The 72,089-nt window shown below is 37.8% G+C and overlaps 3 protein-coding genes across 4 annotated transcripts; all 3 read left to right on the top strand.

The window, feature by feature from the left end:
- Positions 1-32,650: 32,650 nt before the first annotated feature.
- On the top strand, positions 32,651-40,366 carry LOC110894572 (adagio protein 1). Of its 2 annotated transcripts, XR_004861403.1 has the most exons (4): positions 32,651-32,760; positions 35,141-35,436; positions 37,932-39,641; positions 39,993-40,366. XR_004861403.1 is itself a non-coding variant. In XM_022141790.2 (3 exons), exons 2-3 carry the CDS (start codon positions 35,210-35,212, stop codon positions 39,541-39,543), a joined length of 1,839 nt encoding a protein of 612 aa, XP_021997482.1. In that variant the 5' UTR covers positions 32,651-32,760; positions 35,141-35,209; the 3' UTR covers positions 39,544-40,366. The 2 variants fall into 2 exon arrangements, 1 of the variants encoding a protein (XP_021997482.1); XM_022141790.2 differs by having other exon boundaries at positions 37,932-40,366.
- A 1,462-nt stretch (positions 40,367-41,828) lies between these two features.
- On the top strand, positions 41,829-43,538 carry LOC110892679 (G-type lectin S-receptor-like serine/threonine-protein kinase At1g34300). Its single transcript, XM_022139829.2, has one exon. The coding sequence runs from the start codon at positions 41,850-41,852 to the stop codon at positions 43,017-43,019; it is 1,170 nt and encodes a 389-aa protein (XP_021995521.2). The 5' UTR covers positions 41,829-41,849; the 3' UTR covers positions 43,020-43,538.
- A 3,725-nt stretch (positions 43,539-47,263) lies between these two features.
- Positions 47,264-48,742, top strand: LOC110894571 (G-type lectin S-receptor-like serine/threonine-protein kinase At1g34300). The gene is made up of 2 exons (XM_022141789.2): positions 47,264-47,350; positions 47,426-48,742. The coding sequence occupies exons 1-2, from the start codon at positions 47,299-47,301 to the stop codon at positions 48,589-48,591; spliced, it is 1,218 nt and encodes a 405-aa protein (XP_021997481.1). The 5' UTR covers positions 47,264-47,298; the 3' UTR covers positions 48,592-48,742.
- The last annotated feature ends 23,347 nt before the right edge of the window (positions 48,743-72,089 follow it).

A 72,089-nucleotide genomic window follows, 5' to 3' on the forward strand; every position in this document is an offset into this window, starting at 1 on the left:
AGATTTAAATGATCAAATAAAAAAAGCACAAGAATCAGTAATCAAGGATGATACTGAAAAATTAAAAGGAATGATTAAAGAATTAGAACAAGGTACAGATGGAATTTGGAGATTCCATGAAAAAAGAATGTGGATATCTAAATTAGGAAACTTACGTCACCGTATATTAGAAGAAGCCCATAAGTCTAAATATACAATGCATCCAGGAAGTGATAAAATGTACCAGGATTTAAGGAAAACTTTCTGATAGATAGGAATGAAAAAGGATATAGCAACCTATGTTTCTAAAAATTTAACTTGTTCACAAGTCAAAGCTGAACACTAGAAACCCTCAGGTTTGCTACAACAGTTAGAAATGCTAGTTTGGAAATGAGAATTGATAACGATGGATTTTGTTACCAAGTTACCCAAAACAAGGAAAGGTAATGATACAATCTAGGTGATTGTAGATAAGCTAACCAAGTCAGCTCATTTCTTACCAATGAAGGAAAATTTCAGTATGGAACAGTTAGCCAAATTATATGTAAATGAAACTGTTTCATTGCATGGAATACCTTATTCAATTGTTTCTGATAGGGATAGCCGTTTTACCTCTCATTTTTGGACAAGTTTCCAAAAAGCAATGGGAACCAAGTTGAATCTAAGCACAGTTTACCATCCTCAAAAAGACGGACAAAGCGAAAGAACAATTCAGACAATGGAAGACATGCTTAGAGCTTGTGTAATTGATTTCGAAGGTAATTGGGACGATCACTTACCTTTAATAGAATTTTCTTATAATAACAGTTATCACACAAGTATCAATGCTGCACCATTCGAAGCACTTTATGGACGTAAGTGCAGAAATCCAGTCTGTTGGGCAGAAATTGGGGAAAATCAACTATCTGGACCTGAGATAGTACAGGAAACAACCGATAAGATCATTCAAGTTAAAGAACGACTTAAAATAGCACGTGATCGACAGAAGAGCTACGCTGATAACAGGCGCAAACCATTAGAATTCCGGGTAGGTGACAAGGTATTGTTAAAAGTCTCTCCTTGGAAAGGAGTGGTAAGATTCATCAAACGAGGAAAGCTAACTTCTAGGTATGTTGGACCTTTTAAGATTATTAGAAGGATAGGACCTGTAGCTTATCAGCTACAACTGCCGGAGGAAATGGCAGGAATACATGATGTATTTCATGTATCTAATCTCAAGAAATGCATAGCTGATAAATCACTCGTAGTGCCTCTTAAGGATATAGAGGTAAATGAACAACTTAAGTTTGTAGAGAGGCCTCTACAGATTGAAGACAGGAAGGTTAAGAATCTCAAGCATAAGAGATTAGTTTTGGTTAAAGTAAAGTGGGACTCCAAAAGAGGACCTGAATACACATGGGAGCTTGAATCTGAAATGCAAAGGAAATATCCACATTTATTCCAGTAGATCTCGAGGACAAGCTCTAAAATAAGGTGGGGAGGATGTAACAATCCTAACTAAACCGACACCCTCGATTATTTTCCCGACACTCTAATAAATTTTAAAATATCCCAATATGTCCCAAAATATACCCGTATGTGAAAACCGAGCCCGAAATACAATGTAACATTTAAAAATAAATTAAAAACAAGAAATATTAAGTTGAGGCGGGCCGCGTAGGAACCCACCTCAACCTTACGCGGGAGGTATCAAGGTTAGAACCTGATTTTGTTGATTTTATTAAGTTCAGGCGGGCCGTGTAAGTCCCCTGATTAGTTTACGCGGGCCGCGAGAGTCACAAATGATGGCACAGCCCGGTGATGACACGTGTCATCATCGTGTCAAGTCTAGTGGGTGATCCGGACGAGCTACACATTGACTGGAGGTCAACGCGGGTCGCGTAGGCTTTGCCCATATGTTACGCGGGCCGCATGAGGATCAGATTCAGCAACTATAAATAGATGGACTCGGATCTCAGTCGAAATCATTCAGCAACTATAAATGATTGTTATTTCCACTTGATTAAACTGGGATTCACTCACCAGTATTTCCCACTGACAAAATGTTTTTAAAATGCGTTTCAGGTAACAAAATGTGAAAGCCAAATAGAAGCCAGCTGGACAGCACTGAAGGCTTGGAAAAGTGGCAATAAAGTTACCTAAAAGAAATAGATGTTTTTCTTAAATAAAATAGGGTGTATCCCTATGAAATTGTGTGGTTTGAAAACTTGGGTTTTACCATGCGTTTAATGTTATAAAATGTGGTGATTTACTCTGCTAAAATATTTCCTAACTACGGTCCTGATGAAAATTTCCGCTGCCAAATTAGACAAATAACGCGATACCACCGAAATTGGCTCGCGACCACCCATTCCCGGGGATTAAGGATCGGGGGTTGCGACAACAAGTGTCCCTAAATTGGTTTCTTTTATTATATAGTATAGATTACACGAGTTTAATATAGAAAAAAATGTAAATCATATGTTTGTTTATAATATTTATTAGTGAAATGACTTTTTATATAGATTAGTGAAATAAAAAAGAAAAGTTACATTTTTAGCTATTCAAATATAATCTTCTAAATTTTCACTTTTATTTCTTGAGTTACTATAAGTGTTTTAAGAATAAATTGTAAGTTATGAGGTTATAACAATTGAACTATAATTAAGTTAGACCAGAAGGTATGGGGCTCGTTCCCAGTCTCGTCCCCTTGCCGCCGCCCCAAAACTTCCACCCCCTTGCTCCGTCGACGCCCCAGCCTCGTCCCCATCGTCCACCCACAGCCGATCTCGCCGGGCCTCATCCCCTCACACACACCTATACATACATACATATATATATATATAAAGGGGTTCATCCCCCACCCCTTAGGTCCATCCTCTTCAAGCCACTCCTACGTGGCGGTGACGTGACAGCCCATCCCCTTGGGGATGAGACTCTCCATACCCACCAGCCTTGATGATTAGACTATCAGTGTTTTAAGAATAAATTGTAAGTTATGAGAACAACTATAATTAAGTTATGTTATGTATATTAATGATATAATAAATAATTTGATATAAATAATGGTTTAAGAAATAATGATAATGAAATGGGATACAAATATCATCCTAGTATAGAAATATTACATATTTAAAAATTATCACACTATTAAAATATGCATTCTATACAATCTTAAAGGAGAAAGTCCCACCTGTTTTCCTCCTTGCCCCCTATTCTTTTTAATATTGCATTTTAGCCCCTTCACTTTGTAAATTTTAAAGTTTCATAAAATGGCAAATTTAGTCCCTAAAACTTCTACTTTAAATTTTCAAAACCACAACCTCATCTTTCAAACTTTGCCAGCACCAACCCTTTACTTTGGTTTCCACCATCACCCCCTTAGCTCTTACATAGTTACGCACCAACCCTCTTCTTTTACATTTCCACCAACATGCCCTTATCTTTTACACATTTTCGCCACCACCCATATACTTTTACACTTTGTCTTTTTTAGAATTTGTTTTTTTACCCCATGTACTATTACTCCATTGTTACACCCGCCCAACTTTAAAAAAAATTGCAATTGTAACCCCTAGACTACAACTCCTACTTTTGCAAATGCCAATGCATTGTGTTTTACGAAAATGTCTTAGGCATTGTGGTTTATACTTTGTGTCTACCTTTGTGTTTTACACTTTTTTGTAATTCTCTTTTACGCACTGTGTTTACGAATCGAGTTTTGTCTTTCTATATGTTTCCACCCGTCAAAAGACAAAGTCGGTGGAAACCTCATCGGTTTTGCCTCCCCATCCCCCATACTTTCACGATGTTGCAATTTTAGCCCCTTGACTTTGGTACCTTCAAAGTTTCATAAAATAGCAAATTTAGTCCCTAAACTACTACTCCATTTTACAAATAGTTTGCTTTTGACACCCCAACTTTGTGGTAGTTTCTTTTTCAACTCCAACTTTGTTATAGTTTCCTTCTTACCCCAAAACTTTATCAAATTTTATCTTTACCCTTTCTTAGCCCTTAAGTTTAGGAAATACAATTTTTAACCACTTAACTTTTTATGAACTTTGTAAATGCCACTTTGACCCCTCTAGAGTTTTTGGCTTGACGATATAAATTCGAGTTAGTCGGGTCGCGTATAATACGTTATGATTGTATGATATAAATTCGATTTACGTTACGCTTTAGTCCAATCGTAATGCAACTATAAGATACATTGACTTCAATCGGATACGTCAAAACGTGCTTTTTCATATGGTTAACACATCACATAACACTTGGACTAATCCGTTCGATATTTGCGAAGTACCCGCGCAGCAACGCGCACGAGTCTTATTACTAGTTTAAAAAAAGGACTAAAATTATTAAAACTATAATTTTGAGTGTCAAGACAACCTTTTTAATATATTATTATTATAAAAGGAATTTTAATTTGGTACGACTTTTAAAAAGATGTTATAATTAACTTTTATAAATATAACTAGGTTATAACCCCGTGTAATGTATTACACGGGTTGAATAAATAAATTTTATATACTAAATAATAAAACAATATATCTTTAAAAACCTTATGTATTGCACGGGTTGAATAAATATAATTTTATATATCAAATAATAAAAAGTTATATCTATAAGAACCATATTGTACGGATTGAATAAATGTAGTTTTATATACGAAATAAAAAAGTTATATCTTTAAAACCACGTGTATTATATGGGTTGAATAAATGTAATATTGTTTACCAAATAATAAAAAAAAATACATCTTTCTAAATATGCGCATTACACGGTTTGAATAAGTGTAATTTTCTGTACTAAATAATAAAAAAATATATATCCTTAAAAAACCCCGTGTATTGTACGAATTCAATAAATCTAATTTTATATATCAAATAATAAAAAGCTATATCTTAAAAAACCTCCTATATGACGTGGGTCGAGTAAATATAATTTTGTATAGTGAAAATAAAAATATTTAATATATTAATACAAAGTTTTGTTTTCGTGATAAAAATAGATTATTCTGTTGTTGCAAAATTTATTAATGAAGTCTCAATAAATTTAACTCTTTATTTAAAACTCCGTAAATGTATAAATGATAAATAATATTAGTTATTTTTATTTTAAGTTTCGTAAAATCTATTTGATACTAAACTAAACAAAACGTTCAAATATAATTAATTCAAATAAATAATATTATAAATGAGAAGAAGATTAAACTAAGTAATAATTATCCATAAGATATTAAACTAATAATATTTAGTAGAAGGGTTATCTATAATATAAGATAATAAACTAAATAATATTAAACTAAAATAATAATTATTTATAACAGATTAAACTAAAATAATAATTATCTATAAGAGATGGTCTAATATGATGACAAGCGTCCCAAAAGTGGTTTCTTTTATTATATAGTACTAGCGGTAAGACCCGTGTGCAAACACGGGTCGTTTCTTAGAAAACCATGCATAACACATATTGACAGAACATATAGATATGTGTATAGATATTTTACCAAAACGTGTTATTTATTATAGCTAAAAGACAACTATATAAGTTAATATAAAAGATTTTTAACAAACTTAAAGTTTAGATTGTGCAAACACGAGTGGTTTCTTAGAAAATCATGCATAACAAATATAAACGATGATTATAGTTATATTTATATAGACTTATAAATAAAATAAATAAATAAATAAGTCAGTCAGTAAATACTTAAAGTTTAGAGTATAAAAACTTAAAGTTTAGATTCTGCTGAGTCTTGTTTTTCTTCTGTAAATGTCTGAAAAACCATTTTGATGATGTAATCTTCTTGGGCCTTGTCTTCTTTTGTTAATTCATCCATCTGCTTTTCTTTACTTCTTTGATAAAGGATGCTAGCATGTGGAGCAGTGGGTCTCCTGATTGGCAATTTTTGTTGTTTGACTGGAACCACTGCTTCCGGATAATCAGGCTTTTTAGGAGCAGTGGGATCTCTCTTCCTTAACTCTTCCAACTTTTTGTAGGTAGCAAACACCTTTTCTTCTCTCCACCTTGTAACCTGGTTTCTTGAGCCATAATCAGCAGTTATCAGCTCTTCTTTCATTCTTTTCAGTTTCAAAGTCCTTTCTGGTACATTTTTCTTGTAATTGGCCCAAAACGGAGGAGTTTGCTTTACGTTGTCTTGAATCATCTTTTGAATTCTGACTGTCTCCTCTTGCAGTTCACTGATGGTCCATTCTTTGTATTGATACTTTTCTGCCCTGTACTTCTTGTATGCTATTATGTATTCAAGATAGTAATTTCTCATGCTTTCATCATATTTTTCTGATAATTTCTGACAAAAGACTTTTGAGAACTGCTCTAAAGTTCTAACTTTACTGAGCAGGTATTGACAATTTCTTTGAATCTCTTTGTCAGACTTTCCCTATGCATCTCTTTTAGATATATCCTCTGCTTGTTGGGCCTTTATTTTGAGATATTCTTCTATATTTCTTGGCAAAGGATAACCTTGAACAGATGGGAGTTTCCTCTTTTCAGGATCATCTGCAGAGTAGAAGGATTTGATTTCCTCCCTGACTGCTGGAAGATCTAGAGGATATTGTACTCCTGAAGTGTCAATGGCAGTGTTTTGATTGAAAAGTTGAACTGAAGATAATGGAACAGGGTTTCGAATGGTGACAAGGGACAGTGGTTGTGTAGATGTTAGAGTTGGGGAAGTGTCATCTTCCACTACATTGTTTGTTATCTTTCTCCTTTTGTGCTTTGGAGAAGTTGGTGGTGTATTTATGGTTTTAGTGGCAGAGATTGAAATAGTTGGTATCTGATTAACACCTGTTGAAACAACTGGTTTTCCAGCCACTGTGGTCACTACAACAGTTGATGTGTCAATTGTTGTTTTCTGCTTTTTGGCAGCTGGATTTTGTGATGGTGATATTGTTTTTGGTATGACAGTGGATTGACTGTGGGTTGATGTAGTAGTGATGGCAGTTGTTGAGAACATCTGTTGAAACAACTGAAGTACCAACAACTGTTGATACAACATGAGTTTTAACATCTATTGGTTTGGAGGTTTGATGACAGGAAATTTTGCGAATTTGAGGAGTTTGTTTCGTGGTTTTGGAAGGTGTGGTTTTGCGTTGACTTACTTTTCTGGTAGGTTGTCTTCTTTTAGGTTTAGAAGTACCCTGCTCTTCTTTTTCCATCAAAACTTTCTTCTCCTCCCCAAACCTTTTAGATCCTTTCATGTTTGCCTTTAATGCAGCAAATGCATTTTGAGTCTCATCAACCTTTTTGGAACCATCTGGTCTTGGGATTTCTACCACAAGTTTGGACGTTCGATCTGCTGGCATGTATAAACCATCTTCTTTTTCCCTTCTTCCCTTTAGTTTTCTCCCACTTTTTGACATCAACAGGATTTTCAACAAAGATGATTAAAGGAGGAGCAGCCAGTAGTTTGAAGCAGATGAGCTTTAATGGCTTTGATATCTGCTTGAGTATCTTTGTACCTAGCTTCCATGACATTTCTGACCATTTGAAGTTGAACTTCATGCTGTTGATCTGCATATTGTCTTTGTTTATGAAACAGAGGTTGAAACAGATGCCATAGCTCAACAGCAGATGGATCAGATGTTGCGGATGGTGCAGCAGTGGGTGTAGCCTTTTGAGCTTGTAACAACTGTTGCAGCATAGTTTTGATTTCTCCAACAGATGTGTCAAGTTTATCAACCCTCTCCGTCAATTCTTTGTACTTTAAACCATCATCCAAGTTAATGGGATCATCTGATTTCCCACCAGTGGTGGTTGTATCAGTGGTTGGCTTAGGAAAAGTTTCCCAAAATTCATCCACTGATGCCCCTTGTTCTCGGTACTGTGGACTTCTTTCTTCAGCAGAGCTTACCATTTTAAGGTAACCAGCGTATAATGGAAACACACCATTGGACACTATGGTTCCCAAAGAAGAAATTGCCTTCAATGGAATCTCACTATGTCCAGGTGTAAACCAGTGGGTTCAACAACAGTAGTAGCTGCTCCACTTAAACTACTAACAGTAATTACTTGTAATTCCTGCAGTGTAGCTTTCTCAACTGTTGGTGGGTTAACAGAGATAGAGACACCAGACTCAGTCACTTGTTGTGGTATATTCTCATTGACAGGTGATTGAGAAGAACCGATTTTTATCTGAGCTATATCCAGTGCATCCAACAGAGGTATCATTGATTGTGGTGTCCCTGTTGAGACAACCTGATCCTTTTGAGAGGATGCAAGAGGAGTTTTAGGCTCAGGTTAAGATCTTTCTTCCATCTGCTGTGAGGAAGTAGCAGCAGTGGTTTCAGGTGACTTTTGTGTTGTCACAGGTGTTACCTCTGGAATCTCGTCTTCCAGAGTCACCTTTTTGGTGGGTTTGGAGGGCTTTTGGATAGTTTTCTTTTTGGTCTTTTTGGTGATTTTTTGTGTGGGTTTCACAGATGTGGTTGTGCTTCTGTGATCACCAGGAGCAGTGGGCTCAACAACAAGGGCCTGAGGAGCAGTTGTTACTGCTAAATTCTGTTCGGGTACCTCTGTTTGGGTTTTTAAAGGTTTTGACAGCCTTGTGAATGTTTCAGAAGTTAGACTGTTTATTTGAATAGGATTTCCTTGGATAAGCACATGTGCATTATCCTTTGAAAATTTCTTTTGAAGATAAAAACTTAAAAACCTTGGAAACAATAAAAATGATTTTTATTAACATTCTTAACCATATCATTGAAAATTTCCTGAGAGTAGTTAAAATTTTGTTCAGCCATGATAGCATAGCCCATGTATTGAATTTTCAATGGTATTTCATTAAAAGCTGTTGTTTTATTTGACACACACATCAAGAGGGTATGGAATAAAAACCTCGGAGCAGGAGGAAAACTGCCCTTTTCTAAAGTATCCTTTTTCATTTCTTCTTCATACCCTCTCTCAGAGAAATCAGTTTGGTACTCTGTTTTGGGAAAGAGCTATTACCTGTAAGATCATTGATTTCAAAAACCTCTGAAATGGTTTGAGGTGTGATGACCACTGGAATTCCCCTTATTGATGAAGTAATAGCTAAGGTCTTTTTGTCCTTAGTTTCAAGCTTTGCATTTTTCCAGAACTCTCGTTGGGTATCCACGTAGATGGTTTCATTGCAAGTCAACAAAGTTTTGTACTTTGAAGATGAAAGTGCATCAATCACGGAATGAAAACCTGTGTTTTTACTTGTTTTTGCAAGTTTACTCACGTAGTTATGACGGATTTTGAATGGCAGATCCATGATAAATCAAAGGTAGTTAAGAACGAAGGAAGAAGATGAGTGATTTCAGAGAATTTGATGAAAACTGCTTTTGAAAGGAATTTTGAATTCGACTAGACAGTAAAAACCCTGTTTGGGGTTTTGATCAGGGTTTTATAGGTGGAAAAGTGAATGCTGACGTGGCAGCGGTTACAAAAGATATGACGGCTAAGTACTGTCCACGTGAGAACCTCTGATGAATCATGGATGACAGTTGTTAGGAAACCACTGATGAATCAATATCAGTAGTTTACAGTGCTGAAAATGAAAACAGTAACTGACTATAACTATCAGTGGATAGACTATCATTGAATTAAAACACTGACCTTTAACAATAGTCATTTTATAAACAGTGGTTCAAGCATGTTCCTTCTCCCAAAAAACAATATTTTAACCCATCAGTTGTTTCAATCCCCTTCAACCTCCACAAAATACTATTTTAACCCAACACTGGTTTTAAACCACCATTTTAACCAAACAGCTGTTTCAACCACAGTTTTCTCAACAGTAGTTCCAAACATCTATTTTCATCCATCTGTTGAACAAAGTTAACAGATGTACCAACCACTGTTTTATTTTCAAACATCTGTTCCTAATAACAGAGCTTTGATCATTTAAACATACCTTTGCCAATATTACAGTGCTGAAAATGAAAACAGTAGCTAACTATAACTATCAGTGGATAGTCTATCAGTGGATTAAAACACTAAGCTTTAACTATAGTCATTATATAAACAGTAATTCAAGAATCTTCCTTCTCCAAAAAAACAATATTTTAACCCGTCAGTCATTTCAATCCACTTCAACCTCCACAAAACACTATTTTAACACAACAGTGATTTTAAACCACCATTTTAACAAAATAGCGGTTTCAACCACAGTTTTCTCAACAGTAGTTACAAACATCTGTTTTCATACATCTGTTGACTTGTCAACAGATGTATCAACCACTGTTTTATTTTCAAACATCTGTTCCCAATAACATAGATTTGATCATTTAAACATACCTTTGCCAATATTACAAGCTTTTACACTCTCAAACCTAAATATTTATTTACTTAATTTAAATAACAAACATGGTTAATAATTTTAACAGAACTAATAATATAAAAACTACAAGTGTCAAACAGCATACAAAGTTCATCCATCTGTTGACCCAAGTCAACAGATGTATTAACCACTGTTTTATTTTGAAACATCTGTTCGCAATAAAAGAGCTTTGATCATTTAAACAAACCTTTGCCAATATTAAAAGCTTTTACACTCTCAAACATCAATATTCATTCAATAAAATTTTAACGCAGCAAATAACAGAGCTTTGATTAATAATTTTAACATAACTAATTATATATAAAATACAATTGTCAAAACAGCAAATATCATTCAATTGGTGAAACAGTAGTCTCGATAAGTAAAGCTCCTTTCGGACCATTGAAGTTGTCAACATGTTGGAGGTATTTCAGAAGTTCGTTGCTGAGATCACCTTCAATCATATCCCCCAGATGCTTGTTATCAGCCATTTGTTGTCTTCAACTATATTAGTCCTTCGACGCCTATCTACATAATCAACTACACGAGGATTATTGAAAACAAACACCTTCATCCAGCCTTCTTCTTCATATCTGAGCAAATCAGCAGTTAGCTCAGCAGACTTTCCAATAACAATCATATGCAGCTTCTTTGCGATGGTCAAAAAATGTCCTTGGCAAGGATTGACTACAATACTCTCGGGAAAATGAAGCATTCTGAAAGTCTCACTTAGAACATCAAAAGCAACGATGTTCCTCTCATCTAGTGGATACCAATAATTTGAAACCATAAAATATATGGTTTTATCAGCATAAACTCCTGTAGACCATGAATAACAACTTGAACCATAATTATTTACGCTACCGAAATTTATTGTTCTCCATGACTCACGACGTCGTGAGTAAACACGAGCAGCAGTTACATTACGATAACATCTGATGTTCAGCACTTTCAGATCATTGAACTGATCAAAATAAATTCCACCAGTATCAGAGTTTCGATGATGATTGTAATTGAAGTAGTCACCACACGAAACCTTATAGCGCCTGGTAGTTGGATTCCAAAGAATCAACTGACAGCAAATCCCTTGATTGCAAACTAACAACAAACCATTAAATGACGATAGAATACGTAAGTTGCTAGGGTGGACATTGTTAGGAAAACTTAAGGTTTTGCTTCTAACAACAATCAAAGTACCAGTGTCACACCCCAATTTTCCACGTGTCACCGGTGGGCTCCGTGGGGAGTATAGTGACGTAGTTGATATCATCATAGTCAAACAACACAAATTTAAAATGCACAGCGGAAGCAAAAATATAGATTTATTTCAACCGAATAAATATTGTAATATTAAGTATCACAAAAAGTTGAAATAGATCCACATGCGGATCAAAAGAAAAAGGAAACTTGTTCAACAGATTTATTTGCATCCAAGCTTGCGAGACTCTAAACGATGCTAAGGAGAGGCCAGCCTATTACGCGTAGTACCTGCACTTAACCTTTTTGGAAAAATACGTCAGTTTACACTCGTAAATACAATTTAACTGACTCATTTTGAAAAGGTTTAAAATTGATTTGAATGCACATGGCACAAAAAGATTTTTATAACTTGGGATAATTATTTGAATATAAACTTGTAAAAGATTTACATGTTTCTTATGCGTCCAGTAGCCCGGGTCTACACCGGGGTAAAGATCAATAGACACACCACTTGATATATAATCCCGCAACGGTTTAACCCAAAACCGGTTATACCTTAATATTTATTTATGCACAACGGGTGTACGCCTACACCCGCATGCTTAGGTCGTGCCCATTTCGTAAAATGATGCCAAGGATATCCGGGACATGGTCATTAACCCCCCAAAGGCTTTAAGCAAACAAAACAATTTTTAACGGGTCATTTCAATGATTTAACCTACATTTGATTAAAGATCCAATGCCCGACCAAGCGGTATTTTATATACCGTACCCCAAGTACGTATAGGGAAAATAAGTTAAAAGTATTTACCTGAGCAAGTATAGTCACAATAAGCAAGTGCAAATAGCTTTTACTGGATCTCCTATTCTGGAATGAAGGTTTATAATAACCTATTAGAATCCTAACGGGTCTTTAATTTAGCCTAAGCTTCGACCGGTTAGTTTTTAAAGAAAGAATACGGTTCAATCGCATGGAAGGCGAAGACCGGTTTAGAATGTGGTTTTGACCCGACAAGCTTGCATGCTTGTTTAATATGGGTAACTTAAACACATTCTGGATTTTGAGACAATAATGATATGGTTTGACCTGTTTCGGCTAAAATGTGTAAACTAGTTACATAAGCCGATCCGAACGCGAAAAGTGCGTAACGAATAACCATATGAATTATATACAAGTTACCTGAGTTAATATGCACTAAATATGTTGTGACATCAGTAAGATATCTCCTATTATGCCCAAAATGATTTTAAACTCAAACTATGCCTCATAAGGGCATTTTGGTATTTTTAAAGGGTATAAAAGAGTTTAATTTGTAATATGAGTTACAGGTCTGATTTATTTAGTAAATATAATTAACTTAATAAGTTATAACAGTAAGGTATCACATATATGTGAAATTTATTAATTATAACCATATTATGCACCGAAAGGGCATTTTGGTAATTTCACATAAGCCTAAAAGGTTAAAACTGGAAATCTGAGTTTAAAACCTTTGTTTACTGTTATAATATAAAAATTTACTGAATATATCAGTAGGTATCAAACCTTATATATATAAACTAGTTTTGATACATACTTTGTAGTAAAAATGCTTAAAAAGGCGATTTGGAGCTATTTCCGGGTTTTGTATAGAAAGCTGATATTTTTAATATTCCAGAAGGCTCAAAATAATTTATTTAACATAATGAATCAGTAGAAAAAGGTTTGAGGTCAAAAGGATTTGTAAAACTCATTTTATAGCCCGAAAGGGCAAAACCGGCAATAACCGAAATAAGCTTAGAACTCTAAGTTATGCTCAGCCTAAAAATAAATAAAAATCTCCAAAAATCCTAAAATATTATTTTATATCAGGAGGTAAAAAGTTTGATATTAAAATTTGGGTTTAGATAGGATATATGCTAATTACGCCATTTAATTATTAAGAAGGCTTCTAATTACGCTAATGAGCATAACTCTAAATCTAGACCTCAAACTGATGTCAAATTTTAGGTACAAGTTTATAAATCAGTAACTAAAGTGTCTACTCTTTTATATTTTCAAAAATCATAACTTAAGGTGGAAAGGGCATAATAGTCAACATTTAGGCGATTAACGGAAACTTGCATAATAATAGGACAACTAATGAACCAAGCCGTATAATCACAGAGGGTTATACTAACATCTAACTAGGTCCAAAAGAAGCTCTAAGGAAATCCTAAACTTGGCTTAAACGGGTCAGAACTGAAAGTCAAAGCATAAGTCAAACTATGCGACTTTCGGTTCCAAACTGAGCCTAAACTGAAAATCGTCGGGGTGAACATGTTTAGACATGTTCTTACATTAATTACCAAGTTATATTAATGATAAAACAGGTTGTATGGATCCTACATTGCTAATTATGTATTTATTTGAAATAAAGCTTTTTGTTGACTTTTTGAAATTAGCTTTGACCCGACAATTGACATAGTTAGGGTGGGAATCTGAGAATACCCTTTTAAGGGTTTATTACCCACCTAATTACCTACTTATAGGTATTTTTAATTCGAGATTTGACTGGATAATTATAGCTTAATCTCGAAGTCAAACCTTAATTACGACGGTTGGACTTTTAGCTAATTAACTAAGCTAAACTGAATTATAGAGGATTAATGACACTTACAAGAGTCCTAAGTATGCTTAGGGATTCTAGGAGAAGGTGGTTGCTGTCCAGAGAGCTCCAGAGATCAAAAGAAATGAGCTTGAATGAAGTGAACAAAATGTTACAACTTCACTTCTTTATATAGTGAACAAAATGGCATAAGATCATGCCAAAGTAGTCTACTAATGTTGCAAGATCATCCCAGGTGTCCCTATGTTGCTATATACCAGTTACCAAGTCCTTGATTTCGAAAACCACCTAAATAAGGCGGTGCAACAGGCTAAACAGGCAGCTGTCCAAAACCTGTTGCCAGCGACAGTCTTACGGACCGTAAGCAAGAGGCTTTGCGGACCGTAAGCACCTCTTACGGACCATAAGCTCTTGGCCTTGCGGTCCGTAACCGACCATGGTCTGGATTGCCCAGTTGCAGGGCTTACGGACCGTAAGCCTAAGACTATACGGTCCGTATCCGACGACCAGAAGACAAAAAATTGAAATTTTATAGGCTTTGACCATGCATTCTTTACAAGTCCGAATCTTGGGTCTCTTTAATCAGTATGGGGACCATGTAGTCAGCCATTGCGTGCTTTAGGAAGATGCCATGCATTTGTGTTGGTCTTGGATTCTTTTGAAGGAACTTAAATGCATAGTTCTTTGCCGAAAACTCTCATAGGATTCTTATTCATGAGTTTTGATTTATTTTATTATGGATAACCAGATTTTTATCATGTATATTAGATGTCTATCAAACACTTTAAGGTTCGGGATTTATTAATAGGTCGCTCAGAGGTATAAATTAACATGTCGACACTTTTAAATCCTACCGTACATCTTTATCTGGATCCGGGTTTATAACACGTTTTCATTTCATGACACGTGTCTTTATTTTATTGGGCACGATTTTACGAGGTGTTACATCCTCACCCCTTTAAAAGAAATCTCGACCTCGAGATTTACCGAAACAATTGAGGGTATTTTTCTTTCATTGTGGACTCTAACTCCCACGTATATTCGGGGCCTCTGCGGGCATCCCATTTCACCTTGACAATAGGCACATGCTTCCTTCGAAGCTTCTTTACCTGTCGATCCTCAATCGACAAAGGTTTTTCCACAAATTTCAAGCTCTCATCTATGTGCACATCTGTGTGTGGTATGACTAGCGATTCATCAGTTAGACATTTCTTCAGATTGCAGACGTGGAATACATTGTGAATACCACTGAGCTCTTCAGGTAAGTTTAACTTATAAGCCACTGTTCCTATACATTCGATGATCTCGAATGGTCCTATATATCTTGGGCTTAACTTACCTTTCTTACCAAATCGCATCACCCCTTTCCAGGGTATACCTTAAGTAGGACTTTATCACCAACCTCAAACTTTAGAGGTTTTCGTCTTTTATCCGCATAGCTTTTCTGCCTATCCCTGGCAGCTTTCAGGCGGTCACGAATCTGGACAATCTTGTCCGTTGTTTAAAAGACTAGGTCACGACCTGATAATTGAGTTTCTCCTACTTCTGCCCAACAGATAGGCGTTCTGCACTTTCTACCATATAATGCTTCAAAAGGCGCAACCTGAATCTTGGTATGGTAGCTATTATTGTAGGAGAACTCGACCAATGGCAGATGCTTATCCCAACTACCACCTAAATCAATCACACATGCACGCAGCATGTCTTCCAAAGTTTGAATGGTACGCTCACTCTGCCCATCCGTCTGAGGATGGTAAGCCGCACTGAAGTTTAAGCGCGTGCCCAAAGACTGTTGGAAACTTTTCCAAAAGTGTGATGTGTATCTGGTATCTCTGTCAGATATAATAGCATTTGGTACTCCATGCAGAGATACAATCTTATCAACATACAATTGGGCTAACATGTCAGAACTGTAAGTTTCCTTAATGGGTAGGAAATGTGTTGACTTAGTCAGTCTATCTACTGTCACCCATATATTATCATTTCCTTTCCTCGTTTTTGGCAACTTGGTGATGAAATCCATGGTCACCATTTCCCATTTCCAAGTGGGAATTTCAGGTTGTTGAAGCAAACATGATGGCTTCTGATGTTCAGCTTTAACTTGAGCACATGTCAAGCATTTAGCTACATAAGCAGCTATAGACTTCTTCAAGCCTATCCACCAATAGTTTGCCTTCAAATCCTGGTACATCTTATCAGCTCCAGGATGAACGGAATATTTGGAACTGTGGGCTTCCTGAAGGATGACATCCTGAAGTCCTCCATAAACAGGAACCCATATTCTTCCATTTAATCTCAGGATTCCGTCCTTGCCATAGGATAACTGTTCTTCCGTTACTCCTAACTTTTCATCGGGATAGTTAGCTTCCAACACAGCTTCCTTCTGTGACGCTAACAACCTTTCATTCAAACTGTTCTTTATCTCAATCCTCTTGGCATTGATTCTTATAGGCTTCACTCTTTCTTTTCTACTCAAGGCATCTACGACTACATTGGCCTTGCCTGGATGGTATCTTATTTCACAGTCATAATCATTCAAATTTTCCATCCAACGTCGCTGCCTCATATTTAAATCCTTCTGATTGAACAGATGCTGAAGGCTTTTGTGATCAGAATAGATCACACACTTAGTTCCATACAGATAATGCCTCCACAGTTTTAGTGCGAATACAACGGCACCCAGCTCCAAGTCATGGGTGGTGTAGTTCTTTTCGTGCACTTTCAACTGTCGTGAAGCATAGGCAATGACCTTGCCTTTTTGCATAAGCACACATCCCATCCCGGTGTGTGATGCATCACAATACACTACAAACTCATCAATTCCTTCAGGCAATGTTAGTACTGGAGCGTTGCTCAACTTCTGCTTCAAAATGTCAAAGGATTCTTGCTGCTTAGGCCCTAGTCAAACTTGCTATTCTTACGAGTGAGAAGAGTCAGGGGTGCTGCAATTCTTGAGAAGTTTTCAATAAAGCGTCTGTAGTATCCTGCTAGTCCTAAGAAACTGCGAATCTCTGTAGGCGTCTTCGGCTCTTGCCAGTTCATAATAGCTTCAATCTTAGCGGGATCCACTTAGATACCACGCTCACTAACAACATGTCCAAGGAATTGGACTTCACGAAGCCAGAACTCATACTTTGAGAATTTGGCATAGAGCTTTTCCTGATGAAGCAGTTTCAGAATGCAACGGAGATGCTTCTCGTGGTCAGCTTGACTCTTCGAGTAGATGAGGATGTCATCGATGAAGACGATGACGAATTTATCCAGATAAGGCTTGCAGACGCGATTCATGAGATCCATGAATGCGGCAGGTGCATTAGTGAGCCCAAAAGGCATTACTAGGAACTCGTAATGACCATAACGAGTCCTAAATGCAGTCTTGTGTACATCTTCATCTTTAACCCTTAACTGATGATAGCCTGACCTCAGATCAATCTTGGAAAAGTAGCTTGCTCCTTGTAGCTGATCGAATAGATCGTCGATCCTGGGCAAAGGATACCTATTCTTGATAGTGACCTTATTAAGCTCACGGTAATCGATGCATAAATGCATCGACCCATCTTTCTTCTTGACAAACAAAGTTGGTGCTCCCCATGGAGACGAGCTTGGTCTAGTGAAGCCTTTGGCTAGCAAATCATCTAACTGCGTCCTCAATTCCTTCATCTCTGTTGGTGCCAACCTATAAGGTGCTCTTGCAATAGGCGCTGCTCCTGGAATGATGTCGATTCTGAACTCTACTTGTCTATCTGGTGGCAAACCAGGTAGTTCTTCTGGGAAGACTTCGGGGTATTCAGAAATGACTGGAATATCTTCAATCTGGGGTTTTTGCTCATCAATGGTTACTTGTGCCATATAAATGACACAACCCTTCTTTAGACATCTGGATGCCTTGAGCATAGCCACCTGCTCAGGCAGTCCATGTTGGGTATCTCCCTGAATCGTAAGTGGCTCACCAGACGGAGTCTTGATCACCACTTATTTCTTGTTGCATACAATCTGGGCTTGGTTATGCGATAACCAATCCATGCCTATCACTATATCGAAACCGGCTAGCTTAAACGGAAGTAAGGATAAAGGAAAAGAGTGGTTCCTAATGGACATGACACATCCATCTAATACAGTTGATGCGGTTTCTATGGTTTCGTCAGCTAATTCCACTTCATACTTCACACTTAAGGCTTTAACAGGCATTTTCAACAATTCACAAAACTTATTATCTACAAAGGATTTATCTGCTCCAGAATCAAACAATACTCTTGTGTAGATATCATTAATAAGAAAGGTACCTGTTATGACATTATCATTCTGGATTGCCTCTTGTGCGTTCATCTGAAAGACCCTCGCATTGGTCTTCTTCACTTCATCAGCTTTCTTAGCAGCTTTTGGGCAATTTATCTTAATATGCCCTTTTTCATTGCAACTGTAGCAAGTTTCATCCTTTAGTTTCTTGCACTCTAGGATCTTATGCTCAGAAGATTTGCAAATCCCACAAGGCCTTGGCTGAGACTGGGATTTTGAGTCATATCTGCACTTTCCAAAGTGGTGCTTCTTACAGACCTTACACTTGGGCTTATCTCCAGACTGATGCCCGTCCTTCTTGGATCCAAACCCCTTCTTGTGGTCATTGTTTCCCTTGTGCTTCTTGTCTGACCGTCGTGAATTGTCGTCATCACGCTTTCTTTTCTCTGCATCCGTGTTCCTCAGCGATCTCTGCCTGACCGCGTCCAGAGTGAGGGACAAGGATATATCAGCTACAGACCTGAATGTAGTTGGTCGAGAGGCCTTCACACTTGCCTTTATCTCTGGGGCTAAACCCCCAATGAAACGAGCTATTCTTTTGGGTTCCGGGGTCACGAGATAAGGAACCAACCTTGACATAGTATTAAAGCTCGTGAGGTAGGCTTAGCAATCCAGGTTTTTCATCACCAATGACAGAAAATCAGACTCAATCTTTTCAACCTCATGCTTAGGGCAGTAGTTCTCCTTGATCAGTGACACAAACTGTTCCCAAGACATATTGTACAATGGGATTTTCCCTGTAGCTTGGATCAAGGACCTCCACCAAGCTAATGCCTCACCTTTAAAAGACTGAGATACAAACTTCACAATATCTCTTTCAGCACACCCACTAATATCTACCACAGTGTCCATTTCATCCAACTAGGTCATGCAATCCACTGCCCCTTTCTCCCCAGTAAAATCCCGGGGTTTACAAGAAACAAAGTATTTATAGGTGCAACCTTTGGCACGTGGTGCATTCTTAAACACTATCTTCTTGGAGGGGACACTATTTTGGTTTGAGGAGTGTCGATCATCATCTTTTTTTGATTCTTCCTTCTTAGGTTTAGGTTGGATAGAGGGTGGCTTGCTGTGAGCTTCAGAATGAGTCTTAAGCTTGGAATGCGGTGTAGATAGGGTCCTACTTTGAGTCCCACTAGACTCACTATTCTGCCGATCCAAAGCCCTTGTAACAGCATTATCAACTAGTGCTTGCAGTTCTGCACCAGTCAGTTGTATCCTAGCATTCTCGCGGTTTTCCACCGGATGACTGTTTACTTCATCCGACCCAGCCATGTAGCTTAAATTGCTACATATAAGAAAATAATGGGCAAGGTTTTATTTAGAAGCTTTTCACAGTATTTATGAATTATTAACCATGGTTTTAATAGCCATTTTTGGTTAAGTTGTTAGTTATTCATGTATTCAGGACCTTTATTATAATCCTATATTTTAATTTAATAATAGCACAAAAAGGCATAGCCATAGAGACAAATTTAATTTATAAACCAGGACTTTTACAGAGTCAAGGTATTAAGGCTTTAATCAGAGTTTATTGCCTTATTCTAGACAGGGAGTTATAAGCTACTACTGTCTTTAGTCCAAAAGGACATTAGTTATAGCCCGTAGGCACTTTATCCTTAAGGGATGGTTATATAATTAAGGGAGTTTTAAATAACCCAATTAAAGGATGACCTATGTGATTTTATCGCATCACACTTTGTCATGAATATTAACATGCTTTCAGATGTTAACAAGAATTGGAATCTTTTGTGTAGGTTCTACCATCTTGGCCTATGTCTGCAACGATGTATAGACTAGGTTTTACCTTTAAGATTCTTTTAATAATTAACGCAGAACAGTCCTAAATTGAGATGTTAATATGGATCTGAATCTAGTTATGGAACTACCATCTTGGCCCTGTCTTATGATGACACATGGCTAGGTCTTGTCCTTTTTAGATTTTGCCATTTTTAATATAATGGTAGATCTTTTAATAGGAAAATTTATTTTCATTTATTTTATGCACATAATAATAACAAACAAAATGAAAATTTAAATTAAACATCTCATTAATAATTCAAACAAGTACATTTTTGCCCTAAACGGGACTTCTACAAAATAACATGCCCACGCAGGGGCGAAACAAACAACAAACCCACGCAGGGGTTAACAAAAGACATGCCCACGCAGGGGCAGAGTACAAAAAGACAAGCCCACGCAGGGGCTGAGTACAGAAACAAAAGTCCACGCACGGACTTGATTACAACTAAATAAAATAAACAAAGGTCTTTAATGACCCCTTCTTTTGGACTTCCCCTTGATCAGGTCTGATAATCCCTTGAAGAAGCCTCGAGTGTTACTGCGCTCTGTTTGAATATCCCGTTCACATTGGTCCAATCTATCAAGGACCTCTTGTTGACGTTCCGGCGGGATTAGCTGCGGTTGCGGCGGCTGGTGATGCAGTGGTTGAGGAGGTGGCGGGTGCTGGTATACATAAGGTGGGTACCCGGTAGTCCAAGGACCACCATAGGGCCCTTCAGGGTGACGAGCATTGTAGTCCCACGCCTCCTGGTACGGGTCCACATTGGCATAGTTGTAGCTGTTGTGGCCCGGTAGCTCAAACGGGTTATATGCCGCTGAACCGACATATGCAGGGATTGGGTTATCAAAACCCAATGGTGGCACCACAGGCGCAGAGTTTGCCTCCGAGACGGGGTTTGATGGTCCCCCCATCTACGGGTCTTCTTCTTGGAGTGGCGGATAGTGGCTGCCACTCGAGGGCTGGGGAGTGCTGATGCGGACTCCTCCTCGCACGGACATCCGTGCGTTTGATCTTCTCCACCTTGGTGGTTCCGGAAGCGGCTGCTCCACTGGTGGTGGTGGTGGCGGAGTGACTGCCACAAACTGGGAATCCTCGGAAGGACCTTGCTGCTGTTGCTGCTGCTACTGCTACTGGTATGGAGACGGGTGTTCAGAGGGTGTAAAATACCAGTCCCACTGGTTGAACCTCGCCTGGTAGCTATCCGGGCCGCGGTAAAGTGATCCATGAAACGAGGACCCATCCGAGATCTCGATGGGATGGTTTGGGGTCCCGGTTGCAGGCTCCACGGGATCCGTATCTTCATCTATGTCGTTGTCACCCGAAAAATGATCTTCGGGTCCTAGTGGGTTAAAACCCACGGGTTCTTGAATGTAATTAGCCGGGTTGAATCGGCTCTGAAAGGCGGGAGTGGGGTCGCCGAAAGAATGGTGCGAGTTTGATCGCTGAAGTGGTATGAAGGAAGGCGGAGGGTTGTTGGTCTCGTTTTCGGATTGCGGCCTAAAAGAATGTAGGTAGGATGGTGAGGAACTTAGGGAGACTGATCGCCTCCCGGGTTCAACGTAAACCCTCCAAGGCTCTTGAGGGCTAGTGCTCATAGTGATCGAGGGTATACGCTGGTGAGAAGGCCCGGCTTCATGGTCATGGCTAGTAAATGGAGCCTTACCTCGTCCTCGTCGTCGTCTCATACTGGGCGGCATTCTTAAACCTGTAAACATAATTAAAGATAACAACAAGAATATATAAAATAAAAGACAAAAATAAAACAAAAACAAAATTTGTCCTATGTTCTTTGTCTAGACTCGGAACTCGAGGAATGTGCAATTGTGTAACTGAGATTAAACACAAAAGGCTAGTGTTTAATTCACTCAACCTAGCTCTGATACCAACCTGTCACACCCCTATTTTCCACGTGTCACCGGTGGGCTCCGTGGGGAGTATAGTGACGTAGTTGATATCATCATAGTCAAACAACACAAATTTAAAATGCATAGCGGAAGCAAAAAAGATAGATTTATTTCAACCGAATAAATATTGTAATATTAAGTATCACAAACAGTTGAAATAGATCCACAGGTGGATCGAAAGAAAAAGGAAACTTGTTCAACAGATTTATTTGCATCCAAGCTTGCGAGACTCTAAACGATGCTAAGGAGAGGCAAGCCTATTACGCGTAGTACCTGCACTTAACCTTTTTGGGAAAATACGTCAGTTTACACTGGTAAATACAATTTAACTAACTCATTTTGAAAAGGTTTAAAATTGATTTGAATGCACATGGCACAAAAAGATTTTTATAAGTTGGGATAATTATTTGAATATAAACTTGTAAAAGATTTACATATTTCTTATGCGTCCAGTAGCCCGGGTCTACACCGGGTTAAAGATCAATAGACACACCACTTGATATATAATCCCGCAACGGTTTAACCCAAAACCGGCGGTTATACCTTAATATTTATTTATGCACAACGGGTGTACGCCTACACCCGCATGCTTAGGTCGTGGCCATTTCGTAAAATGATGCCAAGGATATCCGGGACATGGTCATTAACCCCCCAAAGGCTTTAAGCAAACAAAACAATTTTTAACAGGTCATTTCAATGATTTAACCTACATTTGATTAAAGATTCAATGCCCGACCAAGCAGTATTTTATATACCGTACCCCAAGCCCGTATAGGGAAAATAAGTTAAAAGTATTTACCTGAGCAAGTATAGTCACAATAAGCAAGTGCAAATAGCTTTTACTGGATCTCCTATTCTGGAACGAAGGTTTATAATAACCTATTAGAATCCTAACGGGTCTTTAATTTAGCCTAAGCTTAAACCGGTTAGTTTTTAAAGAAAGAATACGGTTCAATCGCATGGAAGGCGAAGACCGGTTTAGAATGTGGTTTTGACCCGACAAGCTTGCATGCTTGTTTAATATGGGTAACTTAAACACATTCTGGATTTTGAGACAATAATGATATGGTTTGACCCGTTTCGGCTAAAATGTGTAAACAACATACGCCGATCCGAACGCGGAAAGTGCGTAACGAGTAACCATATGAATTATATACAAGTTCCCTGAATTAATATGCACTAAATATATTGTGACATCAGTAAGATATCTCCTATTATGCCCAAAATGATTTTAAACTCAAACTATGCCTCATAAGGGCATTTTGGTCTTTTTAAAGGGTATAAAAGAGTTTAATTTGTAACATGAGTTACAGGTCTGATTTATTTAATAAATATACTTAATTTAATAAGTTATAACAGTAGGGTATCACATATATGTGAAATTTATTAATTATAATCATATTATGCACCGAAAGGGCATTTTGGTAATTTCACATAAGCCTAAAAGGTTAAAACTGGAAATCTGAGTTTAAAACCTTTGTTTACTGTTATAATATAAAAATTTACTGAATATATCAGTAGGTCTTAAACCTTATATATATAAACTAGTTTTGATACATACTTTATCATAAAAATGCTTAAAAAGGCGATTTGGAGCCATTTCCGGGTTTTGTATAGATGGCTGATATTTTTAATATTCCAGAAGGCTCAAAATAATTTATTTAAAATAATGAATCAGTAGAAAAAGGTTTGAGGTCAAAAGGATTTATAAAACTCATTTTATAGCCCGAAAGGGCAAAACCAGCAATAACCGAAATAAGCTTAGAACTCTAAGTTATGCTCAGCCTAAAAATAAATAAAAATCTCCAAAAATCCTAAAATATTATTTTATATCAGGAGGTAAAAAGTTTGATATTAAAATTTGGGTTTAGATAGGATATATGCTAATTACGCCATTTAATTACTTAGAAGGCTTCTAATTACGCTAATGAGCATAACTCTAAATCTAGACCTCAAACTGATGTCAAATTTTAGGTACAAGTTTATAAATAAGTAACTAAGGTGTCTACTCTTTTATATTTTCAAAAATCATAATTTAAGGTGGAAAGGGCATAATAGTCAACATTTAGGCGATTAACGGAAACTTGCATAATAATTGGACAACTAATGAACCAAGCCGTATAATCACAGAGGGTTATACTAACATCTAACTAGGTCCAAAAGAAGCTCTAAGGCAATCCTAAACTTGGCTTAAACGGGTCAGAACTGAAAGTCAAAGCATAAGTCAAACTATGCGACTTTCGGTTCCAAACCGAGCCTAAACTGAAAATTGTCGGGGTGAACATGTTTATACATGTTTTTACATTAATTACCAAGTTATATTAATGATGAAACAGGTTGTATGGATCCTACATTGCTAATTATGTATTTATTTGAAATAAAGCTTTCTGTTGACTTTTTGAAATTAGCTTTGACCTGACAATTGACATAGTTAGAGTGGGAATCTGAGAATACCCTTTTAAGGGTTTATTACCCACCTAATTACCTACTTATAGGTATTTTTAATTCGAGATTTGACTGGATAATTATAGCTTAATCTCGAAGTCAAACCTTAATTACGACGGTTTGACTTTTACCTAATTAACTAAGCTAAACTGAATTATAGAGGATTAAGGACACTTACAAGAGTCCTAAGTATGCTTAGGGATTCTAGGAGAAGGTGGTTGCAGTCCAGAGAGCTCCAGAGATCAAAAGAAATGAGCTTGAATGAAGTGAACAAAATGTTACAACTTCACTTCTTTATATAGTGAACAAAATGGCATAAGATCATGCCAAAGTAGTCTACTAATGTTGCAAGATCATCCCAGGTGTCCCTATGTTGCTATATACCAGTTACCAAGTCCCTGATTTCGAAAACCACTTAAATAAGGCGGTGCAACAGGCTGAACAGGCAGCTGTCCAAAACCTGCTGCCAGCGACAGTCTTACGGACCGTAAGCAAGAGGCTTTGTGGACCGTAAGCACCTCTTACGGACCGTAAGCTCTTGGCCTTGCGGTCCGTAACCGACCATGGTATGGATTGCCCAGTTGCAGGGCTTACGGACCGTAAGCCTAAGACTATATGGTCCGTATTCGACGACCAGAAGACAAAAATTTGAAATTTTATAGGCTTTGACCATGCATTCTTTACAAGTCCAAATCTTGGGTCTCTTTAATCAGTATGGGGACCATGTAGTCAGCCATTGCATGCTTTAGGAAGATGCCATGCATTTGTGTTGGTCTTGGATTCTTTTGAAGGAACTTAAATGCATAATTCTTTGCCGAAAACTCTCATAGGATTCTTATTCATGAGTTTTGATTGATTTTATTATGGATAACCAGATTTTTATCATGTATATTAGATGTCTATCGAACACTTTAAGGTTCAGGATTTATTAATAGGTCGCTCAGAGGTATAAATTAACATGTCGACACTTTTAAATCCTACCGTACATCTTTATCTGGATCCGGGTTTATAACACGTTTGCATTTCATGACACGTGTCTTTATTTTATTGGGCACGATTTTACGAGGTGTTACAACCAGCAACTACGTCGTCAATGACAATTGACGTGTCTTTAAAGGATAGTAGTTTCTTTTGTACTGAATCTCCTCTTCGGAGAGCATGCATCATCTGAAATGCATGACTTGACAATTCGCTATAAAAATTCTTGGAAAGACATTTGAAACGGCCAATATCTTCTGCAGAGAGCCTTGTGAAAATCTCGTCAACAATCACTTGAAACCCATTTTTTTCCATTCTGAAGAGAGCCTTGTGAAAATCTCGTCAACAAACTTTTGAAGATGATTGAGTAGATGGTTGAAAATGGTAATGATCAAAACCACTGCCCAATGTATTTTATATACCCAATGAAGGCGGTTATGACTAAAGAATATGATTCGACAGTCGTTAGGCTTTTAGTGCATCTACATGGGAAAAAATATAAAATTAAACACGTTATTATAATTAAAAATAACCTATTCATTTACCTATAAGACGCCTTTAACATAAGAAAGAAGTGATTGAGTGACGTGCATTAATTGCAAAGTACATATCCCGAGGCATTTTGAATTTGAAATTACCGGCAATTTCAAAACCACTGCTATGTTATATGTTTACCAAAGGAAATATCTGCTAAGTTATACTTTCTTAGCTATGGGCAGTAGTTTACACTCTTGAATGTGGGCCAGACCTTTGACATTTAAATATGGAGCAGTAGTTTGAAATACAAAGATATTGCGAACATCTGTTTAAGTCTCTCATGTTTCCAACAGTAGCAAGTCAATCAGATGTTCGCAACAACAGATGATAGCAATTGACAACAGTAGCAAGTCAAACAGCCGTTAGATCAGCAGATGATGATTTAGAGCAGATGTTCTCTATACACTAACAGAAATTGATACAATATCAACATAATCTAATTAAACTCAGAAACAATTTCACTTATACATCAAAAGTACCAATCTGCAATTACACGATGATAATAAAAATTAGATCATAATACTAATTCAGCTTAAAATTACAACCAAACTTTAAAATCTAACAACACCACCAAGAAATTTACGAACCTAACAGCAAAAATTTAGTGTTTTTAGCTACAAATTTAGTGCTTTTAGCTTTAAACTCCATCAATGTATATCTTCGACAATCGCCATGAACTCCACGGAAGTACTCAATGCATCAACATCAGGTTTCTAGAAACCTGATCTCTCGTGAACAGATCAAGATGCAGCAGTAGAAGATCCTTTCTTGCGTTTAGTAGGTCTTTCCTGCGGGTTCTACATCATCATCATCTGCCCAAAATCATATACATAATCATCATTTAAATGAACGTTATTAATAATTTTCTTTTGTGTTTAATTTAACTTTATGCTTCTTTTAATACAAACCTATAATAACCCGCAGCAGATTGTATGAATTTCAAACAACTGGGATTAGACTGAAATATAAACCGAGAATTAGAGTATATCACTTGAAAATTAAGAATTCAAAATTTTAAAACTGGAGTAGCAAAAAACACATACTTTACACGAAGTTGAAATAATGACACTGCAAACAACTGTAGAACAATCATCATCATCATCATCTGCAGGAAAGACCATTACTCTAGTAAGATAAAATGTTATCTTACAGCAGTAGCAGATCCTTTCTTGCATTTAGTAGGAACTACTGCGGGTTCTACATCATCATCATCTGCCCAAAATCATACACATAATCATCATTTAAATGAACATTATTAATAATCTTTCTTTGTGTTTAATTTAACTTTATGCTTCTTTTAATACAAACCTATAATAACCCGCAGCAGATTGTATGACTTTCAAACAACTGGGATTAGACTGAAATATAAACCGAGAATTAGAGTATATCACTTCAAAATTAAGAATTCAAAATTTCAAAACTGGAGTAGCAAAAAACACATACTTTACACGATGTTGAAACAATGACACTGGAAACAACTGTAGAACAATCATCATCATCATCATCAACTGCAGCAGATCATTCACAATCATCATTCAGTCATAACTCAGATAACAAAACTTTAGTAAAAATCAAAAAGAAAAACAAACATAATCATATATATCACATTACCATGATCAAGGAAAACCACATATCCCCAAAATTTTTTCTGAAAGTGGGACAGAGAGAGCTTCAGTTTTCAGTTATCCTTTATCAACAAATGCCGAGTATTGAGAAGAAGGGGTTTGAGGGAGAGATACGTTAGAAATGTGGTTTGAAAATACAAAAGTAGAGAACACGTTTATATAAGAAGATAATTGACAGAAGTGAGTGAGTGACATGCATTAATTGAAAATTACATATCCCCATGCATTTTGAATTTCAAATTACCCGCAATTTCAAAACAGCTGCTGCTAGTTATACATTTGCCAAAGGCAGCATCTGCTACTTTCTTATAGAAGAGCAGTGGTTTGCCCTTTTGGAATGTGGGCCAGACCATTTGAATACACAAGACAGTGGTCTGAAATCAAATTAAAGTGATTTATATATTAGCCTTTATGATGTAATAATAAGATAAGAAAAACCATGTTGGACACCCTCTCCTGCTGACACATCAGCTTTTCTTATGTCACTTGGATTTCTCCTTTTATAGAAAGTATAGATAGATATTTTTTTTTAATTCTAGTAATATTAAAAAGGGAGTAAAAATATGTTCACGGACGTACCTAGGCTTTGTAGTTCAAATACTTTTTAAAAATCATGTATTTTCAATTTATGGATGTTTGTTTTACGACATAAGTAGTTAGATCAAACATTTAATTTCTCCAAAGTATACGTGTTTGGATAAATTGAAAAATTGTAATGCTATTGTGATATCTACTTAATTAAATCACTTGTAAATCATTTTTATTAGACTAAATTACTTCTTAAGTTCTTATGACTTAGTGGTTTTAACCACTTGAGTCCAAAATCAAAAAGTTTAACGATCTGAGTTCCTAACCGCTCATTTTATGATGTTTTGAACCCCTGTGTTTAGGTGGTTTAACCACTTGAGTCCAATATCAAAAGTACAAATGTTAAAATTGGACTCAAAACGTTATAAAGTGAGCGATTAGGGACTCAGGATGTTAAACATTTTCATTTTGGATTCAAGTGGTTAAAACCACTAAAATACAGGGACTCAAAAAATAATTTCCTCTCTTTATTATAATATAAAAAAATATGTTAAAGTATTAAATTAAAATTAATTAAAATAAAATATAAGTAAAAATTACGAGGTTGAAGGAGAATATGCCATGTGGCATTAATTAGAATATTTTATTATAAGTTAAATTAGATATGGTCCATCTCCTGAACATAAGGACCGATTAACCATGTTATCTAACCCAGTCTTCTATTCTAACTAGTTGGATTACCCTCGCTGTGCAGCGGGCTTTCGGTCATTATCTATTTGTTTTGATACAATGTTGGCGCTTGGAATAGCAACCGAGAAAGATACACTCAAAGAATATCAACACGTGTTTTACATCGACCCAAAACCATAAAAATGAATACTCGGTTCGGTTCGTCACGGAACCTTTACTGTACCGACAATCACTAAGTTTGTTGTACCAAAAAGAACTCCATTGCAAATACAACTCCTTTTTAAATAACTTTATGTCGCCACATCGATAGACTAAATGAATGGGATGGTTTTAGGAGTTCCAAAGATTCGTTACGAGAATAAGGTGTGCGAAGTGTGTATTGTTGGAAAACAAACGTGAAAATTGTCTTTTCAAGCATCTCGAACGCTTGAATTAGTACATGGTGATTTATGTGGACCAATATCCCCATCGACCATAAAAGGTAATCGTTATATTTTAGATTTGATTGATGATTTCTCACGATATATGTGTTCTTACTTGTTAAAGGAGAAAAGTGGAGCATCCGAAACTATCAAATGTTTTAAGGCGACGATGGAAAAAGAGACGGGTAATTTGCTCAAAACCTTGTGAACTGATAGAGGTGGTAAGTATACATCCTGGGCATTTAACTGTTATTGTGATGAAGGGGGGGGGGGTAACGAGGCATTTGACAACTCCTCACACACCATAACAAAACGGAATAGTCAAATGTCGAAACCGAACACTTATGGAGATGGTTCAGAGAATAATGAAAGCAATGATAGTTCCAAACTATTTATGGGGTGAAGTGGTCAGACATGCAACGTATTTAATCAACCGTTCTCCTACGCGTGCATTGGTAGGAGCAACTCTGCATGAAAAAATACAAAGGTAAACAACCTAATATAAAACAAGTTAAAGTTTATGGTTGTATTACTTTTGCAAAATCGAAACGGATATTCAAAAGCTCGATGATCGGTCCAATATTTTGGTGCATCTTGGAAGCGATCCCAGGTCCAAAGGGTACCGTTTATATGATCCGAGAACTCGACAAATTATGGTAAATAAACACGTGTAATTTGACAAAACAAGGAGATGGAAATCGAATAAAAGTGTTGAAAAACATATCGAAAGTGAAACAGAACCGGGTTATTTTATCGTTTACTAGGGTAGTGTGATTGATATTGGCCTTGGGTCAATAAATCTAAGCCAAATGATGTTAGAAACAACTTTGAGCAACCAAGAAACTGCCCAGAGCAGCCCAGAAACTGTAGATATTGTAATCGAAGATGAATTTCAGGTTAGGCGTTCCACTCGTCAGTATATTTTACCAGTTAAATATAATTGCTACGAATTAAATACGTGTGAATTGCTTTTAATTGATGACAAACGTGCTAATTTTGGCGAAGGAAAATTAAAGGGGGGATGGGTTAAAGTAATGCGAGAAGAAATTGATTCGATTGAATGAAACCAAACATGGAAACTTGTGGATTTACCAAAAGGCGTTAAACCAATCGGTTTAAAGTGGGTTTCAAAATAAAAAATGTGGATGGAACAATTAATAAATACAAAGCGAGACTTGTAACAAAATGGTGCGTGCAAAAACTAAGTATTTATTTTGACGAAGTTTTTGCACCAGTTACGCGAATCGAGATGATCCGGTTTCTTATTTCTCTTGCAGCCATGGAAGGTTGGGAAATACACCATTAAGATGTGAAAATTGCATTTTTAAATGGTGATTTGGAGGAAGATGTTTATGTACTTCAACCAGAAGGATTCATTAGAACGAAAGAAAGTCACAAAGTTTACAAGCTTTTCAAGGCATTGTACGGGTTAAGACAAGCACCCCGGTGTTCGAATATCAACTTAGATTCCATGTTAAAGACTTTGAAATTCGATCGGTGGTACTAAAGAACACGTCGTGTATCGAAAGATTGTGGGTAATTCTCTACTAATCTTAGTTGTGTATGTTGATGACTTATTCGTTACAGGTTCAAGTTTGTCTATTATTAATGAGTTCAGGAATGGAATGGCAAAACGGTTTGACATGTCTGATCTTGGAAAATTAACATATTATTTGGGTATCATAGTTTCACAAGGCGCGAATGGAATTAAAATCAAATAAGAAGATTATGCCTGGAAGATTATTAAAGGAGCGAGGATGCACGAGTGTAATTCGGTTCTTATTCCAATGGACCCGAATTTAAAGTTATCAAAAGCCGAAGAAGAAGACAAAGACGAAGCTGAAGTCGAAGTCGAAGCAACCAATAATAGAAAAATAGTTGGGTGTTTGCATTATTTACTTCAGACGCGTCCGTATCTCGTTTATTCAGTTGACATTATTAGTCGGTAAATACAAAATCCAAGATAGAGTCATGTAGTAGCTATTAAACAGATACTCTGATATTTGAAGAGAACCGCGAGCTATGCGACTACTTATATGAGAAAAGAAGAAAGCGTGTTATGTGGCTACAATGATAGTAGTTACAATAGTGATGCTAATGATGGTTGGAGTACAACGGGACACGTGTTTTACTATGGTTTTGCACCAACTACATGGTGTTCGTAGAAGCATAGTATAGTGGCGTTATCATCATGTGAAGCTAAATACATGGCAGCTAGTTCAGCAGCTTGTCAGGTTATTTGGTTGCGAGAATTGATAAGTGAAGTTACTGGAAGAAAAGCGTAGAAAGTGATGTTAAAAGTGGATAATACTTCAGCGATTGCCTTAGTGAAACCCGATGTTCCATAATTGAAGCAAGTATATAAAGTCTCGATTTCACTTTATTCGGGAGTGTGTTGAAAACAACGAAGTGACTGTTGAAGATGCATCTGGCAATGAACAACGAGCAAATATATTGACGAAGGCACTGCTGAAAATCAAATTCAAGGAGATGCAGGATCTACGGCGTTGAAGATCTCCTGTATACGATTCAGAAATTCAATGGATGAATGTTGGGGAATTCTAGTCGTATCACGTGGTTGCCAGACATGGGGATCGACTAAGAAGATTATCATGTTCAAGTTTAGGAGATGATAAATATTAAACAATATATTAATTAATTTGTGATTAATTATCTAAGTGATCCTAATTGAGTTACAATAGGATGCGTGTTAGATAATTAAAGTGAAATTAATTAATAGGAGTCCTAGTTATAGTCTAATTAGATAGAATAACTATAAATACCGTGTTCAATGGCTTGGGATCTGTAATCAAGTTTGAGTTATAGTTTCTTGATTAATAAACGAATTTGTGGGTGTTAGCCATAAACATGAACTACAACTGTGTTCCTGTGTTCCAATTCATACAACAATCTGGTACCAATCTTTTTAGAGACACTTAAATTCTTAATAAGGGCTCTGACAACAATACTGTCATTCATTAAAAATATTATGCTATAAAATGTGACTGCATTATAAGGCACAAAAACTTAAAACCAAAAACTGTCACTATCTCTCTATGCAAATTTAAACCCAATGACACACTAGAGACTAAGGGCATGTTTGGCTAAGCTTTTTGAAACAACTTATTGAGTTATTAGCTTTTTGGAAAAGTCAGTATGGAGTGACTTATTGACTTATTGGCTTTTTCCCCTCACATACACACTTGTTGCCAAACATCATTTTGAAGCTTATGACTTTTCAAAAAGCCAATAAGTCGGTAAGTTACTTCAAAAAGCTTAGCCAAACATGCCCTAAGGATGTCCAAATGACTCGCCGCTCATACTTAATACTCTGAAAATACTCGTTTGTTTTTTTGACTCGGTTGTAAACAATCCATTTAATTTATAAACGAGCCAAACACGAAGGAGATATTTGGATACACTGTCACCACCTCTCGTGACTCTGTCATCGACTGACTCATACCTACTCTCTCATCTGTCTGTTAATGTTAGGAGGTTATTTCGAGAGAACCACTCTCCAAAAGACAAAAGTAAAACACAAGGACTGGAACAATTTTCTTCTTAATTTCTCGAATGAAAAACGATTACAATTTATAATGAAAAATGCTAAACATGGTATCCTAAAATTATGCATGGAAAATGTAAAGATGCAGAATGTGGTACCACCACTATCAAGCTACGTGCATGCAAACGTGGGAAAAGAAACACTAAATTTGAATGGGTCCTACTATGCTCCACTACTCAACTACTTGGCTGAAAATTAGGAAACAAACTTCACTTCACCATTCTTGACCGGTTCGGCAGTTGATGGGTCGGGTCCGGAGCTCTTGACTGGGCCGTGGGTTCGTGTTGTAACCTCCTGGATCGTATCAATACCCGCCCCATGAGAAAAGACCTTGTCCTCAAGGTCCGTAATCGTAGCGGTGGCTAACTTGGAGGAAGATGCAGTTGAACCTTTCAAGGTGATTGTGTTGTTGCCTTGTTGAAAAGTCAGAGATGGGACCGAGAAGTCAGCGGTAACAGTGCCTAAAGAACGCAACCAATCGAACCCGAGGATAATATCAAAACCTTTGAATGGCAAAACAAACAATTTAACCTTAAAGGAAGCCATGTGGAGTGTAAGGGGAACGTCCGGGCAATAACCGGTGCATTGTAGTGGTTCCCCATTTCCGATAAGCACCGGAAAGGGCGGCGCTGGCTCCATGAGAAGGTGCAAATCAGTAGCCATGCCAGGCCGAATCAGGTTATGAGTGCTGCCAGAATCAACGAGAATCTGAATCGGTTTGCCGTTGACATAGCCTGTGAGACGTAGGGCGGTAGCTGGTGCGATGCCATAAAACGTTGCTGGGGATAGCGCCAGAAAGTGTGGTAGGTTTGGTGCCTCCTCAAGAATATGAACATGAGGTGGTGTAGGAGGGTTGGGAGCTTGCAAGTCATTGTCGGCTATGAGTAAGAATTGGGGTGGATCACACTTGTGGCCGGGATGGTACTTGGCGGGGCAACGAAAACAAAGACCTGCGGCGCGACGCTGTTGGAGTTGGTCAGGCGATAATCTGGCGGTAGGTAAAGTGGTGGGGGATATGACGGAAGCTGGTGATAACGATAAGTTGGGTGGTGATGTTTGGTTGGAGGTGGCGATCAATGGGTTTGTAGCAGATTGGGGTGTGGAATTGGGTGAAGAGAACTGTGAATAACCAAGTTTATCTTCAACTCGTTTAGACAAACCGTATGCTTGGTGCAAGGAGGTAGGGCGTAACACTGCTAACTCGGCTTGAATTTCCGGCCGAAGACCAGAAAGATAGCAATTAAGGAGGGCCTCATTAGAAAGGCCGACTACCTGGTTGCATAGTTTCTCGAAGGCAGCTTGATAGGCAGTCACGGTGGTGAGTTGCTTGAGCTTGAAGAGGGTAGCTTGGTGGTTTTCATAATCGGAAGGTCCGAATCGGAGTTCGAGAGCCCGGGAAAATTCTGGCCACGTTCCTAGAAGCCGATTGTTGGAAAGGTATTTATACCAACTCAAGGCGTCTCCGGTGAAGTAAAATTGGGCCAAAGAGAGGCGTTGGGCAGGTTGGATAGAGTAGTAATCAAAGTAGTTGGTTGCTTGAAAAAGCCAATCGAGAGGATTGGAACCATCGAAGGTCGGCAAATGGATTTTCGGGGGCCGCATGGCGGAGTTGTTCGGTGGTGGGTTGTTTGGTGGAGGGTTGTTCGGCGGCGGGTTGTTCGGTGGCGGGTTGTTCGGTGGCGGTGGATTGGAAGACATAACAAGGGAAATGGCTGTGGGAAGATTGGATATGGCTTCGGCTAGGCTTGTGAGGGCTGTGTTGAGGGTGGTGTTGAGGCCGGTAAAGTGGGTGGTCATGTGGGCGGCATTGGCATCAAGACGATCGAGAACGGTTTGCAGACCGTCATCAATGGGGGATGTAGAGGTATCTTTCTTGGGAGCCATGGGGAGTTCAAGATGAAAGCACCAAATGTTAGGAGGTTATTTCGAGAGAACCACTCTCCAAAAGACAAAAGTAAAACACAAGGACTGGAACAATTTTCTTCTTAATTTCTCGAATGAAAAACGATTACAATTTATAATGAAAAATGCTAAACATGGTATCCTAAAATTATGCATGGAAAATGTAAAGATGCAGAATGTGGTACCACCACTATCAAGCTACGTGCATGCAAACGTGGGAAAAGAAACACTAAATTTGAATGGGTCCTACTATGCTCCACTACTCAACTACTTGGCTGAAAATTAGGAAACAAACTTCACTTCACCATTCTTGACCGGTTCGGCAGTTGATGGGTCGGGTCCGGAGCTCTTGACTGGGCCGTGGGTTCGTGTTGTAACCTCCTGGATCGTATCAGTTAACCACACCAGTCATTCAATCGAACCCTAATTTGACGTGTCTCGTATGGGGTGAATCGACAGTTATTATGGAGTGGGACAGTAGCAGTTCTGATCTAAGCGGAGACGATGAAGGAGGCTTCTTATTGAACGATGGCGGACCGCTGCCGTTCCCCGTGGACGGGCTGCTGCAACCGGCGCCCTGTGGTTTCGTGGTTACGGATGCGTTGGAGCCTGATCAACCGATTATTTATGTTAATTCGGTTTTTGAGATGGTTACTGGATATCGAGCTGAAGAAGTCCTTGGTCGTAATTGGTGAGTACTTTGTTCAACCGATTGAAATATGTGATTGTGTAGTTGCTTAGGGGTAATGTGTTTTGGTGACTTTGATTGCACAAATTAGGTTATTAAACCTTCATGAATTGACATTTGAAGGATAAAGTGTTGTAAGTAACATTAGGAAGGAATACATACAACCCTAGGAAGTGCATTGCACGTAGGTTGTTTAAAGCTTTATACCTGATGAAGGAATATGCAGGAAATTTGTTATTTAATTAAACTTTCATGCTCTTTACCTTTGCCTATTAGTATAACTGTATGTAAACACTTGCTAATCTATCCCCTCACTGCTTCTGTCAAGTTTCAGTTGTTACCTTTGCTCTTTCGAGTAGCTTACATATTGTGACCGAGATTCTGTTATTGTATTCGTGTAAACAGACTCTTGTTGGTTGAACAGGCATTAAGCTAACCTTCTCTTTTCAAACCTTAGCTTCTTTTATAAAGGTCGTCACTGAACTTTGTTCAATGTTTTTGTTGACTTCCATCAATTTACCAAAACTCTGATAGGATCATAGTTGGCAATAGCGATTGCTAGAGCGCGCTACGTAGCGTATAGGTATAGTGTCGCTATTAGGGTTGTAGTGATGGATAGCGAGAATAGCGACACTTTTTTTTTTGTTTTGTAAATATAAATAGCAATTAAATATAGCTATGAAATAGCTGGATTTTAGGTTTTTGTTAAGTATACATGTAAATAGCATATATACTAGGGTATTTTGATATCATATACATATAATTTTTTTTTAAATATTTTTTCTAGTATATCGCTATTTATAAAATAGCCGCCCGCTATTTATCACAATTCGCTATGTAGCATATAGGTACCTTATCGTTATTTGTCGCTATTTGCCATTAACAACTATGGATAGGATCTTTGACTCTGAAATTTGTGTTACCGATAATGAGAGTTTGCCCCAAATGTTCATCTTTGTTTCTCGATAGAAGTTCATTTGCCACAATAGAAAATAATCCACATTTGACTTTCTAGTTTTTAGTGTCATACTTATGATTTCAGATTTCCACATTTCTGACATGCATTTTTATAGGTTCTTTGTCCACTAAATCAAAGTTTTTGTTCGACCTTTTGTAATTCATATTCTTCCCAAAGTGGGATATATTTTCATACTTTTTTTAAATCATCAAAGTGGTTGTGAAGATGCGTGTCATTATTTGCAGTGAACTGATGAAATCATAAGTCTTTGAAGTTGAGTTTGGTCTTGTAAAGTAAACTATAATCTCTTCCCAACGAATCTGGGAAAAATAACATTTTGAGCCGGCATGTGAAGTGATCTAATAGACCGAGATATATCGATTTACATGGCGTATAGATTCCTAAGTGAGGTTCGGTGTTATACACTTTATATAAAAGGTGCCTTAGGCTGGACGATATGGGGACCGTCCAGCTCCGTCGCCGTCTCGTCGCCGTCCCCCTCTCCATGCCGCCACCCCCGTCTTGATCCAGTCATCGTCCTCTCCGTCGAGTTTCAGACGTTCAGGACGATCCAAATGGTGGGCCCCTTTTTATCAAGTTGTAACAGATGTGAACAAGTCTTCATCGGGATTTCCGAACGCCGCCATGATCGGAGATCCCGGAGCCGCCGTGACGCCGCCATGATCGGAGATTTTGTTGCCTGGTTGCGATTGGAGGTCCCGGAGCCGCCGTGACGCCGCCATGATCGGAGATCTGGATCGGAGAAGGTAGATCTGGTGGAGGATTTGGGGGTTTTGAGATGTGAGGGTGAAAAATAAAAATGGAGGATTTGGGGGTTTTGAGATGGAGAAGGTAGATCTGATGGAGGATGATAGGGTATTGGGATATTCATTAATTTTTTTAAACTTTTTTTTTTTTCGTACATGCTTCTTCTTTCATTAAAAGCTGTTTGGTTTCCTTAAACAAAATGGAAGATTTAAAAAATAAAAAAAGTGGAAGATTTAAAAAAAAAACATAAAAGTGGTGGGGAGGACTATGACTAGGACCATCCTCCCATGCCCTCTAATTTTGGAGGATGGACCATCCTTGGGAGGACTATGACGTGGCGCCTACGTGGTGGATCATCCTCCAAGGATGGTCCATCACCATACCCACTAGCCTTACATATGTGGAGTTTGTTCATATCTTTGTTGGACTTTCTATATTTGTTCCCATATTACCTTTTGGGCTTGTTCATAAGTAGCATGGCTATTTTCTCTTGTAAAGGATACATGCAATGTCAAACTCAAGCATCACTCGTAACTCAAGATATTTGGTATTCATGTCTTGGGGTGATAAAATGTAAAGTTCATAAGATAATAATTAGTTTGTAAACCAGTAATTATATAAACCTATTCTGATGCATGTTCATTTCTTTAGTTATCACATTTGGACTGATGAAACTTTATAATTTTACATCTGTATCTATATTATTTACTATACCACTTGTAGTTGTATCTATATTATGAACAATCCCTCTGAATGGTGTGTTTTTTGGCAGTCGGTTTTTGCAGTGCAGGGGTCCATACGCAAAGCGAAGGCACCCACTGGTGGACTCAACGGTAGTTTCAGAAATCAGAAGATGCCTTAATAATGGTATTGAATTCCAAGGAGAGCTACTAAATTTCAAAAAAGACGGTACCCCATTAATGAACAGACTGCGTATGACATCTATTTACGGTGATGATGATGAAGTAACCCATATCATTGGTATCCAGTTCTTTACAGAAGTAAACATTGACCTGGGCCCACTTCCGGGATCAACAATAAAGGGAACTGTAAAAACATCCGATGTCTTCTGTTCTGGTCTTCTGTCCTCATGTATAACTTCAAGCAAGAACAGCGATTGTTCTACTCATGAGCTCTGTGGGATTCTACAATTAACCGATGAAGTGCTTTCGCTAAAGATTCTTTCACGGTTAACACCGAGAGATATAGCATCCGTTGGATCTGTTTGCATGCGGTTTTACGAAGTCACCAAGAACGAGGATTTATGGAGAATGGTTTGTCAGAACGCATGGGGGAGTGAAACGACCAGAGTTCTCGAGACGGTTCCCGGGGCTAAACGGTTGGGATGGGGTCGTTTGGCGCAGGAGCTCACGACTCTCGAAGCGGCTGCATGGAGGAAGCTAACCATTGGCGGTGCGGTCGAGCCGTCCCGCTGCAATTTCAGCGCGTGTGCAGTTGGGAACCGTGTGGTTTTATTCGGCGGGGAGGGAGTCAACATGCAACCGATGAACGATACCTTTGTGCTCGATTTAAACTCAAGCAAACCCGAGTGGCAGCATATTAAAGTCGGCTCACCACCCCCCGGTCGTTGGGGTCATACGCTTTCTTGCGTGAACGGTTCCAATTTGGTCGTGTTTGGCGGCTGCGGGCTCGAAGGGTTATTAAACGACGTCTTTTTGTTGGATTTGGATGCTAAACATTTAATATGGCGTGAGATTTCCGGTTTGGCCCCACCACTTCCGCGATCATGGCACAGTTCATGCACTCTCGACGGCACAAAGTTAATCGTTTCCGGTGGTTGTGCGGATTCAGGAGTACTTCTTAGCGACACTTTTTTACTCGATCTTTCAATGGAGAAACCCATGTGGAAAGAGATATCCGTATCATGGACCCCACCATCTCGTCTTGGTCACACGTTATCAGTCTACGGTGGAAGAAAAATCTTGATGTTTGGTGGTCTTGCAAAGAGTGGGCCCCTGAGGTTTCGGTCAAGCGACGTATTCACAATGGATTTAAGTGAGGATGAGCCGAGTTGGAGATCGGTAACCGGGAGTGGAATGCCGGGTGCTGGTAATCCAGGTGGCATAGCTCCACCTCCTCGGCTTGACCACGTGGCAGTCAGCCTTCCTGGTGGGAGAATACTTGTGTTTGGCGGGTCGGTTGCGGGTCTCCACTCGGCTTCACAACTGTATATTCTTGACCCGACTGAGGAGAACCCCACATGGAGAATATTGAATGTGCCGGGTCGACCACCGAGGTTTGCTTGGGGGCATAGTACGTGTATTGTTGGAGGTACACGCGCTATTGTTCTTGGTGGTCAAACCGGTGAGGAGTGGATGCTAAGTGAGCTTAAAGAATTATCTTTAGCAAGTTACGTCATCTAAATTACAAAAAAAAAAGTTTTAAAAAAATCATGAACGTGTTACAAGTGGGATTCAAGGTGGTGTTTGGCTTCTCTTGTTTACAGATTGTCCCGAAAAAGGTACTATTTTTGTCAGATTTGTGCAGAAGTCTTCTTTAGTATACCCACTTTGGATTCTTTATCTTTTTTAGGTTCGCTGTAATTCACAGATTAAGTAGGGTTAGCCGTATGATACAACATAGATATCAGTTTCATCATGTACTTTGAACCCTGAAAAAGAGTAAGAACTAAAACACTGAAAGAAGATGGTGTTTCTGGCGCTTCTAGTTGTATATAACGGTACATATTGGTGTGGCCCTGTAGGTGAGGACCCTTTATTGGTACATATTGGCGGAATATATAGCGGTTGTAATAATCGTGTTGTGTGGGCTTTTATCTTCTTTGTTTGTCTTACCTTTTTATTACTTGCAGAGGTAGGGCTTTGGATGCTGCTTTCAGCTTGTGAGCCTTGTTCAATTTATTTCATACACTTGCTTTCATGTTATAATCTTTGACACTGGACCCATGACTAATTAGTTGTAAAGTATGGATTATCATGGATTTAGCTAATATCTATGAACTCGACTTGATGTGGTGGTCACTTTAGCAGGCTAACTTTTTGCTGCGCAGTGAACCGGGTCGATTCTAGAACTCAAGTTTGGTGAGCAGGATCTAGGCAGTTTGATGATGAGATCATTGGTTTAGTTGTTGACTGCAGAACTGAAGAGTTGTACATTATATTTTTTTATATCTATGGTTGGATACTTGGATGCTACTGTTTGGTCAAAAGCCTAGTTTTGTGAACCCTTTAGTGCTCACAATGTTGCAATGAAACCTATTGGTGGTTGAGTTTTCTACATCTAGATAAAAAAAAAACGTGTTGCTATTTCATCATCGAAAGGTTAAAGAAAATCTAAGATGGCTTTCGACCTGTATATCTCTCTTAATCATGTGCGTCCACTTCCAGATTAAAGTAATTTGATGGTACAATCAAACTCACAATTGGATAATTCATGGAGAAACAATAACTAGTATTAGATCTTCTCTTGTGAAAAAACTGTATTAGCAAATGACAAAAGACTTATCTTATTATTGGGAAGCCATCACAACATTTTACTAAAATGACAGCTCTTCATGCAAGTCTGTGGCAACAATTGGTAGTTATTTGGTTAACTCAGAAACAAGAAAATTTCCCCTGCTGTAACTTAGTTACTAATGATGATTAGCATGCCAACACTAAGAAAATTCCTTATACGGTAACTTAGTTACTACTGATGATCATGATTGCCACTGATCAAGGTTGCTGCTGATCGCAGTGGTTTCTTATCAAAGTTGCTACTAGTCGCAATAGTTTCTGATCCTAGTGGCATCCCACTGATAACTAGTTCTATCTGTTTATCAATTCCCATACAACCATCAATCAACTGTGCAAGTGCAAAACAACTTCTTGGACAACGAGCCCCAACCATGGGGCTCAACGAGCCCCAACCATGGGCTCAACCCCTTGGACACCGCCCAAGGTTCCTATGTGCCAGAAGTTAATCAATTTTTCCCCACCTTGGGTGCCACTCGTTGACGGGACAACAAGCCCCAACCATGGGCTCAACCCCTTGGACACCGCCCAAGGTTCCTATGTGCCAGAAGTTAAAAGAGTCTTTTAGATGAATTGCACTTTACACCTACTTATTTTTATAAAGATTTATTCATATTTCACTATGATTTTACATAATCTTAATTAACTAACATAATTTGATAACACTTTCATCACCAACATACCATGAATACCATTAAAACGATACTTTTAACTATTCGATACAGAATATAGTTTTAATCGCTACAAATAATTATAATGCCAATTCGATCATATGGTGTATCGCCATAAACAAATTTAGGCTTTAGCTGTCTGCTTTAACTTTGTTTTATATGAACTGAAATAACAATACTATAACCATATTCCCATGTAATATATTACCAAATCAAATACATAGACCATTCAAGCATCATAGGAATAAAATGGGACGTTTTCCTTGTTTAACTTCGAGAACTCCACCGAGGATGATGTATATGACCTCCATATAAGCATTGATTACTTATTCTAAAGTTTCAGTTGTAATCTTTGATCCTAACTAACAATATGTCAAGTGAAGACGATGTCACCACCGGTGTATACCTTGTGGTTATCTTTGTTAGTAAGGTTTTCCGCTCTCTTCATTGGAGGAATTGTTTTAACGGTTTGTTGATGATAATGGTTTCTATTTTGCAGTTGTTGTGGTAAAGATACCCATCCTCATGTATGTATGCCATAAAAGATCCAACGTACAACCTGCCACTTTTGTTAACGATTCGCGTTTTATTCCCCTCACCATGGTCAAATTCCTGGACGACATGGAAAGAGAGAAGCCCATTCGATTCACCTCTCAACAGCTAAGAATAGCAACAGAAAACTTTAGCATCGTGTTGGGTTCAGGCGGCTTCGGGACAGTTTACAAGGGAATATTTAGCAACGGAGTGGTTGTAGCTGTTAAAGTACTAAATGGGACATCGGACAAAAGAATTGAGGAACAATTCATGGCGGAAGTGAGCACTATGGGACGAACCCATCACTTTAACCTTGTTAGACTTTATGGGTTTTGCTTTGAATCAAGTTTAAGAGCTCTTGTATACGAGTTTATGGTTAACGGCTCATTGGACAACCACTTGTTTAAAGCAAAAAAAGGGGCTATGATAACGTTTGAGAAGCTTCACGAGATCGCATTGGGAACCGCAAGAGGCATTGCATACTTGCATGAAGAATGTGCTCAAAGAATAGTTCACTATGATATCAAACCAGGAAACATATTGTTGGATTCAAAATTTTGTGCAAAAGTAGCTGATTTCGGTTTAGCAAAACTTTGCAACAGGGATAACACTCATATAACCATGACAAGAGGACGGGGCACCCCTGGCTATGTTGCTCCCGAGCTCTGGATGCCTCTCCCAGTTACACACAAATGTGACGTTTATAGTTTCGGGATGTTACTTTTTGAGATCATTGGAAGAAGGAGAAACATGGACGTGACTCTTGGTGATAGTCAACAATGGTTCCCGGTATGGGTGTGGGACAAATATGAAAAAAAACAAGTGAACGATTTGATGGTGGTTTGTGCGATTGAAGAGAAGGATGAAGAAGTTGTGGAGAGGATGCTAAAGGTGGCTCTTTGTTGTGTTCAGTATAGACCAGACACTAGACCGGTGATGAGCATTGTTGTGAAAATGTTGGAAGGTGCATTAGAGGTGCCTGAGCCTTTAAATCCTTTTTCATATATGTTTGTAGGGATTGAACACAACGATTCTTTGGCTCGAATGGCATGGAATGTTGGTGGTTCTGATCAGTCATCATCTCAAGTGGTCACCAAATCTGATGTGGTTATGGGGACGCCTGTCATGAGGAGATATGAGATCACCATGGCCTCAGGTTAATCATATGGGGGTGCCTCTCATGGCTAAGTTTAACTGTATTTAGGTCTCTTAAGGTGAGTATTTACTTCAATAAAGTTAGAAGGCAAAATTATCTACTACTAGTCCATTAGTTATTGATTCATTTGGATATAATCAACAAGTTTAAGATTGTGTAGATGTGAGTAACCGGGTAAAATGGGTGGTCGGTTTAGGTCAGCCAATGCTCAAACAACGTTCAATGTCGAAGCTGTTCTCAAAAGGTATCATTTTGGATTGTCTCGTTCTGACCAAAATGGATCCATAATAAAACGGGCCATTTAAAAAGTATGCACAGTTTTGGCGTCGCTTTCGGAAGAAGTTGTCGAGGCTATTGTTTTCACGGCTTGTGGATCATTTGGAGATTTCGAAACAAAAAACTACGTGATCGACAGAAAAGGAGTACAAAGAAAGTCTTTTTGATTCGGTTGTTTCGATTTCTTTTCTTTGGTTTTTTTCTGAGAATTCTAATTAAGTGCAGTTTTGATTGGGTAGAGTGGCTTAAAAACCCACCAATTAATATGTAATTTTCTTTCTTTCTTTCTTTGTTTTGTTTTTTTTTTTTTTTTTTTTTTTTTTTTAAGAGATTTGCTAATCAGGTTGGTTTATATAAAGTTTGTCCTTAAAAAAACATTATATGATATGCGATATTTAGGAAAAGAAAGGTGAGAAATAGGAATCACTATCCATTATGAACAACAACAATGAATATTAATAAATAATAACTGCCAATTAAAAGAATATCTTTGCAGAAATTGTCAAGACTATCCGGACATACTTTTTCTAGCATTCTTAAATACTCGTCCTATGCATCAATTGACATGTCGGAGTCGCATGCCAGTTGACAAATTGCGGTTGTACACTTTTGCAAACCAGAGAATCCAAGTTACGTCTGACATCTTCTCTTTGTGTAAAATATGCATACCCGCGCTCTAAATCGCAAGAAATTCTCAAAAAAAAGGTCGGGGACTCATACGAAAGCGACGCCAAAACTATATCATCATACATTGGGGTTTTAGAAAATAATCATTCACTAAATGAATGATGAGCACCCAATCGATCTCATTCAAGCGTTAGTTGTCTAGTACGTGTTTGTGACAATTCGGTTTCGTCTCTGAAAAGTTGAAGCGCTGCCTGAGCCGCGGTAATAATCAAATTGTCAGTCATTCCCATGTCAGAGTGGGATGAGTTGGATGAAGAGTCGGAAGACATTCTTTTTATGAAAACTAGATTTTGTTGTCATGTATTTACTTTTACCTGCATATCATGTTTTTTGTGCGACAATAATGCAAAATCACTGACATACATACATGAGTATAGAAAATAGATATTAATAGACTTTTTTAATGGATACCAGAGAATAAAAATAGAATAGTAGAATCTTACTCACATATCATCACACACACACATACATATGAGCAAGCGAAAAGACATTTTTGAAAATTATACTAGCGTAAAAGACATATGTGAAAGGTTCAAATACATAGTCATCTAAAATTAAGAAGTCATAGAAAAGGTATCAAACGGACTCTAATTTAACCCATTCTAGTGGCATTTGTATCGTCAAATTCTATGATCTTAGATCTTCGGTTTTTGCTTTTGGATTTTTAGTTTCTAGATTTTAGAACTTTTGTTAAATCGTTGTGTCTTTTTATTTAGCACTGTGTCTTTGTCTTTATTTTCTTCACTGTATCTTTTTTTTATTTTTTTGCAATTCCTTTTGTCTTTTTCCTCGACATTGTGTTATAATCCTTAACATTGTGTTATATTTTCCGATCCATTATGTCTTTATGATGCTCATATCATTTATTTTTATAAGATAATTTTACCTAAAAATATATATGATACTTGAATATGATGCTCATATCATTTACTTTTACAAGATAACTTTTCCTAAAGACTTAGATGATACTTGAATATGATGCTCATATCATTTATTTTTGTAGGATAACTTTACCTAAAGACATATATGATACTTGATGAATATGATGCTCATATCATTTGTTTAATGCATGTTTAAATGTATACTAATTGAAAAAAAACTATGGTGCGCCTGTTAAAACATGTATATGAACAAGTACATTGTAAATTTACTTATAAATTGTTCTGATACTACTATGTAACACCATTAGAAAATAGCCATGTTTACGATTCTCTCAACAAATGAATAATAGACAAATCAATTCATTTATTTTATAGGGGAATGTTTTTGTACAATACCCCATTAATGCACCAAGGTACGAAGTGAATTACACATGTTCATTTTTCAAATATGTCCGTTACAAAATCCAAATCCCACATGCCATCAAACAAGAAAATTATGCATGGGTTAAACTCAAATTACGTATGGCTTGCATGTTATAATACATAATTACTCACGTTATTTGCTTACTTCGCATATTAAAACTCATTTATATTTAAAACTTCCACTTATTTTATATCACCTCTAACTTTAACCTTTCTGTTCTTAATCAATCAAACATTTTTATATCCAACATAATTTAACAAAAAGGCAACTTTCACAGCACATTTAATTATGGCATAAAATATGTATAAAAATGTTTGATTGCTTCTAAAAAACACAATGGGTTGATTTTTTCCGACTAATAAACAAACGGCAAGTCGCTTTTCCTTCATCTAAAAAGAAGTCGTTTTCCATGACTAGGTCTAGCCTTGAAATTCTTGCCAACTAGATATAAAATGTAGCAAAATATATGCATAGGGATTATATGTATACAAATATACAATCTGACTGAAACCTCTATAGAAACAAGACTGGTGTACTTTATGTTGGGGAATTTTCAGAAAACTGGATGATCAGAGAGACGTGTAATCACTCTCAGATCAAATTATTTCGAATACTTTAATCGGATAAAACTCTAATTTTCGAGAAAATTGAACAAGGGTATGCGTGTATGCAAAAATTGTCTGAACCAGAAGTAACTGATCAAAACTTGTCTACGAATTTCTGGGTTGAGGATGATTAACTACCATTAGGCAGTTATCTCAAATTTAAGACATAACTACCATAAAATTGCCATAATTTTGAAGTTCCGAAATTATGGTATTTTCCAGAAAATGCAATTTTATTAAGGTATTTTTAGCTCGACCCCAGCCAAGGGCTCTTCCCCTTGGACCCCGCCAGAGGCTGCCGCCCCTTGGACCCTCGGTTGAAGTGGTACAACAAAAACACTAATCATGAAGAGATACGAGATCACAATTGCATTGGTAGAACTGTGTAGTCACGGCTAACTTGTATTTTCAAATTGATTAGGGATTTAGGGTTTGTCTCAATTGCTGAGTGTTATGTGCCTTATGTCCAAGGCTTGATGCAAAATTACAATCCAGCCGGGGGTCTCATTGGAAGCAGCCTCTCTATTCCTAGGGGGTAGAGGTAAGGCTGTCTAGATCTCACCCTCCTTAGACCCTACCTTACCTTTGCTGTTGGTGGGATATACTTAGTATGATTATGATATTATTAGTAATATCAATATCAATGAATATTCTTCGTATATTCTTTCATATATGATAATATTCACATTGTATATACAATATCATATAGCATGTATTATATCTACACAGTAACACGTAATTTGTGATAGTGTTCATTTAATAGATATATGTGTGTGACATCTATGTTTTTGGAGAACAAAACATTATGTGACTATCAATTAGCCAAAACTGATATTTCAAATGCGCACGTTATAAGATTTAAATCCCGCATGCCATCAAACATGAAAATTACGAATGGGTTAAACTCAAGTTACGCACGTTATTTGCTTACTTCGCACCTTTGCACGTTAAAACCCATTTGTATTTATAACTCACCTATTTTATATCACCTCTAACTTTAACCTTTCTATTCTTAACCAATCAAACATTTTTATATCCAACATAACTTAACAAAAAAGCAACTTTCACAGTACACTTAATTATGGCACAATATATATATATATATATATATATATATATATATATATATATGTTTGATTGCTTCTAAAAAACACAACGAGTTGATTTTTTCCGACTAATAAACGAACGGCAAGTCGTTTTTCCTTCATTTAAAAAGAAGTCATTTTCCATGACTAAGTCTAGCCTTGAAATTCTTGCCAACTAGATATAAAATGTAGCATGATATATGCATAGGGATAATATGTATACAAATATACAATCTGACTGGTACCTCTATAAAAACAAGACTGGTGTACTTTATATTGTATAGAAGTTGAATATTTAGAAGCTTTCAATTACATAATATAACGTAATGATAGGCAAAGCTGGTGCCAACTTAATCGGCATTGTGGTTTTTGTAATCGGTAAGTTAGAAAATCTTGAGTTATAATTTAATTCCACCAAACTATTCATCATTATAAAGGTTTATGGTTTTGCAGTTGTGGTGCTAGTGGTAGGCATCATTTTTCATTTATGGGATGACACGCAAAAAAAGAATGCATCCTTTATTCCGTTGAACGTGGCAAGGACCATAGAAGACATGGAGAGGGAAAAGCCTATTCGGTTCACCGCTAAACAACTGAGAATAGCCACAGACAACTTCAACTTCGAATTGGGTTCAGGTGGCTTTGGGACGGTTTACAAGGGTGTGTCTTCCAACGGAGTGACTCTAGCCGTGAAAGTATTGAATGGGAGCTCAGACCAAACAATTGAGGAACAGTTTATAGCGGAAGTGAGCACTATGGGAAGAACTCATCACTTTAACCTTGTCAGACTTTACGGGTTTTGCTTTGAAAAAAGCTTAATAGCTATTGTATACGAGTTTATGGTTAATGGCTCGTTGGATAACCACTTGTTTAAAGCAAAAAAAGGGGCTGTGATAACGTTTGAGAAGCTTCACGAGATCGCATTGGGAACCGCAAGAGGCATTGCATACTTGCATGAAGAATGTGCTCAAAGAATAGTTCACTATGATATTAAACCAGGAAACATATTGTTGGATTCAAAATTTTGTGCAAAAGTAGCTGATTTTGGTTTAGCAAAACTTTGTAATAGGGAAAACACTCACATAACCTTGACAAGAGGACGGGGCACCCCTGGCTATGCTGCTCCCGAGCTCTGGATGCCTCTCCCAGTTACACACAAATGTGATGTTTATAGTTTCGGGATGTTACTTTTTGAGATCATTGGAAGAAGGAGAAATATGGACGTGACTCTTGGTGATAGTCAACAATGGTTCCCGATATGGGTGTGGGACAAATATGAAAAAAAACAAGTGAACGATTTGATGGTTGTTTGTGCGATTGAAGAGAAGGATGAAGAAGTTGTGGAGAGGATGCTAAAGGTGGCTCTTTGTTGTGTTCAGTATAGACCAGACACTAGACCGGTGATGAGCATTGTTGTGAAAATGTTGGAAGGTGCATTAGAGGTGCCTGAGCCTTTAAATCCTTTTTCGTATATGTTTGCAGGGTTTGAACAAAATGATTCTTTGGCTCGAATGGCATGGAATGTTGGTAGTTCTGATCAGTCATCATCTACCAAATCTAATGTGGTCATGGTGACGCCTGTCATGAGTAGATATGAGATCACAATGGCCTCGGGTTAATCATATGGGTGTACCTCTCATGGCTACGTTTAACTGTATTTAGGCCTCTTAAGGTGAGTATTTACTTTTTAAACTGAGTATTCGCTAGTTTGAATTTGTATTATGTGATACATGGTCTTTCAATAAAGTTTGAAGGCAAAATTATCTACTAGTCCATTAGTTAGTGATTCATTTGGATATAATCCAACAAGTTTTAGGATTGTGTAGATGTGAGTAACCGGGTAAAATGGGTGGTCGGTTTAGGTCAGCCAATGCTCAAACAACGTTCAATGTCGAACAGTTTCTCAAAAGGTATTATTTTGGATTGTGTCGTTCTGACCAAAATGGATCCATAATAAAACGGGCCATTTAAAAAAAGATCACAATGGGTTCACCCACTATATTTGTAGTCATGTATTTACTTTTACCCGCATATCATGTTTTTTGTACGACAATAATGCAAAATCACTGACATACATACATGAGTATAGAAAATACATATTAATAGATGTTTTTAATGGACACTAGAGAATAAAAATAGAATGGTAGAATCTTACTCACATATCATCATACACACACACATATATATGAGCAAGCTAAAAGACATTTTTGAAAATTCTACTAGCGTAAAAGACATATGTGAAAGGTTTAAATACATAGTCATCTAAAAATAAGAAGTCGTAGGAAGGGTATCAAACGGACTCCGATTGAACCCACTCTAGTGACATTGGTATCGTTAAATTCTATGATCTTAGATCTTCGGTTTTTGCTTTTGGATTTTTAGCTTCTAGATTTTAGAACTTTTGTTAGTTCGTTATGTCTTTTTATTTAGCATTGTGTCTTTTTCTTTGTTTTCGTCATTGTATTTTTTTTTTTTTTTTGCAATTCCGTTTGTCTTTTTTCCTCGATATTGTGTTATAATTCTTAACATTGTGTTATATTTTCCGATATATTATGTTATTTTCTGCGATCTATTATGTCTTTATAGTATTCCTAAATTAAGGAGACTTTGTAGGATAAGACATATATATGATACTTGAATATGATGCTCATATCATTTATTTTAATAGGATAACTTTTCCTAAAGACTTAGATGATACTTGAATATGATGCTCATATCATTTATTTTTTAGTAAACTGCCATTTTGGTTTCTGAGATTTGGGCAGTTTTGCCACTTTAATCCAAATCTCAAACATTTGACATCTGGGTCCTTGTGATTTTTTTTTTTTTTTTTGTTATTTTGGTCTAAAACTGAAATCAGCTCATAATCATCAAATTAAATACTGATATTTTGTCATTTTCCTCATGAATAAATTGATCATTATAACTTTATTAGAACTCATTATTAATTAAAATAATAAAAAAAACTTCTTCAACAAGAAGCAACAACAATAGATTTAAACAACAATCAGGGGCGGACCTACCCACACTTGTGGGTGGGCGGTCGCACCCTTTGAAAAAATATTTTTTAGTGTTCATTTTCCGGTAAAATCTCGACCGCACCCTTTGAAATTTTTCGCCCGCACCCCTTGAAAATTTCAATCGCCCCCCTTAGACAAAAAAAAATCATATTTATAAAAAAAAAATTGTAATAAACACTGTTTTTTTATAAAAATATAACCTGAACACTGACTTTCATAATAATATAACATCATTTATAAGTTTGTAACCCACTTATTAAACAATTTAGCCCAACCCAAACCCAAGGGCATAGCTTTGTGGGAGCGGGAGGGGACGGCCGACCCCCCCCCCCCCCGAACTTTTCGCTCGTTAGTGGAGAGTATGTAGTTTTCGTATAGAAATTTTTGGCTATATACGTTTTTGATCCCCCGGTTTTATAGAAATTTTTGGTATATACGTTTTCGACTCCCCGGTCGGAAATCTTAAGTTTCGCCACTGCCCAAACCGCCCTTCCTATTCTGTTTCTCCTGCTCTCTCTCGTGACCTCATCTGCCTCCGTGATCCTCTTCCCCAACGAGGCAACAGCCAACAACAGCCATCCAACTCCAATTTCTTGCCGGAAATCGCAAACATCTGTTGTTTTATGAACTTATGGATCGATTTATATGTTTGGATGAATTTATAAATTGAAAAGTAGCTCTAGATGATGTTTTGGAAAGATTTCAAAAAATGAAAACCCGTACGGCGACATTTTAAATATGTTTAACGACGTTTGGCATGTTTTTTATGATTATATAAATTTTAGCTTGACTTGCTTTTGTTTTTTACATGACCCGACCCGAACCGATCGGATCCGACCCGATATGAACCGAATTTTTTTATATACCTATGGGCCTAAAATCTTTAAAAATTTTCCGCACCCTCATAAAAAAATTTCTGGATCCGCCACTGACAACAATCACAGCAACCTGAACTCAAATTCCTACACTCGAACAAAAAAATGTCGCTAATAACCTTTCTTCTCAACTTTAAACAAGACCTGCAACTCTTTTCAATACCCAACTGACACAAACTCTAAACCACAAGATTATTTGCAACTTCAGTTCTGCAATACCGAATCAAATCTGAACTTCAGGTGATTCGTGACTACTATTGATGCAAATATAACACTTGATGATGCGCTGGTATTTAATGAATTACTCAAAACTTGCCATTTTCTATTTTTTATATCATTTTCCGTTCGTAAACATGATTATTCAAAAAACTGTTTTCACCGAAATAAGATTATTAACAGATTTGATCAACAAATTTATGTATATACTCAGTTTTGATACCAATCTGTCAGATAAATTTGTCCGAAATAGATGAAAACTGTTCGAAAAATTCAAACGACACACCTCGGTTTTCAGTTTCAATCTCTCTGTTTAACCAAAAATCATCGAATCATTCCGAGATCCATCGAAATTTCAACCGAAACAGTTAAAATTCAATCTCAAACAACCAAATCAGTCGTAAAAATCAATCGAAACACATTCAATTTCACCGAAAGTCAACAAAATGATCCAAAACTCGACCGACACAGTCCGAAAAATTACAAAATGTTGCAGGCGTGATTTTAATGCTGCAACTGTGGGGTGCTGATTCTTCAGAATGTTCGAGTGAAAACGATCGATGAAGAGTGGATTAGGGTATTTGTTTGTGATGCACTTCGGGAAGATAATATGTGCTTTTATTTAGTTTTATTATTTTAATTCATAATGAGTTATAATAAAGTTATAATGACCAATTTACCCCTGAGGAAAAAAACAAAACATCATTATTTAATTTGAGTATTATGAGCTGGTTTCACTTTTGGACTAGAATAGAAAAAAAAATGAAACCACAGGGTCCAAAATGCAAAAGGTTTGAGATTTAGACTAAAGTGGCAAAACTACCCAAACCTCAGGGACCAAAATGACAGTTTACTCTTTATTATTATTTGTAGGATAATTTTACCTTAAGACATATATGATACTTAAATATGATGCTCATATCATTTGGTTAATGCATGTTTAAATGTATACTCATCGAACAAAAACTATGGTGCGCCGGTTAAAACATTTATATGAACAAGTACATTGTAAATTTACTTATAAATTGTTCTGATACGACTATGTAACACCTTTAGAAAATAGCTATGTTTCCGATTCTCTCAACAAATGAATAATAGACAAATCAATTCATTTATTTTATAGGGGAATGTTGTTGTACAATAGCCCCTTAACGTGCGAAGGTACGAAGTGAATTACATATGTTCATTTTTCAAATACATCCGCTACAAAATTCAAATCCCACATGCCATCAAACATGAAAATTATGCATGGGTTAAATTACGTATGGGTTGCATATGATAATACATAATTACTCACGTTATTTGCTTACGTCGCATGTTAAAACTCATTTGTATTTAAATTTCCACTTATTTTATGTCACCTCTAACTTTAACCTTTCCGTTCTTAATCAATCAAACATTTTTTTATCCAACATAATTTAACAAAAAAGCAACTTTCACAGTATACTTAATTATGGCATAAACTATATATAAAAATGTTTGATTGCTTCTAAAAAACACAAGGGGTTGATTTTTTCCGACTAATAAACAAACGGCAAGTCGTTTTTCCTTCATTTAAAAAGAAGTCGTTTTCCATGACCAAGTCTAGCCTTGAAATTCTTGCCAACTAGATATAAAATGTAGCAAAATATATGCATAGGGATTATATGTATACAAATATAGAATCTGACTGAAACCTCTATAGAAACAAGACTGGTGTACTTTATGTTGGGGAATTTTCAGAAAACTGGATGATCAAAGAGGCGTGTAATCACTCTCAGATCAAATTATTTTGGTGATTCACTCGAATACTTTAATCGGATACAACTCTAATTTTTGAGAAAATTGAACAAGGGTATGTGTGTATGCGAAAATTGTCTAAAACAGAAGAAACTGATCAAAACTTGTCTACGAATTTCTGGGTTGGGGGTGATTAACTACCATTAGACAGTTATCTCAAATATAAGACATAACTGCCGTTAGGGGTGTTCAAAACCGGATATCCGAAAATTCGGATATTTCGGATTCGGATATCGGATATTTCGGATCGGATTTTCGGATACGGATAGTTTTGAACACCCCTAACTGCCATAATTTTGAAGTTTCGAAATTATGGTATTTTCTAGAAAATAAAATTTCCTGATGCAATTTTATTAAGGTGTTTTCCAGCTCGACCCCATCCAGGGGCTGCCGCCCCTTGGACCCTCGGTTGAAGTGGTACAACAAAAACACTAATCATGAAGAGATACGAGATCACAATTGCAATGGTGGAACCGTGTAGTCACGGCTAACTTGTATTTTCAAATTGATTAGGGATTTAATTGCATTGGTGGAACAGTATAGTCACGGCTAACTTGTATTTTCAAATTGATTAGGGATTTAGGGTTTGTTTTAACATTTACTCTTTAAGGGGAGGGATAATGAGAAAACTCTTCTTAACGAGAAAACTAAAAAAAATCATCTAAAGTTGAGAAAACACGCTCCAGACTGCAATGGGAAGGTGATTGCCATAGGCAATGTAAAAAAGTTGTTTTACATATATGCAATACATCATATATTGCATATATGCAATACAACTTTTATTATTTTTTTTTTTTAGGGAAAAACTTATTATTGCATATATATGTACAGGGGCGGACCCACATAGAGTGGGTCGGGTCCCCGAACTCCAATATTTTCAAAAAATTTGGTAGATTCGGTATATTAAATTTTAGGGTAAATTACACTTTTCGTCCTTTATGTTTGTATCGAATTGCAGTGAACAACCTTTAACTTCAATAATTACAATCACAATCCTTTATTTGGAAAACTCATTACACCTTTCGTCCTTTAGCACTAACCAGGTTAAAATTTTTAGTTAACTATGTCATGTGCCTTGCACATGGGGGCAAAATAGTCATTTAATATACAACATAACAAGAATTTCAAAATTAAAAACTTAAATAAAAATCCATAAAACCCCTTTCTCTCTCTCACACACACACTCTACATCCCTCTTCTAGAACCCACTCTCTCCCCTGTACTCTCTCTCTCTCTCTCTCTTTCTCTATCTACATCCCTCTTCTACAACCATCGTCATCATCATCATCAACCATCTACACCATAAACCGTCATCAGCATCATCACGTTGGCTTGTTTATAGGCTGCCGCCACCACCCTTTCAAACAGATCCCAAGCCACTGCTGACCTGTTTACAAGTTGCCACCACCATAAACCATCATCAGCATCACTGAAGTTCCCCAAAATGATGCGCCGATTTGACCTTAGTTGAAATAACAGGAGCCGTCGCTGACCTGTTATTCAATGATTTGACGGCGGCGTGGTGGTCTTTGTTCGCCGACGGTGGCGTTAACCATGGTGTTTGGCCACCATGTGGGTCTTGTAATGAGATTAGAGGGGATTAAGAGTAAAATTGGGTGGGGAGAGAATGTCACACCCCAACCGATGGCGGAAACATCGGGGCATGGCACTGAGCGAAACAGATTGTCCAAGAGAATTCCATAACAACTAATTTACCAGATATTTAAATATTATGTCCCATACCATAACATACCAAAGTAAACCATCATTACAAACCAAATATGTCACGGCCCTAGCCCCGGTTTGACCCGGTCAAGAGCCGCGGGACAGGAACCCCGTGGTATTTAATTTAGGCGACAGCGGAAGTCTTTAATACAGGATCTTTTAAAACTTGAAATGCCCGATTATTTTATTTCATAATTCGGGATAAACCCCGTAATTTACAATACAGTGATTTCACTAGGAAATCTTTATTTTACAAAACATGTTTCTTTATTTATTTATTTTGAGCCACTTCCTTAAGCTTGTAGTGCTTCTCGGCACTTTTCTTGGATCACAACAAATCACCTGAAACATGTTTGAAAAAGGTTTTGTCAGCGAGATATACTGAGTGAATCATTCTTTTTGTATAAAACGGCATATTGTTATACTTCACAGTATTAAGAGCGATTACAATGTTTCTATATATCAACCATATACCCACGGTATTTGTCACTCGACCAACCATCGGTAGCCCTGGGCCCAATGGTGTCTGTGACTATGGTCATATCACCCCTTGGCTAACTCGTTGTCCAAGGGTGACGGTTATCAAGTAATGTATACAAAACCCCACATACCCGCTGTAACTTGGTGATAACAAAGACTTAATCCCTGTAATTATAACTTTGAAAATAAATAGGGTTTTGGAAATAATTTGATAAAAAGAGAATGACTCACATTGCAGATTTATGCGGGCGGTGTTTAATCTACTGATTAGCCTTTTTAACCTAATTTAAATACAATGCACACGAACTGGGTTAGTAACTAATACAACATTTACGACAATTCACGAGATTAAACCCTCACAACAATTGACAAAGTGCAATACTTAAACATCCATCGAATTAACGACGAATGACAAAGTATAAACTCAATTTGAGCAGCACTTAAACATTCGTTGGATAGTTTCAATCGATCGGACGTTGAATCATAATAGCGATCGAGTTATTACCCTGTTTATCGCGGCAGCGTTTAGTGATTCGTGTGTGTTTATAGTAATTGGACTATATCTCAGCGTCTATTTGGAATTTGAACGTCGAACTAACGCAGAACTTCAAGTGCCAACCACCACCTATATATACTGAGATTTTGGTTCCCTCGTGTGGCGCGACAGGGAGACTTGTCTCCTTCGCGTGGCGCGACGGGTCTAGTTTTAGCATAGGGTAGCTTCGTGTGTTTATAGCCTATGTGAGTCAGTGAATCGACAAAATTCTCATCCTACAACGAATTATAAAGATAATCGTCAGCTAGGGTTTACCCCACTGAATTTTAGGTACCCTGATCCTGATTCTGATTGTTCTGAAAATTTTAGGGTTTATGCAAAATTACTTGGGTTTCTCAATTAGGGTTTCCTTATTAGATAATTAACATACTAAGTAATAATTTTAGTGAGAGTTGTTACATCCTCCCCACCTTAATAAAAATCTCGTCCTCGAGATTTACTGGAATAAATGAGGATATTTTAGCTTCATTTCTGATTCCAGCTCCCAAGTGTATTCTGTTCCTCTTTTTGAATCCCACTTGACTTTGACTAATACTAGTCATTTGTGCTTAAGAAACTTGATCTTTCTATCTTCTATTTGCAGTGGTTTTTCCACAAATTTCAACTTTTCATTTACCTCGATATCTTGAAGAGGTACTACCAGGGATTCGTCCGATAGACATTTCTTGAGGTTGGATACATGAAATACATCATGTACTCCAGCTAATTCTTCTGGTAGTTGTAAACGATAAGCAACTGGTCCTATTCGTTGAATTGCTGGGAATGGTCCTATGTACCTTGGACTCAGCTTTTCCTTTCTTACCGAATTGTACAACTCCTTTCCAAGGAGAAACTTTCAAAAGTACTTTGTCTCCGACTTGAAACTCTAGCGGTTTGCGGCGATTGTCTGCATAGCTTTTTTGACGATCTCGAGCCGTTTTTAGTCTTTCTTTGATTTGCGTGATCTTGTCAGTGGTTTCTTGTACAATTTCAGGACCTGATAACTGACTTTCTCCTATTTCTGCCCAACAAACTGGAGTTCTACACTTACGTCCATATAGTGCTTCAAATGGGGCAGCTTCAATGCTTGAATGATAACTATTGTTATAGGAGAATTCAATTAAGGGTAGGTGGTTATCCCAGTTACCACCAAAATCAATTACACATGCTCGAAGCATGTCTTCCAGCGTTTGTATCGTCCTTTCACTTTGTCTGTCTGTTTGTGGATGATATGCAGTACTTAAATTTAGTCGGGTTCCCATTGCTTCCTGAAAACTAGTCCAGAAATGGGAAGTGAAACGACTATCCCTATCCGATACAATGGAGAGCGGAACTCCATGTAAGGATACTACTTCGTCTACGTACAACTTTGCTAACCTTTCCATGCTAAAGGTTTCTTTCATGGGTAGAAAATGAGCTGATTTGGTTAATCGATCCACAATTACCCAAATCGCATCATTGCCTTTTCTGGTTTTGGGTAACTTAGTAACATAATCCATTGTTATGAGTTCCCATTTCCATATAGGCATTTCTAACTGTTGTAGTAGTCCCGAAGGTTTCTGATGTTCTGCTTTTACTTGTGAACAAGTAAGACACTTAGAAACATATCTAGCTATGTCCTTTTTCATACCTATCCACCAGAAATTATTTCTTAAATCTTGGTACATCTTATTGTTACCTGGATGCATGGTATACCTAGATTTATGAGCTTCTTCTAAAATCTTATCTCTTAAATCTCCCTGCTTAGGTACCCAAATTCTTTTCTTGTGGAATCTCCAAATTCCATCATTTCCTTGCTCTAACTCTTTTATTCGTCCTTTCATTCCTTCAGCATCGTCTTCGATTGCCGTTTCTTGAATTTTCTTTAATTGTTCCGTTAAATCAATTTGCAGATTTAATCTAAGAGCACGGACTTGCTTTTGCTTTTCATGATACTTACGACTTAGAGCATCAGCAACTATGTTTGCTTTTCCTTCGTGATATTGGATATCACAGTCGTAGTCACTTAGGATTTCCATCCATCTTCTTTGTCTCATGTTTAATTCTTTTTGCCCAAATATGTATCTTAAACTCTTATGATCTATATAAACAGTAAACTTACTTCCATACAGATAATGTCTCTAGATTTTAAGGGCAAATATTACGGCTCCTAACTCTAGATCATGAGTTGTATAGTTTTCCTCGTGCTTCTTCAATTGTCTTGAAGCATACGCAATTACCCTTTTGCGTTGCATCAACACACATCCAAATCCTAATTTTGAAGCATCACAATATACTTCAAAATCTTCTGTTCCTTCTCGCAAGGCTAGAATTGGAGCATTTGTCAACCTTTGCTTTAAAATCTTAAAAGCTTCTTCTTGTCTAGGTCCCCATTCAAACTTAATTGCTTTACAGGTTAGCTTAGTCAATGGTACAGCTATCTTAGAAAAATCCTTAATAAATCATCTATAGTATCCAGCTAAACCTAGAAAGCTTCTAATTTCCATAGCTGTTTGCGGAACCTTCCATTTGGTGATTGCTTCTATTTTAGAAGGATCTACGTGAATACCTTCGTGATTTACCATATGTCCTAAGAATTGCACTTCTTGCAGCCAGAATTCACACTTCGAGAATTTGGCGTAAAGTTTTTCCTTCCTTAACAAAGTTAAGAGTGCATGCAGGTGGTCCTGACTTTTGGAATAAATAAGTATATCGTCAATGAAAACAATTACGAATTTATCCAAGTATGGTTTACAAATCCGATTCATCATGTCCATGAATGCTGCAGGAGCATTTGTTAGTCCGAAGGGCATGACTGTAAACTCATAATGACCACACCTAGTTCTGAAAGCAGTTTTAGGTATGTCTTCTTCTTGTACTTTCAACTGATGATATCTGGAGCGTAAGTCTATCTTAGAAAAATACCTAGCTCCCTAGAGTTGATCAAAAAGATCGTTAATCCTAGGTAATGGGTATCGATTCTTAATTGTAACCTTATTCTGTTCCCTATAATCGATACACATTCTCATCGATCCATCTTTCTTTTTCACAAGCAACACTGGTGCTCCCCAAGGAGATGAACTAGGTTGTATAAATCCTTTGCTTAGTAATTCATTTAACTGCTTTTTCAATTCTAGCATTTCAGTGGGTGCTAGCCGATAAGGTGCTTTGGCTAATGGTGTAGATCCAGGAATTAGATGAATCCTAAATTCTACTTCCCTGTGGGGTGGTAACCCGGGTAATTCTTCTGGAAAAACATCTGGGTATTCTGATACTACTGGGATTTCCTGAAGTTCCTTATTCTTAGTGTTAATGATTACTGAAATCATATACATTACTTCTTGTTTTCTTGAATAACTAGCCAACTTCATTACTGAAATAAATTTCAGTGGCTTTCGAGGTTTATCTCCTGTAATTACAATTACTTCTCCTGTGGGGGTACGAATTTCTACGGAATTTTTATCACAAAGGATTCGAGCATGGTTGGCTACTAGCCAATCCATTCCTAACACTATATCGAATCCGGCTAACTTCATAGGTAACATGTTTGCAGAAAACTTATGTCCTAATAGTTCTATCTTTCCTTCTTGCAAAACCTTATCTATGTTAACAGAATTTCCATCTGCCGTTTGGACGTTAAAAATCTGTCTAAGGGTGGTTAAGGGTAAATTAAGAGCTTGGCAGAATGAAGTATTGATAAAACTTTGGTTTGCACCAGAGTCGAATAATACTTTTGCAAACACGTCGTGAACTAGGAACGTACCAGCTATCACATCTGGAATGAGTTATGCTTCTTGAGTGGTCAGCTGGAATGCTCTGGCATTCTTTTTAGTAGTTCCGTCGGTTGTCTTAGCTTTGTTGTCTGCTGGTTTGACTAACTTAGGGCATTCTGATTTGAAATGCCCAGTTTCTCCACAGTTATAGCAGACCCTTGTTTTCTTTCTGCTGTCTTCTTCACGATGTCCTACAACTTTGCAAAAGTTGCAGGTTACATTGCATCTTCCAAAATGTTTCTTTCTGCAATTCCTGCAGAAAGGCGGATTTGAGGATTGCCCCATTCCTCTTTTCTTAGCATTGTTATTATTACCCATACGAAATCCTTGGGTAATTTTCTGAGCTAACTCTTTCTTCCGATTTTCTTCCCTTGTGCGTACCAGTTCATCAGTTAGGGTGTTAGCTAATTCTACTGCATCGTCAATAGTGCGAGGTCTCGCAGCTTTAACGATATTACAGATTTCGCCAATCAATCCCCAAATATAACGGGAAATAAGTACCGGTTCTGGTGAAGCCAGGGTTGGTACCACTCTCGCATATTCGAAGAATGTCGAAGTATATCCTCGACAGTCTACACCCACCATACGATGGCTCAGGAACTTATTTGCCATTTGTTCCATTTCATACTCGGGACAAAATTTTCTTTCCATTAACTGCTTAAATTCTTCCCAATTCATGGCATAGGCCATATTTCTTCCTTTGGCTTGAAGTACCGTATTCCACCATTCTAGTGCTCCTTCTTTAAAAAGATGCGATGCATACATGACCTTATCTTCTTCGGCACATTTACTTATCACAATTACTGCTTTGGTTTTCTCTAACTAACGCAGTGTCGCAGTCGCCCCTTCATTGCCTGCAAATTCAGCTGGTTTACAAGCAAGAAATTCCTTATAAGTGCAACCAGGCGTTGCAGCTTTCATTTTCTTAGGGAGTGGGGCCTGCCGTGGATCATTGTTGTGATTATCATGATTGTCGCCTCCATTTACGCTATTACTGAAGTTATCTTCTTGAGTACGTTTACTAGGAATGATTTGTTGAGGTTCAACAGGTTTCTAAGTAGCAGCCAGAATTGCTGGAATAGCATTGGCTATCCCTTGAGCAACGATATTCTCGATATCTTGTCTAGTCATAAATTGATTTTCCTGATTTTGCTCAGATTGATTCACTTCATTAACTGGTTCATTACCAGCGTTTTCCATCTGGTAATTATTATAGATATAATTTATTAGTGTCAATTAATCGATAATCAAAATATACAAATCAATTGCACATAATCACACAAACTTTTACAACACATATATAACCAAAATTGTCGATTTCTCGACTTCCATTTTCATAGATTATATTAGGCATCCATACACACTGTTTATCTTACAACGTTTTATTTCTGAGCTATTTTACAAAGTTATATTTTTGTTACTTATTGTTATTATACAAACATAGCCTTCCCAAACCCACTATTCCTTTGTCAACTTGCATTTTAGTAGCGACGTTCCCTCTCATCGTATTTCCAGAAGAATTGTTCTCCCATTTCCCGGATCCTATTCCCTGTACCTATCAGTTCTTCGCCAAAATGGCGGAGTTCAGCTAAGTTTTCATTACTCATCGGAGGGTTTGGTATAGGTTCTGGGTCGAACTGAGGGAAAAAGTCATAAGGATTATTAAGAAGGTTTTGAAACTGCCAGTCGTTAGTCCACCACTTGTCCATTTCTCCTAAAGGTTAGGTGTGGATTAGAAGGTCTGGAATAGCTGGTTCCAAATTAATTGGAAGTTGGGTTTCAACAGGATAAGGGTAGAGATTGTTGGTGATAGGTCTAATGACATCACAGCTTGCCAGTAGATGATCTAATTCCACCTGAAATGGAAATTCTTCAGTTTGCTTAGAACTTTCCCCGATTTCTATTCCCGTTGGCCTAGAATTTTCCCCGATTTCTATTCTTGCTGGCCTAGAACTCTCTCCGATCTCGATCCCTTTTCCTTTATCCATAGGATTTTCTATTTTGGGAATTTTCCTAGTTGCTGGTTTCCTCCTGCGCACTTTCCTCCATCCTACATATCTTCTTCTTTTCTTAGGCTTTGCTTTCTTCGGAGGTGGAGCTTGAAATTCCATAGGTTCCTCCAAATCAGCAATGTAACCAGTGAAGTCGTTGGAAACTTCTATTGGTACAGGATAGAGATTGAGATTCTGAAGGGCTTCAGATAACTCATTCATGCTGATTAGCATATATGCAAAATGCACAAAAATGCTAAGTTAAAAATTTTATAACAAAATTTCACAAATAAACATTTAAGTATTATTGCATACCGTGTAATTAATTTAATACAAAGGACAACTGAAATTTAAACACACTAGGATTTATCGTAACTTATTTATTTACGGGATAACTTTTCTTTAGAGCTTCTGGCTTGTAGGTATTATAGGTACTAATACTGATTTAAAGGTTTGCATTCACTGCTACAGTGGCTAACATGTAAAGATCTGCCCATTTTTCATCTAATTTGTCTTCCCAAGGTGGATTATTGCCTATTTCCTGGGTTTCCGGATTAAACCTCACTTTCTTTGGTTGGGATTTCTTTTCTTTCTCTTGACTTTTCCTAATAATCAAATTTCTTTTACTGGGAGAAAGTGGCTTTTCAAACTGGGCTTTACGGACAAATATTCCTTCATTCATATCTGCTGGGTATTTTGAGGAAGTTCCTTTTTCTTTAGGTGAAGTATCTAATTTATGATAGATATCCGAAAGTCTTTGTTTACCCATACTGTAACTAACAGATAGTCAGTTAATAAAACACATAATCACAGAATGGCAATCAGTAGAATTAAGTATTTTGCTGAATACTTAATTTGCTTAAATCAGTGGCTCTGATACCACCTTTTCCTGTCACGGCCCTAGCCCCGGTTTGACCCGGTCAAGAGCCGCGGGACAGGAACCCCGTGGTATTTAATTTAGGCGACAGCGGAAGTCTTTAATACAGGATCTTTAAAACTTGAAATGCCCGATTATTTTATTTCATAATTCGGGATAAACCCCATAATTTACAATACAGTGATTTCACTGGGAAATCTTTATTTTACAAAACATGTTTCTTTATTTATTTATTTTGAGCCACTTCCTTAAGCTTGTAGTACTTCTCGGCACTTTTCTTGGATCACAACAAATCTCCTGAAACATGTTTGAAAAAGGTTTTGTCAGCGGGAAATACTGAGTGAATCATTCTTTTTGTATAAAACGGCATATCGTTATACTTTACAGTATTAAGAGCGATTACAATGTTTCTATATATCAACCATATACCCACGGTATTTGTCACTCGACCAACCATCGGTAGCCCTGTGCCCAATGGTGTCTGTAACTATGGTCATATCACCCCTTGGCTAACTCGTTGTCCAAGGGTGACGGTTATCAAGTAATGTATACAAAACCCCACATACCGGCTGTAACTTGGTGATTACAAAGACTTAATCCCTGTAATTATAACTTCGAAAATAAATAGGGTTTTGGAAATAATTTGATAAAAAGAGAATGACTCACATTGCAGATTTATGCGGGCGGAGTTTAATCTACTGATTAGCCTTTTTAACATAATTTAAATAACAATGCACACGAACTGGGTTAGTAACTAATACAACATTTACGACAATTCACGAGATTAAACCCTCACAACAATTGACAAAGTGCAATACTTAAACATCCATCGAATTAACGACGAATGACAAAGTATAAACTCAATTTGAGCAGCACTTAAACATTCGTTGGATAGTTTCAACCGATCGGACGTTGAATCGTAATAGCGATCGAGTTATTACCCCGTTTATCGCGGCAACGTTTAGTGATTCGTTTGTGTTTATAGTAATTGGACTATATCTCAGCGTCTATTTGGAATTTGAATGTCGAACTAACGCAGAACTTCAAGTGCCAACCCCCTCTATATATACTGAGATTTTGGTTCCCTCGCGTGGCGCGACAGGGAGACTTGTCTCCTTCGCGTGGCGCGACTGATCTAGTTTTAGCATAGGGTGGCTTCGTGTGTTTATAGCCTAGGTGAGTCAGTGAATCGACAAAATTCTCATCCTACAACGAATTATAAAGATAATCGTCAGCTAGGGTTTACCCCCCCCCCCCCCCCGAGTTTTAGGGGCCCTGATCCTGATTCTGATTGTTCTGAAAATTTTAGGGTTTATACAGAATTACTTGGGTTTCTCAATTAGAGTTTCCTTTTTAGATAATTAACATACTAAGTAATAATTTTAGTGAGAGTTGTTACAAAATATCTCAAAGAGAAATAACATTTTCCGACAACTCAGATTTAAATTGTTTGTTTCTAGACTCTCATTCCTACTTGATTCCACAAAAGCAGGTGAAGCACAGCATCCTAGGCACTTGTCACATACGATAAAATAGAGGTCAATACACATAGTGTAAAGGTGAGCATACAAGTTTGATAGTATAATTGAGTTCGAAATCGTTTACGCATAACCAGCATATAACATGTAGCAAAGTGAAAGCTAGTAGGCTATCGTCAGAGAAATATGAACAGACGTGACTGCGAGTTGTAGAATGCGCAACACGTATCCCCACTGGGACACGTGAAGTAAAGCCCTTAACAACCCCTGTCCATGACAGGTGCTGAGTCTAAACTATAGTACTATCGTTGCTAAGGTGTCAGGCAACAATCACTGTGTTAACATAGCATACAAGCATTCATCAAATAACACGTAACATGCAATAACGGTCATCGTGTAAATAGTGTTTGCGTAGTGTGTCGATCGTGATTTGAATAAGTAACGTATGTAACACCCAAAAGTGCGTAAAGCAAAAAGGGATCGAGTATACTCACTGATAGCGTTTAAGTTAATAAACACTGCCTTGGATTGAAGGGAGCGCTGAGAGATTAGCCTGAACAGTTAACGATAGCATAAGTGAAAGAACGGCGCGGTAAACGGTGAAAAGTGGCTAAGTGTTAGATGGCAATCTGATCGGATGGTCATTCGATCGGATGTCAATCTGTTCGGATGGCCATCCGATCGGATGGCCATTCGGTCGGATTGACATTCGTTTGGTAAGGATGTGTTTGTGTATGATGGCTTTGAAGTTTTCGTTGTAGCATTTTGAGACCAAAGAAGTATCTCTACCTTTCAGGTCGTCGATCGAACGGTCATCGATCGAACGGTCGTTCGATCGGATAGCGATCCGATTGGCAGGGCACTTAGTGAGAACAAGTTCACAGCAGGATTGTCACTCGATCGGATAGCAATCCGATCGGATGACAATCCGTTAGAAACGGATGATCTTTGAAAATCATGAAAATGAGTAAGTGTCGAAGTTCCAAATGTCAGTTGGTCGGATGGTCGTTCGATCTGACGGCAATCTGTTCGATGTTCAGAAAAAACTTTGAAAATTGTCTAAGTGCTGGACCTCAAGTGCTATCCGATCGGATTGTAGTTCGATCGGATGGCAATCCGATCGGATAGCTATCCGATCGGACGACAATCCGAACCAACAAACCTGATCGTCTTGAACTTGATTATTTTTGAAAGTTTTGCAGTTTGATTGAGACGATGTGATAATGTGCTAAACAACGGAACCTCGGCAAGTCCCAAGTCGTTCGATCGAACAGGAATCACCCTAATCTGACCAGTTGACTGTTCCTTGACGGTTGTTCATGTTTATCCCGAAATCGGTTGTCTCGTTGATAGGATCCAGATCTCAAACCGACACATCACTAGAGAAGAGTAGAAGGCCTAAATGAGCTCCGATTCTATCGGTTTTGAGTGCATTGAGTGTAAAAGAGTTGAAAGAAAGTTGGAAAGGTTTCTTTCAATCCTTTTAACTTTGATAATGTTTAGATCTACGCGAAAACAACGTTTAATCATGTGGAAATCCTTCAGATCTAAGTTATTCGTGGTGGAATGAGGTCAAAACTTGAAGTTCATAAGAACTCCATGATGACATCACCCTAGAACACCTCAAATCCTTTGATTTCATGGTTAAAAGTTAAGATTCAAAGGTGAAAATGATGAAGAAGTGTGTGTAGATCATAGATGTACAAGATTTGAGTTGAAAACTTACAAGAATCGCGAGAAATCGAGAGAAAGAAGGCCTTGAGCGTGCTGGTGTGAACGAGTGATTAGATCGAGATTAGGTGTGAAAACCGTAAACTCTCGATTAGATCACTTGTTCAACCCGCATTTTTACTATAAACATGAGAATTTGCGTTGAATCAGGTGTGAAATCCGTACTTCGACGCAGATTTCTCCCTTAATCTCGTGATTCTATCACACAAACAGGAATGTAATCGTTAAGTTTGGGGTAAAACCTAAATCTTGATGACTCGTTCCGTTCTCTGTTTTGGTTTCACAAAACTCTCATCAAAGTCTCGATGGATTCCAACGACCCGAGTTGCGTAAATAACCGAAAGGATGCGTGCCATTCACCGTATGTCACACCCCGATTTCCACGTGTCTCACCGGTGGGCCCAGTGGGGGATTACCGTGACGTAGTTGGCAACAATATAGTCAAACCACACAATATATATGAATGCACAGCGGAAGCATAAAGATAATTATATTTCAACCATTGTTTGTAATATCAAATGTATTACGAATAGTCGAAAAGTATCCACATGGGATCAAATAAAAATATAAGTATTGTTCAACAGACGTAGGCATCTTAAGCTTGCGAGACTCTTTATGATGCTAAGGAGAAATATCCAGCCAATTACGCATAGTACCTGCATTTAGTCTTTTTGGGAAAATACGTCAGTTTACACTGGTAAATACATTCAACCGACACTTTTGTAAAATGTTTATTAAAATTGATTTGAATGCACAAGGCACAAACTCTTTTATAACTTGGGAGAATTATTTAAATTTATAATCTTGTTAACGGATTACATGTTCCTTATGCGTTCAGTAGCCCGGATCTTGTCCGGGTTAAAGATCAATAGACACACCACGTCAACTATTTATGCACTGACGAGTGTACGCCTACACTCCACGCTTAGGTCGTGGCCATTTCGTAAAATGCTGCCAGGGATATCTGGGACATGGTCATTAACCCCCCCAAAGGCTTTTAAGTAACAAGACTGTTTAAACGAGCCGATCAAATTTATTTAATTACCCACTCAACGGTGGAGAATTTGATGCACGGTCAAGCGGTATGCTATATACCGTAACCCAAGCCCGTATAACGGAAAATAAGTTAAAAGTATTTACCTTTGCAAGTATAAATCCTTAATCGAATAAATTGCAAATAGCTTTTACTGGTCTCCTATTCTGGAACGAAGGTTAAAAATAACCTATTAGAATCCTAACGGGTCTTTAATTTATCCGTAGCTTAGACCGGTCAGTTTCAAAGGATAGTTACGGTTTAATCACGTAAAAGGCGAAAACCGGGAATGGAACGTGATTTGGACCCAACAAGTTTGAAGACTTGTATTATATGGGTATAATAACCACACTCTGAATTTTGGGGTCAAAACAATATGGTTTGACCCGTTTCGGCTAGTTTATGTAAACTAGTTACATAAGCCGAACCGTGCGCGCAAAAGGCGCAACGGGTAACCGTAAGAGTCCTACACTGGTTTCCTATGTCAATATGCTTTAAAGAGGTTGTGGTATCAGTAGGATACCTTCCATAATGCCCGTAACGAGTTTAAGTTCATATTATGCCCCGTAGGGGTATTTCGGTCTTTTTAAAGATTATAAAAGAGGTTTCTGAGTTCTACAGGAAATCTGAGTTTTCTGAACAGTTTATAAAGTTCAAATTACTTTATTTATTATTTAAAATCAGTAGCAACTGGAATCGGGTCAAAAGACCTTGTAGAACTCAAGTTATGGCCGAAAAGGGTATATTCGGTATTTACCGAACCGTTGCCATAACCGCAGATTATGAGCAGGTTAAAAATAATTAAAAATCTTTAAAAATCCCAAAATATTATTTTACATCAATGTGTAAAAGGTTTGGTGTCGAAATCTGGGTTTAGATAGGCGTTATGCTAATTGCGCTATTTAATTACTAAAGTTTCCGTAATTTGCGCTATTTAGCATAACTCCTATTCTGGACCTCGGATTGACGTGAAATTTTAGGGACATGCTTAGAATTCAGTAACTAAGGTTATGGTCCTTTCACATGTCCGAAATTCTCGTTTTAAATTAAAAAGGGCGTTACGGTCAACTTTTAAGCATTTACCGGAAAGGTGTAAAAGACTCGGACAAACGACGAACCGGTCACAGAGGGTTATACCATCATGTAACCTGGTCCTAAGAGAGTCCTAAGGCATATCTAAATCATAATTTAACGGGTCAGAACTGAAGTCAAAGCAAAAGTCAAAGTTTTGCGACTTTCGGCTCCGAACCGGGTCAAAACAGTAAATGGTCGGATCAAACAAGCTTAGACTAGTTAATATTCTTATTATCATGTTTTATGAGTGTTTAAACAGGTTACACATCATCTACATTACTGATTATGCATTAAATCGCAAAATGGCATTTCTGTTGACTTTTTCTAAGCACGTTTGACTCGTCATTCGGACTAGTTAGAGTGAGAATCAGAGGGTGCCCTTTTAGGGGTTTAGATCCCACATGATTACCAACATATAACTACCTTTGATTCGACAAACCACTGGACCATTTGTGATTTATCGCAAAGTAAATTGTTAATTACGACGGATTGACTTTTAAGCTAAACTATGCAAAAACTAAGCCACAAAAGGGTAGGCATACTTACAGAAGCTTGGTGCACGACTAAGGATGTTAGAAGAATGCTTTAGAGCTCCAGAAGTGAACTAGAATGCAGGTTTGAGGTGTGTTTCAATTGTGCACAATGTATGTCCTTTTATAGTGAAATTTCATGCACAAGATCATTACAACTCACTCTACAATGGTTCATGGATGATCAGCAGGTGTCCTATAGTGCTAGGGGACATGTAGAGGGCGCCCATGCTTCAATTAATGCATCAATGATCGTTCACAAGCTCAAACATTGAATCTGTCCAAGAATTCTGCATCTGTGACCTTCACGCGGCCCGCATTAGGATTCAGGCAACTTGGACGCGGGCCGCCTGAAACTTCATGTCAGTAAACGAATCAGCAGGTGGCGCGCGGCCCGCATTAACTTGCCTGTTTCATCAACGCCGCCCGCCTGAGGCCTGTTTTCCAAGATTTTCAAATCTTTTGTAATCATTAACCTGACCTTTCGGTTTCGAATGGGTAACTTTGCGATTTGGCCCTTGATTATTTACAATTAAGGGCCTCGTGACTTTTACCCGCATTGTTAAGTCCCCGGTTAGTTTAATTACTATCCGAAAAGCCTTAACTTTTATTGTTGACGCTTTTAACCCCTCGCATACGAATTTGATCATAACTTTCTCGTTTTAAAACGGAACTTCGCGAAATTTATATCGTATATTCTAGTGAGCGTATTTTACTGTTACAAAGCCTCGGGTTCGTCAAAGGGTCACTCAGAGGTATAATTTAAACATGTTGACACAATTAACCCCTGTAGTTTGTAATCTCTCACTTTCTTCCGTGTTTCGCTCCGTACGATCCATGATTTATTCGTTTGAAGGTACGAGCATCATTTAGGGTTACTATACAGTATATTTACCCCTTGTTGACATTTTTAACCCTCGAATTTACATACTTTCAAGGTTTGTCAACTTTAGTCCTTTATTTAGTGTTTAATACCACGTGTAAACTCATGACACGTGTCAACACATTATTGGACACAAAATTTCGAGGTGTTACATCCTCACCCCTCTTAAAATAAATCTCGACCTGAGATTTACTGAAATAAATAAGGGTATTTTTCTTTCGTCGTGGATTCAACCTCCCACGTGAATTCGGGACCTCTACGGGCATCCCATTTGACCTTTACAATAGGTACATGCTTCCTTCGAAGCTTCTTTACCTGTCGATCTTCAATCGACAAAGGTTTTTCCACAAATTTTAAGCTCTCATCTATATGCACATCTGTGTGTGGTATCACCAGTGATTCATCAGCGAAGCACTTCTTTAGATTGCAGATGTGGAACACATTGTGAATTCCATTGAGCTCTTCGGGTAAGTTCAACTTATAGGTAACTGACCTGACACGTTCGATAACCTCGAAAGGTCCTATGTATCTTGGGCTTAGCTTGCCTTTCTTACCAAAACGCATCACTCCCTTCCAAGGTGATACTTTAAGCAACACTTTTTCACCTACTTCGAAGTGAAAATCTTTACGCTTTGGATCTGCGTAACTTTTCTGCCTATCTCGGGCAGCTTTGAGACGATCTCGAATCTGGACAATCTTGTCCGTCGTTTCGAAGACTATCTCTGGTCCTGATAATTGGACATCTCCAACTTCCGCCCAACAAACAGGCGATCTACACTTTCTACCGTATAATGCCTCGAAGGGCGCAGCCTTAATGCTGGTATGGTAGCTATTGTTGTAGGAGAATTCTATTAATGGTAGGTTCTTATCCCAACTACCACCCAAATCGATCGCACATGCACGTAGCATGTCTTCCAACGTCTGAATAGTACGCTCACTCTGACCGTCTGTCTGAGGATGGTAAGCCGTACTAAAATTCAAACGTGTGCCCAAAGATTGCTGGAAACTTTTCCAGAAATGTGACGTGTATCTAGTATCTCTGTCAGAGATAATAGACACAGGTATGCCATGTAAGGCTACAATCTTATCAACGTATAACTGTGCAACATGTCAGAGCTATAAGTCTCCTTGATGGGTAAGAAATGAGCTGACTTGGTCAGTCTATCAACTATAACCCATATTGTATCATTTCCTTTCCTCATCTTGGGTAACTTGGTAATAAAATCCATAGTTACACATTCCCACTTCCATTCAGGAAGTTCAGGCTGTTGTAGCAAGCCTGACGGCTTTTGATGCTCAGCTTTGACTTGCGCACAAGTCAAGCATTTGGCTACATAAGCGGCTACAGACTTTTTCAAGCCTATCCACCAATAATTTGCCTTTAGATCCTGGTACATCTTATCAGCTCCAGGATGAACAGAATATTTGGAACTATGGGCTTCCTGGAGGATAACATCTCGTAGTCCTCCATAAATTGGAACCCATATTCGTCCATTTAATCGTAAAATTCCGTCCTTGCTAAGAGTTAACTGCTCCTCAGTTACTCCTAGCTTTTCTTTACGATAGTTAGCTTCCAACACAGCTTCCCTCTGTGCAGCTAACAACCTTTCAATCAAATTATTCTTCACTTCAATGCTCTTGGCATTGATTCGGATGGGTTTCACCCTTTCCTTTCGACTTAAGGCATCAGCGACTACATGCGCCTTGCCGGGATGATATCTGATTTCACAATCATAATCATTTAAAGTCTCCATCCAATGGCGCTGCCTCATGTTTAATTCCTTCTGATTAAACAGATGTTGAAGGCTCTTATGATATGAATAGATCACAAACTTGATACCATACAGATAATGCCTCCACAGTTTTAGTGCGAACACAACGGCACCCAACTCCAAGTCATGGGTGGTGTAATTCTTTTCGTGCACTTTAACTGTCTTGAAGCATAGGCAATAACCTGGCCTTTCTGCATAAGCACACATCCCATGCCAGTGTGTGATGCGTCACAATAAACTACGAACTCTTCGGTACCTTCAGGCAATGTCAGCACAGGAGCGTTGCTCAACTTTTGCTTCAGAATATCAAAGGACTCTTGCTGCTTAGGGCCCCAAACGAACTTTACTTTCTTCTTGGTCAAGGAAGTTAGGGGCGCAGCAATCCTTGAAAAATTTTCAATGAAACGCCTGTAATATCCTGCTAACCCCAGGAAACTACGAATCTCTGTAGGCGTCTTTGGCTCTTGCCAATTCATGACAGCTTCTACTTTAGCGGGATCCACTTGGATACCACGCTTGCTGACAACATGTCCTAAGAATTGGACTTCTCGAAGCCAGAATTCGCATTTAGAGAATTTGGCATAGAGTTTCTCATGATGCAGGAGTTTGAGAATACAGCGCAGGTGTTTCTCATGGTCAGCTTGGTTCTTAGAGTAGATAAGAATGTCGTCGATGAAAACGATGACGAATTTGTCTAAGTACGGCTTGCAAACGCGATTCATGAGATCCATGAACGCAGCCGGTGCATTAGTGAGCCCAAAAGGCATCACTAGGAACTCATAGTGACCATAACAAGTCCTAAATGCGGTTTTATGTACGTCTTCATCTCTGACTTTCAGTTGATGGTAGCCTGAGCTCAAGTCAATCTTCGAGAAATAACTTGCCCCTTGTAACTGATCGAACAAATCGTCAATCCTCGGCAAATGATACATATTCTTTATCGTGACTTTATTAAGCTCGCGATAATCGATGCACAGACGCATCGATCCGTCCTTCTTCTTGACAAACAGGACAGGTGCTCCCCAGGGAGACGAACTAGGTTTGATGAAACCTTTTGCTAGCAGTTCATCCAGTTGGGTCCTCAACTCCTTCATTTCGGTTGGTGCTAACCTGTAAGGTGCTCTAGCAACAGGTGCTGCTCCAGGGATGATATCAATCCTGAATTCCACTTGCCTATCTGGTGGCAAACCAGGTAGATCTTCGGGGAAAACTTCTGGATATTCAGAAATGACGGGAATGTCTTCTATCTTCGGCTTAGGCTCATTAATAATCACTTGTGCCATGTAGATGACACAACCCTTCTTTAAACATCTCGAAGCCTTGAGCATAGTCACCTGCTCAGGCAACCCATACTGGGTATCTCCGT

The sequence above is a fragment of the Helianthus annuus genome, chromosome 6 (assembly GCF_002127325.2).
Source record: "Helianthus annuus cultivar XRQ/B chromosome 6, HanXRQr2.0-SUNRISE, whole genome shotgun sequence".
NCBI lineage: Eukaryota > Viridiplantae > Streptophyta > Magnoliopsida > Asterales > Asteraceae > Helianthus > Helianthus annuus.

Coding starts and splice junctions, on each gene's coding strand:
- LOC110892679 (XM_022139829.2), top strand. CDS start 41,850: ATGTATGTATGCCATAAAAGATCCAACGTACAACCTGCCACTTTTGTT.
- LOC110894572 (XM_022141790.2), top strand. CDS start 35,210: ATGGAGTGGGACAGTAGCAGTTCTGATCTAAGCGGAGACGATGAAGGA. Junction 35,437..37,931: donor GAAGTCCTTGGTCGTAATTG/GTGAGTACTTTG, acceptor GTTTTTTGGCAG/TCGGTTTTTGCAGTGCAGGG.
- LOC110894571 (XM_022141789.2), top strand. CDS start 47,299: ATGATAGGCAAAGCTGGTGCCAACTTAATCGGCATTGTGGTTTTTGTA. Junction 47,351..47,425: donor CATTGTGGTTTTTGTAATCG/GTAAGTTAGAAA, acceptor ATGGTTTTGCAG/TTGTGGTGCTAGTGGTAGGC.